Source organism: Chelonia mydas, chromosome 3, assembly GCF_015237465.2.
Source record: "Chelonia mydas isolate rCheMyd1 chromosome 3, rCheMyd1.pri.v2, whole genome shotgun sequence".
NCBI classification, from domain to species: domain Eukaryota; kingdom Metazoa; phylum Chordata; order Testudines; family Cheloniidae; genus Chelonia; species Chelonia mydas.
The window spans coordinates 100190881-100262969 of NC_057851.1; the positions used below are offsets into that span (position 1 = coordinate 100190881).

A 72089-nucleotide genomic window follows, 5' to 3' on the forward strand; every position below is an offset into this window, starting at 1 on the left:
GTCATCTCTTTTCTAAGATGAACAGTCCCAATCTTTAATCTTTCCTCATATGGAAGCTGTTCCATACCCCTAATCATTATTGTTGCCCCTCTCTGTACTTTTCCCAATTCTAATATATCTTTTTTGAGATGAGATGACCAGAACTACATACAGTATGGTAAGTGTGGGCATACCATGGATTTATATAGAGGCATTATGATATTTTTTGTCTTATTATCTATCCCTTTCCTAAAGGTTCCCAACATTCTGTTAGCTATTTTGACTGGCACTGCACATTGAGCCAATGTTTTCAGAGAACTATCAAACATGACCCCAAGATCTTTTTCTTGAGTGGTAACAGTTCATTTAGACCCCATCATTTTGTGTGTATAGTTGGGATTACGTTTTCCATTATCCGTTACTTTGCACTTATCAAAACTGAATTTTATTTGCCATTTTGTTGCCCCAGTTACCCAGTTTGGTGAGATCCAAAAAGTTTGGTGAGTTTGGTCAGCTTTGGACTTAACTATCATCTGCAAATTTTTCTACCTCATCGTTTACCCCCTTTTTCCAGATCATTTATGACTATGTTGAACGGCACTTGTCCCAGTATAGATTGTTGTGGGAATCTGCTATTTACCTCTCTCCACTGTGAAAGCTGACCATTTATTCCTAAACCCTTTGCTTCCTATCTTTCATCCGGTTACTGATCCATGAGAGGATCTTCCCTCTTATCCCATGACTGCTTACTTTGCTTAAGACAAGATATGGGACCTTGTCAAAGGCTTCCTGAAAGCCCTAGCACACTAGATCGGCTGGATCACCCTTGTCCATGTGCTTATTGACATTCTCAAATAATTCTAATATATTTGTGAGGCATGATTCCCTTTACAAAAGTCGTGTTGACTCTTCTGCCACATAATGTGTTCATCTATATATCTGTGTAGTGATGCGGTGTGGCTCCCTGCCGCCCCGGACAGAGACGAGCCCCTTCAGACACCAGAGTGGGTGGAGCCAGAGAGCTCTGAGCCGGCCCCCCAGAGGGTCAGACGCTGCCCCGGAAGTATAAAGGACGGACCTCAGGGCTCACTGGAGAGGCAGCCGCTGGGGAGGCCAGATGCCTCTGACCTAGCTTGTGAGTGGGAAAGCCCTGCGACCTGCAGAAGACCTGAGGACTGGCCTGGCCTGGCCTGGCCTGCCCCGCCCCGCCCCGCCCCTCGCCAGCTTCCCGGAGGAGTTGCCGAGCCTGCCCCTCACCAGCTACCCAGAGGAGTTGCCAAGTCTACCCCTGGCCAGCTAACCCAAGGAACACATGGTGCTGGACCCCTCTGAGATCACCACCCTGACCCAGGTACCTTAAGAGGGGGAGTCTGGAAGTAGCCCGGGGGCAGCCGACCCTAGTCTGGCTGCAGCGCTGCCAGAACCCAGGTCAGTGTGTTGCAGCCAGGATCCCCACTGACTCAGCAGCGGGACTTCTGCTGCTGCTAGGGCCCCGGGCTGGGACTCAGTGGAGTGGGAGGGCCTGCGTCCCCCCTGCCACCCAACTCGCGGGTGGCAGTCTCCCCCTCTCCCAGGTCCTTTGGAGCCAAGGGCCTGGGCTTACTGTTTACATACTGTTGTTGCTCAGCCCCTGCCTGAGCGCCTGACTCACCATTGCCCCGCCCTGACGTAGGGCCTGGGCTTATCATTAGATACTGTTACTGCTCAGCCCTGCCGGAGGGCCTGAGCACCTGACTCACCAGCGCCCTGCCCTAACCCAGGGCCTGGGCTCACTGTGCTTATTTTGTACCTTCACTAAGGCCGTAGAGGAAGTCTCCCACGGCCGGACTAATTCTTCGCAAGAGCTATTCCCCAAGGTAGCGAGGCGGTGTGGTCCCCTGCCACCCCGGAGAGAGGCGAGCCCCGGCTAGCCTCTCTGCAGTCTGATAATTCTATAGTTTACCCAATTTACCTGGTACTAAAGTGAGACTTACGGGACTGTAATTGCCAGGATCACCTCTGCAGCCTTTTTCAAAAATCAGCATTACTTTAGCTTTCCTACAGTCATCTGGTACAGAGGCTGATTTAAGCAATAGGTTATTTACCATAGTTAGTATTTCTCCAATTTCATATTTGAGTTCCTTCAGAACTCTTGAGTGAATACCATCTGGTCCTTGGGACTTATTACTGTTTAATTTAATTTAACAATCCCTCTTATAAGTGTTTCATCATAGTTTTGAACAAATGTACATAGGAATATAGAAAATACTTTGCATAATGACTAACCCCCACATCATCAGTGATGAACCCAGAAACCTCAACACTGCAATACAGACACCCTACCACTTCTGTTAGCTGGTAACAGTAGTAAGATTTTATCTTCTAGTAGACCAGTGGAAAGGCAGTGTGATTTAGTGGCCAGAGCTGGCCTGGGACTCAGGAGACCTGGATTCTATTCTTGGCTCTGCCACTGACCTGCTGGATGACCTTTGGCAAGTCACTTTCCGTTTCCATGCCTCTTTTACTACCTGTAAAATGGGGATAATAATATTGACTTCCTTTGTAAATCACTTTGAAATCTATGGATGAAAAGTGCTATACAAGAACAAGGGTGGTATTATTATTATTTATTTTATTACTTATTATTTTCTTTTCTTTACCGTTAGTGGACTAGCCACTAGAGGGGATGTAATAGCATTTGCAGTTTCCACAGTGGGTGAAGTTTTCTATTTGCTTCAAGCTTTTGTTGCTTTCCTTATGGAAAGCTGCTGTGCAAAGAATGAGTGTGTGCAAACCTGTTTAAACTGATTTGCATATGTAAATTGTAAGAGAGTCAAAAAGGTACTTTAAATGTATCGTTTTTAATGGCTTCAAATGTAATTGCTCAGGCTATCTGAATTGGGATTAGAGTGAGTAATTCAAAATGAATAACTTGTTTAAATTTTTCTTCTCTTTCAACTTGTGGAATAAGCAGATGGATTTGTTTTTCAAAATTATTCTAATGTTTTGCAATGTATTTTAACTCCACAGATTGGTGGAAAATAGTTCTCTGCAAGTACTGAACAAGTATTCAGGATTTGTTATTTTAGTGTTGCTTCATCACAATTTGTCAGATATATCACATGGAGTTGTTTCCATTCCAAAACTGAATGAGAGTAAAAGAAAATTCTGGCACAAAATATTCTTCTTGGGATGTAAAATTCATCAAAATCTGTCAACTCTGGTGCATTCAGCTTAGATATTTGCTTTGCATGAACTTCCATGCTAGTCAAACAGGATGACTTTGATGTTCATGGAAAGCAAGCACAAGGTGCATGAACATGAAGAAATTAATTAATTTAAAATTTCAACTAAACACTTGTAGAATTTCATAGTGTTTGTTCTGCACTAACGGGGCTGTATGCTATGCTATCTTCTCTGCATTTTAGCAAAGATTTTGACTATAGCCTGTCCTCTGTATCAAAGTGTGGGCATCATTTGTTGGAATAGTACATTTCTACCATATACACCTTTTTGATCAACCTACCCTCACTCCCACATGCTGCCTCATTGAAGCTGCATTAGAAAACATGACTTTCCCCTCATACATCCTGAGCTTGATAGATTTTGCACTGTTAAAGGTGTCTTTTATATGCATTCTGCTGGCTACTTGTTAGCCCAAAACATTTTTCATCTTAATCCTTTCGAATATCAATGTATTCTTTGATGTTTCCTGAAACTATTTTGTAAGAAACAAGTCAAATTCTTTCACCATTTACACACATACAATCTGTTAACTTCAGATTGCATTTGGTTGGTATTTGCAAACGCTATACACGTAGCATAGCCTGTACACAGGCAGAATGAGGGTAGGAGGAGTGAGGCATACAGGAATTGTTCCCTATTTCCTTGAGGGAGCGAGGGGAGCATATGGGGAGTATGCTGCAGCATGTAGCAACCTACATGCTCTCCCTGCACAGAAGGGAGCTCCAGCAGGCATTCTGACAATGTGAAGCAGAACGCCACCCCTCCAGAGCTTTCTGTGGGGTGGGGTGGCACAGCACCACCCCCAGGACAAAGCTCTGCTTCTGTAGCACAATTTAGCACTTGTGTCTAGTGTACCTAAAACACAACGCAGTGATGCATTGGGCAGGAGGGAATTGCGTGGACTAAATTCTACCCTCAGTTACACTCATGCAACGCCTGAGGTATAACTGAGGAGAGCACAGATTTCCTAGGCCCCCCTATGAATTACAGTCTGTGTTTAGTGCTCAGTCAAAGGAGGAATTTGCTGCACAATTAGCATTATGTACTTGGGCAACAGAGTAGTGTACATATCTAGTTTTCTGTGAGGAAAAGTTAATATTAGTATATTCACTTGTGGAACAAAACTATTGGGCAGTGCTTAATTACAGGCCATACATGAAGATAATTTAACAGACAAAACACTAGGGCACTGTCACAATGTTGTAGGATTCTTCTTGTGACCCACCCTGATAGAAACATACATAAAGCTACTGAGTAGCTTTTGCTGACTAAATGTGGGAGGTGTGGCTTGGTAGCTCCACCAGGATATAAGGATGGTGAAAGCTTCTCTGGAAAGAGGACATTAATATCTGGGATGGGGAGGTCTCTCTGGGGAAACTATAGTCGCAGCCAAGTTTAGGGGAAGAGCTTAGACTGAGGTATGTTAGTTATTGTGTTTACTGCCACTATAGCCAAATAAGTTTAGGGTATACACTGAGGGCATGATTCCCCACCCCAGAATAATATTGGTGTTATGGAGTGGAGAATGTATGCTCTGGCCTATGTATGCTCTGTTCAGAGCATGGTGGGAACTCCACCAGCTCAAAATACTTGACCTTGAAGTCTAGGGGAGTTCTGTGAGTGAAGGACTTGCAGTATCAGACTCTGGGTGTCATGGAAAAGTCCCATAATGGTTAACAATCACTTTTAAAACAAAGCTGCAAAATATGAATGGATGCTTTTCCCTTCCTTTTGCTCTGAAATCCAATTCAGGTTATAAAAGGCATTGATTTAGGAAAGTATTTTATCAATATGCTTTCACTGATTCGTATCGTCTGATTGGACTGAACTACACAGAACATTCAGTACTTCCCCAAGGGCAGCCTGCTGAATGAGCCAACATCATCAAACCTTGTGGGCAACATGAGTCAGGCTTGCAAATGCTGTTCAGACTTTGTATATGTTTAGTCAGTAAATGGTGTAAATCACGTATCAAAAAATAGCACATACAGAAAGCTTTTCCTGTTATATTTTTATGTGGATGCTTGACCTCATGAACTTATTATTTCATATCCAAATTAAATTACAAAAAATAAAATAACTCTACTGTTAAGAATTTTAAAGTTGCAAAAATTAGAAAATTCTAGGTTTCCTGTGAAATCTTAATTTGTCCCCCTTAATTTGTGCCCCTTGTGAGTATGTATTATAACTGCATGGTCAAATGGTGTTTTTTCCACCGGACCTGTCTTATTCAGTACACAGAAAGGATGGTGCTCTCTGAATTGGTAGCTATTAATATAATTTTATCCTGCTCATTCAGTGTGTGACATCAGGCCTTATTCTTTGTGTGACATCAGGCCATTATTCTTTAAAATTTGTGGTAATCAGAGGAGGTCCTAGACAACTGGAAAAAGGCTAATATAGTGCCCATATTTTAAAAAGGGAAGAAAGAGAACCTGGGGAACTACAGACAGGTCAGCCTCACTTCAGTCCCCAGCAGGTCCTCAAGGAATCCATTTTGAAGCACCTGGAGGAGAGGAAGGTGATCAGGAACAGTCAACATGGATTCACCAAGGGCAAGTCATGCCTGATCAACCTGATTGCCTTCTATGATGAGATAACTTGCTTTGTGGATATGGGGAAAACGGTGGATGTGCTATATCTTGACTTTAGCAAAGCTTTTGATATGTCCTCCCACAGTATTCTTGCCAGCAAGTTAAAGAAGTATGGATTGGATGAATGGACTATAAGGTGGATAGAAAGCTGGCTAGATTGTCAGGCTCAACGGGTAGTGATCAACGGCTTGATGTCTAGTTGGCAGCCAGTATTAAGTGGAGTGCCCCAGGGGTTGGTCCTGGGGCCGGTTTTGTTCAATATCTTTATTAATGATTTGGGTGATGGGATAATTGCACCCTCAGCAAGTTCGCAGATGACACTAAGCTGGGGGGAGAGGTAGATATGCTGGAGGGTAGGGATAGGGTTCAGAGTGACCTAGACAAATTGGAGGATTGGGCCAAAAGAAATCTGATGTGGTTCAACGAGGACAAGTGCAAACTCCTGCACTTAGGAAGGGAGAATCCTATGTACTGCTACAGACTAGGGACCGAGTGGCTAGGCAGCAGTTCTGCAGAAAAGAACCTGGGGATTACAGTGGACGAGGAGCTGGATATGAGTCAGTAGTGTGCCGTTGTTGCCAAGAAGGCCAATGGCATATTGGGCTGTTTTAGTAGGAGCATTGCCAGCAGATCGAGGGAAGTGATTATTTCCCTCTATTCAGCACTGGTGAGGCCACACCTGGAGTATTGTGTCCAGTTTTGGTCCCCCCACTACAGAAGGGATGTGGACAAATTGGAGAGAGTCCAGCGGAGGGCAACGAAAATGATTAGGGGGCTGGCGCACATGACTTATGAGGAGAGGCTGAGGGAACTGGGCTTATTTAGTCTGCAGAAGAAAAGAGTGAGGGGGGATTTGATAGCAGCCTTCAACTACCTGAAGGAAGGTTGTAAAGAGGATGGAGCTCAGCTGTTCTCAGTGGTAGCAGATGACAGAACAAGAAGCAATGGTCTCAAGTTGCAGTGGGGGAGGTCTAGGCTGGATATTAGGAAACAGTTTCACTAGAAGGGTGGTAAAGCCACTGGAATGGGTTACCTAGGGAGGTGGTGGAATCTCCATCCTTAGAGGTTTTTAAGGCCCAGCTTGACAAAGCCCTGGCTGGGATGATTTAGTTGGTGTTGGTCCTGCTTTGAGCAGGGGTTGGACTAGATGACCTCCTGAAGTCTCTTCCAACTCTAATATTCTACGATTATGATTCATTGCACACCATAAACCCACCCTGCACTCAGAATTATTTTAAATTTCCTCTTGGGCTTCTCTGTGGCATCCATCTCTATAGTATCTGAGTGCTTCACTAACCATCTTCACAACACCTGTATGAGGTAAGATGGTATTATCCGTATTTCACAGATGGGGGAATTGAGGCCAAAATTGTCAAATCTGAATCCTTTCCGCACTGTCAGATGTCTGTTAGGGAACAAAAAATTCTCTGAAGTCCCTGTTAATCCTGGGATGGATTTTGCATGTTCTTTATGTTAAATCTTCCCGCTTGAGTAGTACTTGAAGTACAGCACACTCAGCTAGAATGATAATGAGACTCCAGTGAATATGTGTAATAATAACAACTGGTACCTGTATTAGCAATCAAGGGCTCAGGTCCTGGATCCTGAATTACCCGCTCACCCTTAGAGTTGCTTCTTCCAGGTCAGTGTATGAAGCATGATTCCAATAACATTACACAGTGTAACATGAGAGTGGTGAATCAGGCCCAATGAGTCAGAGCAATTTTGAGCGTTAGGTTACAGGGAAGTTTTTCTCTGTTTTAGACAACCCTGCTTAATTTTTCAACTCTGCAAGAATCCAGATGGAGCCATTGCTTGCATCAAGATAAACAAATAGTTCTTTGGGCTACTAAAATTGATATGCCAGAAGCATTGCTCTCTTACTGTCTGAGTCCTGAAACTTTTTGAATTAAATAAATGCGATATTAAACAAGAAAAGAAAAAAGCAGCAAGCCTGGCACTGGAGCCCGGTTTAGTAAATTACTTCTGTCTAAAAGGATTAGACTCACTTAATTTCCACTCCACATCTGTTTAAAAATGCAGAATGCTTTGTTCATTGGGGAGCCATTTAGTTGACAATTAGATGTGGAACTGATAAAACACGTTCACAGTAGGGACGGGAGGAGGCAAAGGACAGAATAACATGCGGTAGGATGCACGGAATATTGTAAATTATACAGGGGAAGGCGCTAAATGGCAACAAATCAAACTTTTATGTGCAGCATGTTCCCAGAGGGATATAACTTATGAAGAAATAGATTAAACATGTAATAGAGTTGACATAATATGCAGAATAAATTTGCAGAATGGATATCATATGCACTGGAATGAAGAAAGCATAACATAATGGGTGCCAAGCATAGTGAACAGAGTAAAATGCTTCATGAAATTGTTATATATAGCTCACTGAACTGATCAAAGCCAATGAGTGGATAAAGCAAACAGAGTTGAATGAAGCCTATAACAAGCATGTGAAACATACTGAACCAAAGGGACCACAGAAACAGACTAACTGCAGCGCATATGCATTTTGCTTGGCTAAGTGTTCACTTCTTTTTCACCGTGCTTTGATTTCAGCAGGAAGTGATATGTTAGTTTTCAAACTTAGCTGTGCCTGTAGATCAGTTGGGTAATTTTTCATTTTCCTACACAGCTTTAAGATAACTTCAGTCACAGAAAAATTGTTCTGTTTCCCTAGATCACAATTATGAACATAGCATATAGATTGCCTGTAAGAAACAGCTTGGAGCCCTGAACAAGTCTGACAATGTAGGTCCTATATTATCATCTAAACTTTCCTGGAGGCAGAGAGCATAGTCTCATTCCGATGCACAGAACTTTACAAGTATAACTCCCAACAAATGAAAATATGAATATAATTAATCCTTTTGCCATAAGAATATTCAAGATGGGAAGCTATAACAGTAAAATGATATATAGCGGGTACACATTTAAGTTTATTCAACCACTAAATATTTTTGCAGCATTTCTTAAATATAGATCTGCATTTCAAATCAATGTCCTTTAACTACTGTGTAGCTGCTGTAAATAAGATGTCAGTAGGTGAGGTGCAGACTGCTGATTTAGATTCCGAATTTGAAATAATTATATTTCTTTGTTGGGGGCAGGGAACAGATTCTGATACCTTTACTCACATTGAATATAATATGAATAGGTCCATTAGCTTCACTGTGCATGAGGATATCAGAATCTGGTTGTAACAGGTGTTGACCAGGAGGTTCTGAGCCCAGCCCCAATTAAGGGATATTAATTGGTGCTGGCTGGGTATGGCTCGCCTAAGAGCTTCAGCAGAAACACCTGCGGACCTTATTAGCCAGGGGGCTATATAAAGCTGGCAGGAAGGAAGCAAAGAGGGGAAACTGGAAAGGGAGGAGCCTGTGGTGGTAGTAGTTCCCTGCTGGCTGAAGAAGCTAGCTATCCCCCGTGGAATGGACTGTATATAAACAGTGATGGGAACCGAGACTGTGAATAAAAGGGCACTGGCACGCTATGCGGTCTCTGACTGATTTGTGGCACGAGCAGTGAAGGGCTCTGTTACATGTGGGGGCTTGTCTGGGATCGGAAGCCAGTGAATGTGGTTGGTGACCCGGACATGGAGGAGACCCTGCAATGGCTGGTAAAGCAGCAGGAACAGACACAGCAGGCCCTGCAAGGTTTCCAGCAGTCCCACCAGGCTAAGAGACAGACCTTGCTAACCTGGCAGGCTGAACAACAGCGAAGCCTGCAGGAGTTTATCTGGGAGCAGACTGGCGTACAGGAGCGGCTCCTGCAACGCGTGGTGAGTCCTATGACAGGGGAGGGCACCTGGCCACTGGGCTGGGGACTGTGTAAAATGAGCCCGGCAGATGATCCGGATGCCTTCCTGGGGGTCTTCAAGCAGGTAGCCACAGGCGCCGGGTGGGAGAGGGCTACATGGGCCCTCCATCTGGCTCTGTATTTGACTGAGGCTCAAGCGGCCTATATAGCCTTGAGCAAGGAACAGGCCCGAAATTATGAGGCAGTGAGAGCCTCCATTCTGGACCGGTGGGCCTGTTGGCCAAGTGGTATTAACGGCTGTTCCGGACGGCAGCAGTGCGGCCCCGGGCTTATATCCAGAGGCTGATGGACTAGGCCACGCACTGGCTGAGGCCAGAGGCGTGTACCATGGGGGAAATCATGGACACCCTGGTCCTTGAACAATTACTACAGGGCCTCCCTGAGACCATACGTGTCTGGGTGAGGTGACACCAGCCCAGCACAGTCGAGGCGGCCGTCAGATTGACAGAGGAGTACATAGAGGCCGAGGGACCCTGGAGGGAGGACCGGCCCCAGAAGGATAGGGAGCCGGGGAAGAGGCAGACAGAACCTTTTTCCAGCAGAGGCCAAGAAAAGAAGGGGGAGCCCCAAGGAGCGCCTGAAAGACCTGCCAGGCTAACTTGTTGGCAGTGTGGGAGATGGGGTCACACAAAATGGCACTGCCTGGATATGGCGTGCGGGTGGGCAGAATTTTGTGGATGGACTCAGATTGAGGGGCAAAAACGGGGCTGAACCTGTCCACCATCCTTGTGAGGGTTGGGAGAAAACCCTGCATGGGCCTGGTAGACACAGCGTCAGGCTGTACACTAGTACAGAAGGCACTGGTGAAGCTGCACTGGCTCATCGTGGGGGCAAGGGTGGCCCTCAGTTGCATCCATGGGGACAAGAAGTCCTGCCCAGTAGCCCAGGTACCCCTGGAAGTGAGAGGCCGCTTCAGATGGAAGCGGGTGGGGATGCTAGAGAGGCTACTATACCCGGTGGTGTTAGGTAGTGGGCCCCAGACCCTGCCTAGAAGGAAGCGGTGGGGTGCCCCAAGACCCGGGGTGGATATCCCAAATCCGAGGATCCCAAGACGGTGGGACAGGCAAAGTCCTGTCGGTAATGAAGAAACTCCTAGACGACAAAGCCCAGAGCGGGTGGACCTGTGGGAAGGGTATATGGGGGAGCTGGCCAGTCTGAGCCCATCGGAAGAAGGGACAGGTCCAGGGGAGCACCCCATAACATCACTCCCTGTGGACGAGACCCTGAACCCACAGGGTAGGGTGGGGGAAACTGAGGCACAGAAGGCCCCACCAGATGGTGGGATGAATTCTGACCCCCCCCACCAGAGGTACAGGAGGAGCAGGGGATGGGGTTCCCGCTGAGCTGTGACTGGTGTGACGGCCTGCGGGCTGAGGCAGAATTATGGGGGGCAGCCACTCCCTGAGCAGTGTACGTTCTGTGGGAGGGGTATGGAGAAAACACCAGCAGAGGTGGCTGGGGATCACCTGGCCAGGAGCAGTGAGCCTTCCCTGGAAGCCCCCTCCCCCCCCAGGGTAGAAGGCGAAAGGGCTGAGGGGTGAAAGGGCCGAGAGTGGCCGGACCTTGCCGTTCTTAAGGGGGGAGGTGTGTAACAGGGTGCTGGCCGGGAGGTTCTGAGCCAGGCCCCTGTTAGCCCAGCCCCAATTAAGGGGTATTAATTAGTGCTGGCTGGGTATGGCTTGCCTAAGGGCTTCAGCAGAAATACCTGCAGACCTTCTATAGCCAGGAGGCTATATAAAGCTGGCAGAAAGGAAACAAAGGGGGAAACTGGAAAGGGAGAGGCCTGTGGCTGTAGTTCCCTGCTGGCTGAAGAAGCTAGCTACCCCTGGTCAGTGCAGCCCCAGAGTTTGAAAATTTATCTGTAGAGTTTTACCTCCCAACCTGCGGGGAGGTGGGAGGATTAAGGGGTACCTTACGTGGTCCAAAGCCAGTTGCCCCACCTCTCCGTGGAGCGCCGCTCCGCTCTACCAGCCGTTCCACGAATCGCTCTGCTCTGCCAGCCCCCTGTGAGTGCTCCAGCCATCCTGCAAACTGCTCTGCTCCACCAGCCACTCCACTCTGCCAGCTGTCCCGTAAGCTGCTCCAGCTGTCCCGCAAACTGCTCCGCAATATATCTTCAGGCTTCCCCACTACTTAGCACAAAACTCAGTGATTTCAGCTCTTAGTGACTTCAGATCTTTTGTGATTTTTAGCTTGTAGTAGGGGAGCCTCAGTACTGGTGCACCATTGGCCCAAAGTGAATTCAGCTCAGTAGCCTGTAACTAGACTCCTAAAAGAATCAAAATTAGATTTGACATTCCACAGTGGAGGAAGTGCAGTTGGCATGTAGGGCCCTCAACAGGGACCCATACCTGTCCCCAGCCTCTCTCTTTCACTGGGTTTTGGAACCCACGACCCTTGCCTACCAAGTGCTGCTTGGTTGATGGTGAGTCCCTCCATCATAACAAAAGGCCAAGTACAGCTCCACTGTCCTTGATTCACATAATCAGGATAATAACAGTTCATTCTTTCTGCCCCAATAACAGAGAAACTGGGGCTCCTACAGCAGCCAAAGTGACCATCTAGGCGGGGTGAGTGTGCCTATGCAAATGAGATCAGCCCCTGAAGTTCTTTTCCACAACCCACCATGACTTGCCACCAGATGTCAGGGTAGAGCTCATCCTGACTCTGCTTACATAAATGATGGTGGGAACTGACACTGAATAAAAGAGCACTAGTGCTGGCACACTACGCGGTCTCTGACTGATTTGTGGCACCTCTTTGAGAGCTCTTAAGTGTTCTAGGAGCCATACAACGCACACAGACAGGGTCCCTACCTCCTGAAGCTTACAATTTAACCAGAACCCAGGAGAGGAGATTAGGGGGCAACACAATTCAAAAAGAAGCACCTAACTTTTTTAATGATTTAATCTTAACTTTTATTCACTGCACTTAACATTTCTATGACCCTCCATTATTGCTACAAAGAAGTTCTTTCTCCCTGAAGCTTTCCTGTATGGGATTTCTCCTTTGCCTCAGTAACTGCCGTTTGCTGATGTCAGAGTGTGGGATCAATGTCCCAGGGCAGTGAAAATATTGCCTATGCTCCTCCCCTATTATTGCTGCTGCTATTCTAGGCCACTTTCTTTTAGCCTATTTTCTATAGGCCAGCCCACTGGAGGTGTTAAAGGGGGCACCTGCCCCACAATACCCTGGCTTGAGGAGGTGTCAAAGGAATGATGCCCCACGGTTCAGTTGTCTTGAAAGTGCCCCTGAATGGCCGCCTTTCTGGCCACGTAGCTGCTGCTGATCAATCTGCAGAAAGAGTCCTCCTCCTTCCCTCCCCGCAGTGTCAGTCTCTTTGATGTGTTGAAATTATTACCACATTTGAAACAAGGATGCCTGACTCTAGGACTGGCCAGAGAACAAGAATTCCATTTCACGAAACATTTCTAGGTTTCCAGATTTGTTTCCATTTTAAATTGGAATGAAACCAAGAGCTTTCAATTTTGTATGTGAAAAAACAGGCCCCCATGCTAGGATAGGCAATAGATCAGCGGTTTGGGTACTCAACTGCGAGAACCAGGTTCCAGTCCCTTTCTGTTTGATTCAGAGTAGGGACTGCAACATGAGTCTCTCAAACTCAGTGGGAGTGCCCTAACCAGGGGGGCTATTGATTATTCTGAGGACTCTCACACCCCACTCCATTCTCCCTGGTTTTGACAAGAAATTTTCTTGACCGGATTTGTTGTCAAAATGGATTCATTGAAATTCAAGCTTTTCACAAAAATGATCTGAATTTTCTGGCCAAAAAACTTTCATTTAAAAATTCCCAACCAGCTCTGCATGAGACACAGGAGTGCTGGTAAGACACTACTCTTTATTTCCTGGTCCCAGTCATGTGATATGATATTACATAAGGATATATCCCTAGCACCTGGTGGGAGTCCATGTCTATTGACTCCAGTGGCTACTGGAGCATCATTCAGTATCCATCCAGTGTTTAATCTGCCTAGTTCTTTCCTGGAACCTGTGAACAGAGCACACCAACTTGCAGCTGTTGCTAAAGAGGCTGTGATCCAGTGAACAGACCATGGCATTGGGAAGCTAGGTTCTATTTCCAGCTTTGTCACTGGCATATTGTGTGACCTTGGGTAAGTCAGTGCATTGTTCTGTGTCTCAGTTTCCCCATCTGTAAAGTGGGGATAATAACTATTTATTTTTGTCATGAGCTTTGAGATCTGTGTTTTAAAAGAGCTAAATATGCAAATGTAGCTGTTCAAGTCAGACTCAACATTATAATTCAAGTAGTGTTTATTTAGGGTCTGGTTCTTATGACATTCACTTGGCTTATTAAACCCTCTGAACATTCTTCCCCAGTAAAATGTTATGCAGCATAATATTTGGAAAAAGCATATTAAGATTACATTATATTTTCTCAACTTTGTAATAATTTCTGCACCTTAATTTAATGTCTGTACAGCATATCCCATTTGATCTGAAGACTGAATTTTGATCTCATACACTATGTTTAGATTAGCATACATTTACTTGAAGAAAAAGCATTTAAAACACAACAGGAAAGATCTTGCCAGGTTTAGTTGCTTGTTCATGCCTCTATGTACAACTTAACAAGGCTCAGTGATGCAGGACTTCTAGAAACTGTCAAAACAGAAGTTTTTCCTGAGGACATCATGCCAGGCCATGGATTCCTGAAGCAGAACTAAAAGTTGCTGAAGAAAGTGGTTCAGAGTTCTGTTTAAATCTGAAGTGAAAAGTCAATGCTGGAAGCAGAGATCTGCTTCAGATCAGTGAGAAGGAACTATTTGGTGCAATACTTGAGGTGTAGGTTAAAGCTTGGAGTGGGTTGACTGAATAAATAGGAAGGTCTCCTTCCCCTGTGATACTTTAAAACGTTAGGTCATAGGAAACCCAAGTCTAGCATCTCTGTCTGGATGCAAGATTCTAACAAAGTGCTAAAAGTTTAAAACCTTGAATCAGGCCTAGGTCACAGGATCTTCTCTTAAGAAGACATGGTTTATTTTAACTTTTCTATAATATTATTGTAACCCTTCTGCCCATCAGAGTTGGCAGCAACAAGGGCCGTGTTCAATATCTAGGGGATCCATTCCAATAACACAATGCATACGGGCTCGAGCCCCCACCCAGTGACCTGGGACACATATATACCACCCCTGCTGGGCGCCTCCAAGAGGCAATACTTCCCCTCTCACAAGCACATAGTCTGAGTGTAGCAAAAAGCCTTTTAATAACAGAGAGAAACAATGTGGCATTATGTTGGGGAAACACCACCAACAGGATTCATAACACAACCCGTGAGCAAAAAACCCACCCCAAGCAAATTGGGGCATGCCCTTTCCCTTTTTGTTCTTGAGTCCAGCAACCCCAAATCACCCAAAGTCCCAAAAGTCCAGCGACCCAAAAGTCTCTGTCCCTGGTCAGGGCAGCCCTAGAGTTCAAAAGTTTATCTACAGAGCTTTACCTCCCAACCTGGGTGGAGATGGGGGCGGAGGTAAAAGGCACCTTACATGATCTGAAGCTGATCGCCCCACAGCTCCATAGGCCTTCGCTCCGCTCCGCCAGCCGCCGCACGAACTGCTTCGCTCAGCTCCGCTCTGCGGCCCACACGCAGCTCCCGCTGTCCCCACGAACTGCTCCACATCCCACCAGCAGCTCCCGCCGTCCTATGAACTGCTCCACCAGCCTGTCCACAAGGCACTCCAGCCATCCCGCAAACTGCTCCACAATATATCTTCAGGCTCCCCCACTACTTAACACAACGCTCAGTGATTTCAGATCTTAGTCAGTTCAGCTCTTTGGTGAATTCAGCTTGTAGTAGGGGAGCCTCAGTGCTGGTGCACTATTAGCCCAAAGTGAGCTCAGCAGCCTGTAACTAGACTTCTAATGAAATCAAAATTAGCTCTGCTATTCCACAGTGGAGAGAGGAGGAAGTGCAATTAGCATGTAAGTCCCTCACCAAGGGGCCCATGCCACCAAGTATTAATACTTGTCCCCAGCCTCTCTCAATTCACAAAGTTTTGGAACCCATGACCCTTGCCTAGCGAGTACTACTTAGTTGATGGTGAGTCCCTCCATCATAACAAAAGGCCAAGTACAGTTCCAAGCACAGTTCCCATAATCCAGGTAATAACAATTTATTCTTCCTGCCCCAATAACAGAGACACTGGGGATCCCACAGCAGCCAAAGTGACCATTTGGGCAGCTATGGCCTCATTCTAGGCGGGGTGGGTGTGCCTATGCAAATGAGATCGGCCCCTGAAGTTCTTTTCCACAACTTGCCACACCTCACCACCAGATGTCAGGGTGGAGCTCATCCTGACACTGCTTACATTATCAATGGAATATATTAAAGGTGACACTTCGAATTTTTTACTTTTCAGTACCCTCTTGCCACAAAAATGCTTCAGGATGGTTATTTATGGATCACATCATAACACAATGGACGGAATAATCCACTTGCATATTTATGCAATTTTTTGATCTAGAGGGGAATATCCGATTTTCAGGATATGTTGCAAAGGCTGTTTTCCCAGGCTTTCTCAGAGGGGTTCATTGATTGGGATCAAGGCAGAGTATTTGTTTTGTGATGGACTAGGAGATTTTTTTTTATATATTAACAGAGTTGTTGTTCTAGGAAGTGCATGTAGCTCCCAACAGTGTGCAAGGTGCTGTACATACATGAAGAGAGACAAAATCTTTGCCTTGATTAATTTAAACTGGGAGGAGTGGTAGATATGCTGGAGGGTAGGGATAGGATACAGAGGGACCTAGACAAATTAGAGGATGGGGCCAAAAGAAATCTGATAAGATTCAACAAGGACAAGTGCAGAGTCTTGCACTTAGGAAGGAAGAATCCCATGCACTGCTACAGACAAGGGACCGAGTGGCTAGGCAACAGTTCTGCAGAAAAGGACCTAGGGGTTACAGTGGACGAGAAGCTGGATATAAGTCAACAGTGTGCCCTTGTTGCCAAGAAGGCTAACGGCATTTTGGGCTGTATAAGTAGGAGCAATGCTAGCAGATTGAGGGACGTGATTGTTCCCCTCTATTTGGCATTGGTGAGGCCTCATCTGGAGTACTGTGTCCAGTTTTGGGCCCCACACCACAAGAAGGATGTGGAAAAATTGGAAAGAGTCCAGTGGAGGGCAACAAAAATGATTAGGGGGCTGGAGCACATGACTTATGAGGAGAGGATGAGGGAACTAGGATTATTTAGTCTGTAGAAGAGAAAAATGAGGGGGGATTTGATAGCAGCCTTCAACTACCTGAAAGGGGGTTCCAAAGAGGATGGATCTAGACTGTTCTCAGTGGTAGCTGATGACAGAACAAGGAGCAATGGTCTCAAGTTGCAGTGGGAGAGGTTTACGTTGGATATTAGGAAAAACTTTTTCACTCTGAGGACGGTGAAGCACTAAAATGGGTTACCTAGGGAGGTGGTGGAATCTCCTTCCTTAGAGGTTTTTAAGGTCAGGCTTGACAAAGCCCTGGCTGGGATGATTTAGTTGGGGATTAGGTCCTGCTTTGAGGTCCTCCTGAGGTCCCTTCCAACCCTAATATTCTATGTTGTTGTTGTTTGTGTTTTTTTTTAAAGCTTTTGTTTGTTTTGCCCTTGTGATCGTCACTTTATTTGTGGCCCTTGCCTGTTTTTTGTTTTAACGTTTTTGTATTTTAACCCTTGCCCAGCATCCCTCTTTTCCTTCTCCCTCCCTTCCACCACCAGGCTTTATTTTCAACGCTATCCTTTGTTCTGGAGTGTTTTTAACCCTTTCCTATATTTCTGTCTTTGTTATAGCTTGCATGTTAGAAGTCATTGCTGTGTGGACACCTAGACTCTTACCGAGAAGATTGTCTGGCTTAAAGCTCTCTCTCTCCTTTGTCTGGTGGATAAACCTCTGGGGTGTGTATTGCAAAGCAGATGAACAAAAGGAGGGCTGATGCTTAAGCTTAATTTTTGAGGCCATCTGATCCCAAAGGAGCAGCTTTGGGCTAAGGGTGTTTCCCAGGTGTAAAAGCTCAGGGTCTGGGGCAGGAAGAGGGGACCTGTGTATTAATCAGTTAGAATGGAAAGGGAGAACAAGCGGGACAGGGACAAAGAGCTGCTTCTTGGTGGAAGAATAGTGTCTCTTTAGCTGACAGGTTTTTTTTAGCTGACAAAGGAGTTTGTGACTACCTGTGCTCAAGGAAACTGGACTTTTGTTCATTTTGTAAGTAAACAAATCATACTAAGAAAATACCTGATTCCGCATCACTGATTTCTCCTCCAAATGGAAAATTGGCCTGCAACACCTTGAAATCTGCAAACTTGTCACACTGTTATTTCTAGTTTTCCTGGCTTTTTATTGAGCCCTTAGCTACTACTTGCTTCCTCTCCCTATTACAGCCACACCCTCTCCTTTGACACCCCCTTAGCCTGCATTTTAACTCCTTCCCTTGAACCACAAAAAGATACATCCTCTCCTTTCCACCCACCCCATGTAGCCCTTGATCATGTGTCCCATGTGGGGAGGAGGAAAAGAGAGAGTGTATCTTAACCTCTGGACGTAGTATATGGGAAAAGGCAGAGGTTAGTTTCTGAGCTAGCTCAGAGGTGTACATATTTCAGGCGCATGGTAGATATGACAAACTACAATTCATGGGTGAAATCCTGGCCCCATTGAAGTCAATGCCAAAACTCCCATTGACTTCAAGGGGAGCAGGACTTCACCAAATATCTTTGAAGAATTAAATTGAATTTGGAGAAAAAAATTGTAAGCATTTATAGTTAAGTAAAAAAATTGATCACAGAATAAGTCAAAGGTAAGATTTATTTGTTACAAATTTTCCTGTTGGTGACACAGGCCATTGTTTGTTTCCATGGTTCAAATAGGAACTAATACTGTTCACACTGAAATCATTGACTTCAATAGCTGTGGGACTTGGCAATTAAGTCTCCATCCAGCTCTCAGTGGAGGGAATGGGAGTCTGTTCATTGACTTCAGTGGACATGGGGTGGAATCCATACTGAAAGGAGGTGTTGATCAGTGTGCTATTACAAACTTTTTTCTAAATGTCTTGAAATTCTGGGGATGGGATGGGGTGTGCATGTAACTGGAAGCATTGTGTTCAGTGCTCTCCGGGCAGCACAAATCCCTTCTTTTCAGCTGCATTACAGAAAATAATTCTATTTCTTGGCATGTGCACTTTGGCAAACCACTGCTTTTATTTGGTGGAAAATGAACTTCTTTGAAAATCTAGCCGTAAACTTCTGACTTGGATTGTGTTCAAGATTAGAGTTAGTGAGGCTCTCAGGAAACCCAGGTGTTTCAGGAAAGCTTTCAAAGATCTGTACCTGTAAGTCAACCTGTTTTCAGAACAAATAAAACATTTAATGCATATGGCATCTTGTGCCCAAAGTCTTCTAGGACCCTAGGGGTATGTCTATATTGCATTGCCAACCTGGGTCTGTGGGGTCCAAGCTTGTGGACTTAGTGTTTCCAAGCCCACACTTGAACATCCATACTGCATTGTAAACCTGGGCTTACAGGAGCTTGACCTGTGTCTCACAGCAGTGCTAACATGCGTACAGTTCTACAGTTCTTCTGACCTGGCTCTGCAGCTTGAGCTGCATCCACAGTGCTAGATAACAAGGCTTGGACTTGAGTCACAGCAGGACTTGGGCTCTGACCCACCCTCCTGGTTGGGTCCAAGCACCTGCTTCCTAAGAGCTTGCTGACCTGAATCAGACTGATGTGGGAGGTGGTAAGGGGAACTTGGGTTCAAACCTGAGTCAGATCCCAGGCTTAGTGTGCAATGTAGACATGCTCTGACATACTTTAACTGAAAACAGATTTTTAAAAAGCCAAAAGCAATGTGGTTTGATAAATAAACACCAAAGCAGACCGAGAGTCAAAAAATAAATATAATATCAAATATACATAAATTACATCCCTCACTCACCCTACTCAACCTAACCTCAAGCACAAAAAATGAAATACCCATAACAATACAACAAACAAAAAAAGAAAACAAAAATGTGTTGCATTTGGAATGATCCCACAAATGTGCTCTGACATATGTTGAGAGGGAGAATATTCTAGAATCATGAATTCTATACCTCTGAGATTATGCGGGGGAGGGATAGCTCAGTGGTTTGAGCATTGGCCTGCTAAACCCAGGGTTGTGAGTTCCCTCCTTGAGGGGGCCATTTAGGGACCTGAGGCAAAAATTGAGGATTGGTCCTGCTTTGAGCAGGGGATTGGACTAGATGACCTCCTGAGGTCCCTTCCAACCCTGATATTCTATGCCACAGAATAAGCAGCAGTTCCAGCGCTGCCACTCTTAATCATCAAAATTACACATAGGGCAACAGATGGTCTTTTGCATAGACTGTTCCTGTATTATTTAAGGATTTATAAATGTGGTGGGAAGACGTTGAAGGGCACTTAATTAAAAGTCAGCCAGTGTAGTTTGTATTAAGCTGTGCAGGCATCACCCACTATCATGGTTGAAGGCTGTGAGCAGTAGTTCTACAGTAGCTAATATTAAAGTTTAAAAATCATAACATGAGAAATAACTCTCCCTTCTCCAATGTATAATTACTGGAATTGATCCCCCTAGATCAGTGGTTCTCAGACTGGGTTATGCGTGCTTTCATCAGGGCATCCAGGAGAAAAATCTTCTAGTGGCAGGCAACGAATTTTATTTAGTAAGATTTGGCAATCTAATCAACATTTAATCTCTTTCAGTTAAAACTGCAGCTGCATTGGTGTACGTTTCCTTTCTGCTGTGCCACTCAGAATCAGAGTTTTTTCAAACAGTGGGGTCCGCCACCCTAAAACGTTTGACAACCACTGCCCTTGATGATATAGTGCATAGGAATACTGGATCAGTTCCTCAGCTGTGGCAAATTGGCATCACTCTATTGAGTTCACCCATGGAGGATCTGGCTCACTATTTTCTTTCAGTCAAGTCAAGCATTAATTTTGAACCAAGCAATTGCTAATAAACATTCATGGTCCAGTAGCATGTAAGAATAAAAGCATCTAAACCTCGCAGGCAGGAGCAGTTTGAATAGAAATTGTTCAGTGGAGCATAGTGTCATTGGACATCTTGCAGCAAATCCTAATCAATCAATGCCAGTTACTTTAATGCCAATAAATAAATCCGCCATCCATTCCATAAATCCTATTGTCACTCATTTAGAGCCTGATTCAAAGCCAATTGAGATCAGTAGGAGTATGACTTTCATAGGTTCTGGATCAGGCCTGTAAGTTGGGGGGAATGAAATACCCTAATGAAACAGAAAACTAGAACAATCAGACAAAAACAACCAAACAAAAACCAGACCACCAAACTTAAACTTCATGAGAGATATTCTTTTTCCACCATGCTATTGTTCAAAATATAGGGTATGAGGGCTAGATGTATGGACTGACTATAAGAAACAGATGGTTCTAAATTTTAATCAGAGCTCTGACATTGTCATTCTTTGTGCCCCTGGACAAGTCACCTAACTTTCCTGCATCAGTGTCTCTTTCTGTAACTGAGGATGGTAATATTTCCCAAGTGTCTTCTGAAGATTAATTAGTTAATATTTGTAAAGTGCTTTGAAGAGGAAAGTTTATTATTTTATGTTTGAATGACATTGCTGTCCTCAACCAGCGCCCAGCTAATTTTGCTTGACCCTGTAATGAAATCATAATTCTCTGTTTTATGGAACTACCTTTTGCTGCTATGGCAAAAATTGTGATGTCACAAACTTAGCATTATAGCTTCTCCAAATGATCATGTGGTGGTGAAGCACTAGAATGGATTACCTAGGGAAGTGGTGGAATCTCCATCCTTAGAGATTTTTAAGGCCCAGCTTGACAAAGCCCTGGCTGGGATGATTTAGTTGGGGTTGGTCCTGCTTTGAGCAAGGGTTGGACTAGATGACCTCCTGAGGTCTCTTCCAATCCTGATCTTTGATGCTGTGAATACAAAAATGGATTAGAGAGAAACAGAAATATCTTTGATCTCCTAGCAAAAGGGGAAAAGGAAATAGTGAAAAACTCAAGTAATGTAAATGGAATATAAGTTTGAAATGTGATATATCTTAAGATGGTTTGCTTTGGGACAAATGGAGTGTGAGAGGTGCTAAATTAATATCCACTTGAATGATGAATTCTAAGAATGAGTTTAGGGCTTTAAGACTACCATGAAACTATCCCGATGGATATTGGTTCCTCTATTGCAGTGGGATACCTCGGAGTAGATTCAGATAAATACCAGAATTTGAGAATGCTTATCTGAACTGAATTGGTGAAATTTTTAAAGGTACACTCATACGTAGCACAAAACTAACTGGAGAGACAGATGACCACCATGATGGACAGCATCTCAACTAAACTGGCACTATAACCTCTCCCCCACTTGACTTCCCTTCTGTTATAGTTTGTGATTTATAGAAACAGTATCTTTATCTGTCAGAAGGTTCATTATTTTTAATCTCTTTTTTTCATGTGTCAGAAATGTTTGAAGGATCAGACAGGTTGATTTGAACTGGTAATGCGTTTTTTAATCAAAATTATTCACTTCTGTTAATTTTAGAAAGACTATGATTGGGGTGGCGGGATGGTGGGAGAATACATTGGAAACAGTGCCTTAAGAATGGACACATGAAAGAGGAACTTTTGGCTAGGGGGAAGGACTACACATACAGAGGAGACAAATGGACATGTGACTGTTCTGAGTCAATTTCCACTAACATGAAGACTCTTCCTTCTGGTTGCTATTGATGTTTCTTCTCTAATTCCAAAAAGCAAGTTTCAGCTGGAGTACAAAAAGGATAAGAAACTCCATCTGGAGATGAAAGTGAAAGGGTTATGTAATTTGGCAAGCAGTGGAAGGAGTGTGTGTGTGTGTGTGTGTGTTTCCTTCATGACATTGTGAAAGTAGAGAGCGAAAGGGTACTGCCTACGCTCCCCTCCCAACTGCCTGACCCTGGGGTGACTGCCTCACATTCCTCAGCTGCGTGATGTGTCTGGTTCCTTGAAGTGAACAAGATGAAAGCAGCAGCATCAGTCTCTTGCTTTTGCCTGAGGCCTTTGCTTCTGAAGGAACCCACAGCCCTGTTTCACTTTGAAACATCCTCTGAGTTTGAGAAGGTTGGCTGAGAGAGAAACTTCCACTTCTCGTTGCCTTTGTAGTGGAGATGGGGCAGAAGAACATGAATCTTTCAATTTTCACTTTCATTTGTTTTCCTTTAAATATTTTAAATGTTACCCCTGAAAACCATGGTTAATCACAAACTGAACCAAGCCAGAGTTTGCACGAAGGAGGACAGCTTTCTGAAATACCTTCTCAATTCCACTGCCAAAAACAAAAAGGCATTTCTCCCTTTAACACCAGCAGTTCAGTGGCTAGGGGATAGGATGGGGACTCAGAAGTTTTCAAACCTTTGTGCCACTGAACTGCTATGACCTTGGACAAGTCTCTTCACCACTTTTTCACTTCCCACCCTTTGACTGTCTTGTCTATTAGACTGTAGGCTCCTTGGTACTGTCTCTTACTATATGTTTGCATGTCTAGCACAATTGTGGTTGGGACCTCTGGGCATTACCATAATGTAATAATAATAGCAGTACTCTGAAGAGATTATAATTTGTGCATATTAAGATACTACAACTCTGATCTGTTGTTGTGGTCTCCCTCTCCCTCACTAAAGCTCATCTTTCCTTCTATATCTAGTACAACACGTACAAGCAATTCGGGGTGGAAGAATAACAGTATTTTTCTTAAAGCAATAGTACCCTCCCGAGCTTTCCTTTAGGATTTTTTTTTCTCCTCTGAGAAGGTTTTTTTTAAAAAAAAAAAAAAAAAAAAAAAAGAGCAAAGTAAAATTTCATTTAGCCCACAGTTCACTTCTCGGCTCATTCTAAAGTATATTCTGTCTTTTTCAGAACCCAGCTGGAAATCTTTTATTCATTACAAAAGTCCAAGTCTGAGTCAAAATGCTTTCAGTGGTTTTTGTTCTTTGCTGGTGCTGTCTGGGAGCAATTTTCTCAAGCTTTATAATTTATTTGTCATCTCTTGCTTCAAAATCTTGATATGCACAGGGAGAGACGGGTGATCTTTGCTTTTAAACTGAAAACAAATAAAAGACGCCTTGGAATCTGAAAAAAAAAATGTGACTCTCCTGGTTTCTAAAGTGTTGTATTTGAATTTTAAGGAACATATTAAAGTTGAGACATGAGTAAAGGAGTGACCACTGAAGCTGTGTCTTGTGGGAAACAGAAGAGGGGATAATGGGAGCCTCCAGGTACTCTGCATGCATTAGTTTATCAAATAAAGATAGAAAAAAGTTATATTAGGATTTATACTAGGTGCCTTTGCCAAAATTTTAAAAACACAATCAATTAAAAGTGAAGCCAGTCCCCATACTCCCAAACTAATAGTACAAACTCCATACCCCCAAGTCAATAGACTCCACAATAAAAATCAAACCATATTCTTTCCACCTCCACAAATGTCATTTCCTATTGTGTCCTTTCCTCCCCCAAAACCTGGGTAAATAGATGCACTTTGCAGAATGTTCTAAAGGTCACCAAATTCAGGCTATTTCAGACCAAGTGAGAGAAGTAGGTTCCAAAGTTGAGGGCCTCTCATAGACAAAACCCTCCATTAGCATGACTTGCGCTCTCTCTCTCTCTCTCCCCTACAGCGGGTGGCTCCAGCTCACAAGCTTCTGCTGACCAGAGCTGTCACAGCATGAGATAGGGAGAGAGGTGGTCTCAGGTCATTCATGGCTTTCTTTGTAAAAATCCACACTTTAAACTACACCTGAAAACAAACAGGCAGTCAGTGAAGATCCTGGACTACTATTCTTCTACCAAAATCTACTGTTCCAGCATTGACATCCCACATTCTGCATCAGCTTCAGTTTCTTGGCTGTCTTAAGGTGTAGCTTCATAGGGTATGTCTATACTGCAATTAGACACCCACGGCTGGCCCACACCAGCTGACTTGGGTTCACGGGGCTCGGGCGAAGGGGCTGTTTAACTGTGGTGTAGACTTTTGGGCTTGGGCTGTAGCCCAAGCTCTGGGACCCTCCCACTTTTCAGGGTCCTAGACCCCAGGCTCCAGCCAAACATCTACGCCACAATTAAACAACCCCTTAGCCTGAGCCCCACAAGCCAGCACAGGCCAGCTGTGGGTTTTTAATTGCAGTGTAAACATACCATAAAGCGCACAAACCATCTAATCTTGAGATGGAAAAGGCATGGATCACAGCAACCTGGTCTGCATCCAAAAGAATCAGACGTAATCTGCAAGACAGATAAAGATGAGGAAAAAACTTTCCTCGACGCTGCTGTGTGATCATTTAACAGCAGCCAGGAATCCAACAAACACCTCAAAGTGCAAACTCAAGTAACTAGCAACCGACACACACACCTGCAGTAAGAGGGGCAGATATAATCCCTGCCATATCTTCTGATAGCTTCCCACAACCTACCAATGTCACATCAACATCCAAGCCCTTAGTCTTCAAGGGCAGAAACTATCAAAAGAGGTCTCTCCTGTTAATATGCTAGGTGCACCCAATCCTTAAAAATCAGGAGCTAATGGTTGGTCCATGACATTGACCTAAATTTCCAGCTGCACAGCATCCAGTTCCAGCCCATATACTAGATCAAGAGTGTTAGCAGTTATGTGGGTTGAGCACTTTATGACCAGGAATTCTGGAGGCGATAGCCTGGAGGAACTGGTGGAGAAAGTAGTCCTGGACTCATACAGCTGATCACATGAGCAAGACAAGAAGTAAGGGCCTATTGCTCAGTCTGGCAGATGGGGCTCTACTGACTGCTACTGCTTGTGGGGCTCTTCCTGGAAGTAATTGGACCCTATGAAACCTTCCCATTTCCCAAATCAAACAGATCTATCTGTCCAATCTTTTTATGCCCTGCTGCTATCCAGTGAGAATGCTGCTGCAAAGATAGTTTTCTGACCCCATCACTTTGACTATGTCACCCCTCTCTTTGTATCCATTCACTAGCTTCTCTATCATATCAAACATAAGCTATTTGTCTTCACTTTCAAGGTCTTCATGACCTATTCCCACCCTACCTATCGTCTCTCATTCAGGATCATAAAGTCAATACCTGCCTCCGATCAGCCCATGTCACCAGCCTCCATTACCCACTTGTCAAATGCTCAAACAAGCACCTTTGTGCTTTCTGCCATGATGTCTCTCACAGTTGGAATGAGCTCCCTGTAACATCTGCAAAGTTACCCCATTATCCTCCTTCAAACCCTCCTCAAAAGTCTCCTTTGCTGGGACACCTACAAAAAACCAGACAACAGTTTAGGCCGTAGTCTCAGCACACCAACAGCCTATCATTTTGACAAATATTGTCTCATTGTTTCCTTGTATCCCCCTCCACATCTGTGTCTCTCTCTCTCTCTCTATCCACCTGCTGTCTCTTGTCTCATACTTAGATTGTAAGCTCTTTGGGGTAGGTACTGTCTTTTTGTTCTGTTGGATCCTGGTCTGTGACTGAGACTCCTAGGTGCTATGATAATACAATTAATAACTGTGCTCATCACCATGCTATCCTTGCCAAAATCCCTTCCCGCTTAGCCTAGCTCCCTTGAATGCACATGTTCTTCTCCCTGATTCTAAACAGGCTCCCCAAAAGCCCCAGGCCCCCTGACTTCTCTTTCAACCTTGATATCATTTCCTACCTTAGTGATATTGCAGGGAAGCTGGGGATCAGACCGTACTGAAAGCCTTTTTATGATGCTTTGGCCAAGTGCTCTATTCTATATCCCCCAAGGCTCCACCAGGCCAGAGTCATCCCAGAATGCAATGCTCTTTCCCCCCCCTCTCCACAGGGGCTCCCTAGATTTGAAGTCTGTGACCAAGCTAGCAGAAATTTTGAAAACCAATGGGACCCCAGGATGGATAACATAGGAAAGCCTGCAGGGGAAATGGAGAAGGGGTAGCTAACTGGAACTTTTAATTTCATTATAAAAAGTTTCAGTTCATCTTAGCAGGGATTATTTTTGGTTCTTAATTTTCCACACTGATTCGACCATTTTTTAATCCTTCATAAAAGTGTTAACATTCTGTGCAGTAACGTGTGTAATGTTATACATCATGCCAGAGTTTCTTCTCCAAAGCCTCAAATATTATTGGGATAAATGTATCCACGGTATGTGACTTTAGCCCTATTATTATGGCAACAGCTATTCATCTAAAATGTTGTTTTTAATATCTCCTTATTTCAGTAACTACCCTGCTTTCTCTAAGGGGAACCAATGAAATCATTCATGCTTCCATATGATCACCTTTTCTGCAATGAATTTTATTCCTGATGTAAGAGGAGAAATATAAATAAATTGTTCTCATAAGAGCATGCATTTTGTATGTGCTACTGTACCTTACTTTTCCTGGTCCCTGTGATATTTGTATAACAATGGTTGTTTCTAGAATAGTTCATAATGTGCCATATAATCAAATTATGACAATAGCTGCAGATATGATAGATTCCCAACTAAACTTGATCATATATAGTTTCATTCTGAGATCATGTTTTCTGATACAGCCACAAACTGGGATCATTTTCAGTTTAGAGAGTCTTAGAAATCCAGATTTGCCTGTGACTATTCTATGTGAATAATAGAGTGACTGTAATATGTAAATAGTATTTGCTACCACATGACCAGATCGAGTATAACCACAGGCGCCCTCACCTCCAATAACTTGATTTATGCCACTGGCAGCAGAAAATTATGCATTTTGGAAGAGGGAGGGTCAGCATCTCCAAAAGCTTATAAGAATATAAGAATGGCCATACTGGGTCAAATCAATGGTCTGTCTAGACAAGTATCCTGTCTTCCCACAGTGACTAGTGTCAGATTTTTCAGAGGGAATGAACAGAACAGGGCAATTTATCAAGTAATCCATTCCCTGTCATCCAGTCCTAGCTGCTGGCAGTTAGAGGTTTAGGGACACCCAGAGCATGGGGTTGCATCCATGACGATCTTGGGTAATAGCCATTGATGGACCGATCCTCCATGAACTTATCTAATTCTTTTTTAACCCAGTTATACTTTTGGCCTTCACAACATCCTCTGGAACAAGTTCCACAGGTTGACTGTGCACTGTGTGAAGAAGTAGTTCCTTATGTTTGTTTTAAACCTACTGCCTATTAATTTCATTGGGTGACTCCTCATTCTTATGTTCTGTGAAGGGGTACATAACACTTCCTTATTCATTTTTCTCCATACCATTCATGATTTTATTGACCGCTATTATGCCCCCCCTTAGTCATCTCTTTTCTAAGATGAATAGTCCCAGTCTTTTTAATCTCTCCTCAGATAGAACCTTTTAAATACCTGTAATCATTTTCATTGTCATTCTCTGCACTTTTTCCAATTCTGATCTATCTTTTTTAAGATGGAGTGACCAGAACTACACACAATATTCAAGGTGTGGGCATACCATGGATTTATATACTGGCATTATGATATTTTCTGTGTTATCTATCCCTGTCCTAGTGGTTCCTTACATTCTGTTAGTTTTGTTGACTGCCGCTACACATTAAACAGATGTTTTCAGAGAACTGTCTGCAATGACTCCAAGATCTTTCTTGAGTGGTAACAGCTAATTTAGACACTGTCATTTTGTTGGTATAGTGGAGGAGAGAGCAGTCCACTAGGGGCTCAAAGGGTGGTTTCCTTAAGCTGTTTAAAAAAAGACCACAGTCCTAAAGCAGTGTAGGTTTTCTCACATGGGGAAATTGGTTGACCAAGCCCTTGATGAACTTGGATGTTGCTGGGGGCGCAAATATAGAAACCACATTCACAGGTGAATGAAAAGCTATAACAAAATGGAAGGTGAATCTTGATGAAACTCAGTGATAAACCTGAAGTTTTTAAGCTCAAGATGTAGCTGAGTGTGTGAGTGAGACAGAACTCAGAGGGAGACAATCCTCTTTGGACGCATCAGGAATGGAATTGACTCCATTTTTTGCAGGTAAGTCTTTCTTGTCAGTAGTTTCCTAGTATTCAGTAGTATGCTGTGTACTCTGGATGACCAGTCCATCTCTAGGCCCAAGAACCATCCAGGAGCCAGGCCTTGAGACGTAGCTGAGGTTGGGGTGCTTTAGTTTCCCTGATTCTTGTGTCTGCTGATCTGGTGTCGGAGGCTGGTGAAGAGGTGGCTGTAGGGATAGATGAATCAGGTCTGGAAACCGTATCTGACTTGGCCAAACTGGTGCTATGAGAATGATTTTGGCTTTCTCTTGTTTTACTCTGTTCAGGCATTTGAGAAGTAGCAGTAAATTAAGCCTGTCTCCCCTTAGCTTCCTAGATCTGCTGTTGAAGCCAGTGCAGCCCTTACACCCTGAGACAGCTGGAGTGTCCATCACTGGGGTGGAGGAAAGACCTTTTGCAGGTCTGGCAAGTCTTAAACCCCGCGGTTCTGGGTATATCTTACGCAGGAAAAAAGGCTCCAAACAAAGGAACTGAGCCCAAGCAGAAGAGCCCCTAGCCAGTGAGGGTGGGGAATGGGGTGGTCCCCCTAAAATGCACAGAAGTGCAAGAAAAACCATAACAAAGCTGAAATAAAATAAAAAGAAAGAAAGGCAAAGGATTAGCAAAACTAACCAACAGACACCACAATGTTTCATCTCAGGCTGCAGGCAGTTGAAAAGGAACTGGAGTGGTGGTAGGTCTGCCCTTCCCTATATGCCCTTGGATCGGAGCACAAGGAAGTGTAGGGTGCAGGCATTGACCCATGGATAGTGTTACCTAAAATTTCCCATCAAAGGTGCATGGGCATGCATGCACGCACCTTTGAAATGGAGAGCCACAGGGACAACTTAAAATTCTGAATTTCCGCCATCTCTAACTTTACATATCTTTGTTTTATACTTTTAATCAAGATTCACAGAATTTTTTAAGGCCAAATGGGACTATTAGACTATCTAATCTGACCTGCTGTATAATCCAAGCTCTAGAATTTCATCCCATTACTCCACTACTGTGCCCAATAACTTGTTTGACTAAAGCGTATCTCCCAGTGAGGCATCCAGTTTTGATCTGAAGACTGCCAGAGATGGAGAATCCACCACTTCCCTTGGTAGTTTGTTCCAAGATGGTTTAGTGGTCGTGATGCAATGTGACATATATATTTTTAACATGACATAGAAGCCTTTTACAAGATGCACCTGAGAGCCTTCTCTTTTAGTATATAGTTCTTTGTATCTGCATTTATTTACACCTCCTTGGCCTATGATTCCATTCAACCTCATGGGTACAACAGGTTTGGGTTGGGTCACTATTGAATTAGAGATCTTTTGGAACATCTGGGGCCCATGAGAAGTGGTGTTGATGATTTAGTAGGTAATATACTTTCCTCTGACAAAACTACATAATGTTGTGGAACAGGTAGTGGACACTCTGCTGCTGTCCTTTGGATGAGAAATAAAACCAGGGTCCTATCTCCTGTGATCATTAAAATAAGTGGTCTAACCCCTGTGTCTTGGCCAAATTCCAACACACACAACTACGTTCTGCTCACTTAACTCCCTCCTAGATTTTCTGATTGATATAGTATACTTACTACCATCCCCAAAACGTTGTGTAGCATGTGAGAGCTTACTTCACTGGTGAATGCAGAGCTCCCTATGTACTATAGCTTATCTTTGTATGGTGCTGCTGATTAAAAGTGCTATATAAATATAAGATCATTATTTGCAGTGCCTCTGGCTAGATAATAGTGGGAACTTGTGTGTGTTTACAATAGCTGACAAGTTTCCAATTTATTTTCAATGAATTCCTTTTTCTGTTTCTTCCTTCCACTGTTCTTTAATTTCTCTCATTAACATTTTTCTCTTCCTGGTTTTCATTCATTTCTTCCCTCGGTTGCATTCAGACTTACCCTGACTACCCTCTTATACTCTGTGTTCTCTCACTCTCTTTGTCTCTCCCGGGCTATTGATTTTAGTGGATTTGATAATGGTGATAAAGGGGAAGTCTCTATGTATTTAACTGTAAAATTTGAAAACTGTTCTGTTCCTGATCTATTGATGTGTGTGAAATTTGGAGTTTGCAGAGGCTGTGGATCTTGGTTTGTAGACTCCAAAAAACTGTGAGGTGAAAATTTAAAATAGGGTTCCATTTTCCCTCTGGTGCAGTTAGCAAATATTTGAACACACACGAAAATGTATTAGTCCTTGAAAGAGTTAATATTGTAAAGATTGAGACTCAATTGAATCATTACAGTGTGAAATAATGATGTATATGTGTCATAGGGCAGGTGAAAAATATGATGACCCTAGTAGAACTGGCAGGAACTCCGTTTTTTCATTTTGCGGGGAATTCCACAACTTTGCATTTCTTTTGAGCAGGAAGAAAACGTACCAAAACCAACAAACCAAACAAATTCTAAAATTCCCGCAAAAAGGAATTCTGGAAGAAAAGGGGTTTAGACAGCTTGAAACATTTTTGTTGTATTTTGAAACATTTTGTATTATATAAAATAAAGTCAAAGTCTGAACAAAATGTTTCAAAATAAAACAAAAAAGTAATTTTGAAATGGAAAATCAAAATGTCCCATTCTGAAAAGGTTGAAACATTGTGTTCCAACCTTATTGAAATGCTGTTTAAAAATGTTCTTTCAAAACTAACTTTAGTTGAAAGATCACGTTTCTGCCAAACATTTTGCTTTTGACACATCAGCATTTTCTGGCAGAAAGGCTTTCTGTCAAAAAAAATTTCCAACCAGTTCTAGACTCTAGCAGCTTATGTTTGAATAGAGGCCTGTAAGAACACTACATTTTGGGAGGGTTTTAACTTCTAGTTCAGTTGCACCAAAGACGTGAAGGGTAAACGCCAATGACAGATACACAACAAATTAATTTAATAAGCCATGTCAACGAGCCCTGGCCCAAGCATAACAATGTTTTGAAAGACCCCCCCTCCCCCCCCCCCAGTCTTATGGTAGTTAAGGGTGAGAGCAGTTTGGAGGTTAGGACTCTTGGCATCACAGGAAACATTTTTGTTGTGCTGTTTGTATTGAATGACACTTTGTACTGCATAACCTCACTCTGAAATGACATGGCAGCATGCATTTGCCAAAAAACACATGGCATGAACCAGTTCCTTCTCCAGACGCTTTCCTGAAGACGCAATGACATTTTTTTGGTTAGGCACCTTGAAGTATCCAAGCTTCCAAGCTACAGTTAAGCACACTTAAGACCAGCGGTAGTGGTAGTAGCTAATCATGGCTGGATTCTTGTAAATGGTTCAAAGCAGAGTTTCCTGCCAATGTTACCTTTATGCCCCATGCATAAACATTCAAAGGAAATGACATTTTGGATACGTTGGGACAGCCATTACTGCAGAAAAGAGGTGTGTGTGTATGTATATATATACACACACACACACACTAAGCTTTTTCACACAATGGCTTTTCCATTCAAAGAAGGTACTGCAGAACCCATTAACTAAGTGTTCAGCGTCCAGAACTGTTTTCTTAGTTTTGAATTTACTTACGTGTCATGTTTTCTGAATGTGTTTGATGTTAAACATATCAAGGCTCTATGTGAGAAGGGATTTTATTTTGAAAGATGTTTGCCTGATGCTGCCTCTCTTCTCATTCAGTTGCTTTATTGTTCAAGTATTTAAATCAGTCTATGCTGATTTGCCCCAGTCTGCCTCCAGCTTTCACACCTCTTCTTTGCTATTTAGCTACGTGGTAATGCCTAGTGGCAGAGAGTAATGTACTTGGATCCACTTTTATATTTAGGAAAGGGGAGCAATTACTGCTTTAAATCTAATTGATACACCTGAGAATACTATTGCAGCAAGATTATAGCAGTCAGTGTTTGCATGAGAAAATAGTTAACAAGGGTAAAGTTTTCAGACGCAACCTAAGTCCCATTTTCAAAAGCGACTTAAGCACTTAGGAGCTTAATTCTTGTTGAAAATCAGTGGGACTTAGATTAAGTCACTTGGGTGATTTTGAAAATTTTACCCCAAATCCTTACCTGCTCAGAGAAGTCTCTTCTGTCAGCAGTCAGGCTTTTTGAGTTCAGTCGATGAAATTTGGAAGCTGATTAGGCTGCTAACTTTTCAAATAGATTAAACAGCCGTTCTCCCTGCCTGCCCACCAAATTGACTAATAGCTAGTTCAGAGCATTCTCCTTGTTGTTGAAGACATGAGAGAAATCCATTAATTCAATGCTGAGGTCATCACAACTTTTTTTGAACATTTGCAATGATCATCAACATGAATCAATTAAATTATAGTGTCTTTTCTTCTCATAGCTGCTGATCCAGCAAAGCACTTAGCATGCACATAGCTTTAAGCATATGAGGATTCCTACTGGAACTCAAATGTTTTGCTGGATTGAGGCCAAAGATGTGGGCCTCCATCCTGCTCCCAATGAATTCAATGGTAAAACTCCCATTGTGTTCAATGGCACAGGATCAAGCCTATCTCCCTCTCATTCATTGCTGCAGTAACCTGTGAAAATGTGGCATGTGATAGTTAGGACCTGTTCAAGATGAGCCTTCAATTTCAACTGAGTGAAGACTAAATATTGACAGGAATGTTTAGGTTTAACTGTAAAATTTGGACTGAATAATTCCTAGTGATGGGAGAACCTCAGAAGGTCCTGAAGCTCAGTCTCAATAAGCATCTAAAACTTTGGCTACTTACTTGAAATACCTGGACTGGTTTAGAGCCTGCAAAATTGGGCTGAAAATCTTAGAAGAGTCTATATTCTGGTGTGTCTGCTTCCTGGTTCCAGCCAGGACTGGAAGTTCAGAGGTTAGTAAAAAATGAAGAAAAAAAACCCCCACAATTAAATAGTTAATCAACCTTTCCCCCACCCCAACCAAAAAGAAAAATGTACATTTGGCATCCAGCTTGAATTCTGTGCTAAGTTCTGTAGTAGGGGGAATTTTATTCTATTCCTGCCATCTATGAATACTAAGGCACTGTGCAGCCTAGAAAGCCTGATGATAGATGTTATTTACACTCATCTACTTGTCTAAATCACCTTGAGAATTTAAAACCCAGGGAATTACAAGTCTATCTTTCTGCCAAATAACTTATCGGGTCTTGGGAAAGTCACTTCACCTGTCTGTGCCTATGTTTCTTTCTCTACCCCATGCCTGTCATGTCTGTTTAGACTAAGCTCTTTGGGGCTGCCTCTTCTACAGTGTCTAGCACGATGGCACTTCTGTCTTGGTTGAGGCTTCTAAGCACAAATGTAATACAAATAATTAAAATAAGAACATTCTGAGGCAACCCATTTTGTAACTGCAGACTCATGCTGAAATACTGATGACTTGCATTACTTCCATTTACAAAATTTGGATTTGGGGGGCAGAGGTGAGATATGTTTGTGTTCATGGTGGGAAACGAGGAGGAGGAGGAAGAGTATGACCAGATAGCTATTGTCACTATAAATTGTAACATCAGTCTCCTGTCTTGGGAATTCATTATCTCCCTATTCTAGGCAGATCCCTACTCTGGAGAGGTAAAGAAGCTGAGCTATTGTTTCCTGTTGATAGTTATCAATTATGATTATTGGTTATAATCCAAAGTGAATGTAGTGCCCAGAAAAGATGCTGCATTGGCAGTCCTGTGGACAAGATCTCTTTAGCAACAGAACAGATATATACTCCTGGGGGAATTCTGTGTCACTGCATGTGCACAGAATTCATGGCCCTGCAGATTTCTTTGCTTCCTCGCAGAAAAATGACTTCTGATGGGGAAGCAAAGAAAAGCGCAAGAGCGGTCACGCGCCCCTCCTCAGCAGCGCAGGCGAGTTTGTTTGGGTGCCCGGAGCAGCCGGCAGAGACGTAAATCACCACCAGAGTGGGAGGGCTGGGCAATTGTGTGTGAGAGAGAGACACTCTGTCCCTCTCATTCACTATTGTGGCATGCTCGGTGTGGAGGGGCAAGGCTTTGGGGTGTTTCTCAGGAGGTAGGTCTGGGGCAGATTCTGTCCCATCAAGCAGAGCAGAATGTAGGAGCCTGCCTGCTTAGTGAATTGCTCCCATTGTTCTTAATGAATTTCCCCAGGAATATAAAACAGCTGTAAAAGTTTTAAGGCTCCTTTACATTGCCGGAGTGGTGTAAAAGACAATATGGCCTTATAAATGCTTATTGTGATTTAGTGATTAGAACTAGTCTAAATTTTTGGACTGAAAAAATTTCCTATCAAAATGTGCTCCATGAACTGTTTGCTACTGACCTTTCTGGAGATGGTCAGTAGCCCATATAAATTGTGAGTTTGAGTCCCCAGCCCTCGCTTGCTCTTCAGTTGCCTATGATGTAACATTAAGCATGTGGCTGCGTATATTTGTTGACTAATAACTAGAAGTAAAGGGTCAATAGTAGCTACATTACTATTAGACAGAGGGAGTTTGCGGATTTCTTCCAATACTCCCCACTCCCATTCTCCATCCATTGTATTGTAGTTTAAATAAATTACCAAAATAATTTAAACCAGTGTGATTATAGTCTGTTATTTTAACAAAATATGCAGAATTTTAAAATATTGTGGGCAGAATTTTTAATTTTTTAATTAATTCCCCCAGGAGTAAGAGATATAGTGTTGGCAGTCACTGTGCAAACTTTCCTAGTCCACCAGTGTCTTAACCATTTCTGGAGAAATCTCCTCTAAGAATGAGAGACCAGTTCAGTTTCCATGCTCATTCAGTGTTTAGCTGAGATTGCCAAATAGAGGGGCTAATTGTGAATGTGTTTGGGTTTTGTATTAATTATGTGAATACCTGTGCACTAGGAAGTGAACTTACATAATCTTCACAACTCTTCATCTACTTTTCATCTTTTTCAAGGCACAGCTTTTTCAGTGCCTCTCCGAAATCCGTATGAGGACTAGGAGCAGTGAGCTAAAGTTGAACTGAGGTAAGACTAAGATAATGGTTTAGGAAGAGAAAAGCACTTTGAAAAAATTGCCTCCTCTAGAGCAACCCCCACTACCAGAGCATCTGCCCTCAGACTGGTAAATCAGTCTATTGCCTTGGAAACCTTTTTACCTCCTCAGTGCTATTGGTTACCCACACAGCCATGACAACAAAACAGCTCTCACTTCTCTAGGCAATTGGACAGAAGTTGTGCCCCATCTATCAAACTCAGAACTTGTCACAGTGATCTGTGCATTTGCCCCATCCGGGGCTTGCTTATCACAATTCATTTCACATAGAAATAAAGAGACAGTCTGTAAAGTGCTCTCTAAAATGGAGAATCCAGTCTTCTTAACAACACAGACTGGTCTCAACACATCACTGGTGCTCTGCGCTCTGAGCTGGCTTCCCACTAAATATAAGGTATCCCAGTGCAAGATATTTGGTTTGGAATTTAAAACCTTCCAGGGGTTTGGCCCTAGCTCTCTAAAAGGAAGCCTCTATCTTTGCAACAGTGACCTCACATAACTGCTATATCCCACTGGAACAATGACACCGTTAACTCAAAGGGGGTGCTTTGGAGTTAAAAAAAAAAAAATAGAACTTTCACAGTAACTTCACCTAGACTAAGGGCTTGTCTACGTGGCACCAGCAAAGCGCACTGGGAGTGTGGTTTGTTAAGCACTGTACCATGCCGTGCTGTAAATCTCCTGTGTAGACCCTACTGGCACAGTCTAAAACAGCGGTGCGCAACCTGCAGGCCACATGCGACCCTTCAGGGTAATCCGCTGGCGCTCCCATTGGTCAGGAACAGCGAACCGCGGCCACTGGGAGCTGCGGGTGGCCGTGCCTGCGGACAGTCAATGTAAACAAACTGTCTCGCAGCCCGACAGCGGATTACCCTGGTGGGCCGCAGGTTGCCCACCACTGCTCTAAAAGGTACCAGCTTCACATTAACATAGTTCAGTTTCAAACAAGATTATGTTAACATGAAGTAGGAACTTTTCAGAGCATGATAGCGGTGTCTACATGGGGCAGTTATAGTGCAGCACCTGCATGCGCTGTACAAATCACACCCCTCTGGCATGCTGTGCCACGCTGTATAGAGAAACCCTAAGGGACTCAGGGCTGGCCTACACTGGAAACTTACATCGGCGCAGCTACATTGCTCAAAGGTTGAAAAATCCACATCCCAGAGAGATGTAGCTATGCCAACCTAACCCACTCTGTAGACAGCGCTAGGTGGACAGAATTCTTCCATCGAACGAACTGCTGCCACTCAGGGAGGTGGATTACCTAGTGCGAAGGGAGAACTCCTCCTGTCCATGTAGTAGGAGTCTGCACTGAAGCACGACAGCTATGCCGCCGTAGCATTTTAAGTGTAGACATCAGCCTTACATCTCTTGGGAGTGAGGCTATCACAGAACCACTTTCAGAACTAAATGCAAAACTAATTTCTTCAACTTAGCTTTCCCTCAGTAATTTTTCCACATACACTTAAGGTGTCTCAACACTGTAATCAGAAGTGTGATTACAGCTCAGGTAGGCATACCTGCACTAGTTTTAACCTAGCTATCATGGCTAAAAATAGCAGTAAAGGGTGGTGCATGGACCCTGGCACAAGCTGTGAATGTATACACCGAGGGTTCCTGGCATACTTGTAACATCTTCCATGCTATCCTTAGCTGTGCTAGAAAAGAAACAAGGGATTGATTTATTTCTATTTTTCAGTACTTCGGTGGTGCTGATGTACTAGGAATGAGGGCCACATACATACCTTGACCTGGATAAAATGATTTTTGGTCACTATGGATCTGGGCTGGATTTCAATTGGTTTTAGAGGTGCAATTGCCCCTATTATGTGTTGTTAATTTTTTTAAATGAACTTACTGAAGAATAGCAACAGGAAATTCACAATGATTTTTCAAAATTAAGACGTGAAAAAAGGTGTAAAGGCAGTGAGACATATCGACTTTTAAAGATCTGATGGTTTCAGTTTTGTTCAAAATGCCTGAACATGAAGGTAGGTTTCACAGTAACACTGACCACCACATTAGAAAACTTGACAGGTAGCAGCAGCTACATTTGGCTCTTTGGAAAGAATGCCATTGTTTCTAAAATATATCTATATATAGATAGGTAGATATATTTACACACACAATTCACTTAATTAAGAATTAAGGTTGTTCCATTGCATTTCCTATCAATACCATCACTAATCCTTCCAGGAAATCACTAATTAAGGCTACATCCCAGGCCTCAACACTGAAATGTTACACCAAATGCACTCTCAGACTCTTTGATTCCTCTGCACTGTGCTGAGAGCCAAGAGAGGGAATGCAAGGACAATCAGTCTCTCAGGTTGAGTGACTTTGAACTGTAAGCCCCGCGATCTTGTCTTTGATTCCTAAATGGGCTTGTGGGAAAAGTGATACAGCAATGAGATCACTGTGTACTTCTAGCTGGTTTCCTGTTTCCTATGTATTTAAATACATAGGGAATAATCCCTCTTTTGAAATGAGGCCCTCTACATGAAGATGGCAGAGGTTCAACTGAAAGGGAAGAAAAATATGTTCACATAACACCAGATGCAGAAAGCATAAATCCAGTCTGAACAAGTGGGGAAAAGCTTTGTGGCTGGATCTCTGGAATGCTAAGCAACCTGGGAGGACGGATAGGCGCATGTCAAACAGACCCACTCAAATCATGAGACTCCTGCAGCAAAATAAAAGTCAGGAGGGTTTAGTTTTGTTCTGTGGTTTGAAATTATAGGAACAAACCTTAAAGGCACTTGAGTGAAGCCTTTCAAACAGAGAAGTTACACTGGCCAATTCAGTCGGTAACGCTAGGCTACACATGTCTCTGAATATGTTCTGTTTGTACTTTCTGTCCTCTGACTCCTCAGGAGCAAAACATAGGCTAGTTCTATCACTACTTTATTAGTGTTTCTGCTCTAGAGCAGAGCAAAACTACCAGCCCCAGAAAAAATCCATTTAATTATATTTCCCCATTGCACCGACTGAGATTCAAGGGAATTGCTGAGCATTGCGCTATCTCCCGGGCAGGGGAAAGAAGAACCTATTCAGTGTGTAACAAGCCCCAGCTTGGAAGAACTTAGTGGTGTCACTTCAATGCTTTGCAACATAAAACTCAGACTGACAAAAGCAGCCAACAGTGAGCTACAACTTTGGTTGCTGATGAACGTTGAATGACTGGAGTACATGCAGGTTATGATTATTAGCAAAAAAAAGTGCTTCCTGGATGTAGCTCATGCCTAATTTTAGTAGTGGTCTGATAGTAGTGGAGATGATGTACATGCCTAAAGTTAGGAGTAGCTACACAATAAGCTGTCAGTGGTGAGGGGTAGGATACTTGCTACCCTGACCATTGCAATTCAACTTTGTTTTTTGCCAATATGGCTTTTTGGTGTTAATCTGAAAATAAATCTTCCATCTTCCTTAGTTTGTGGGAATCTCTCTCTGTTCTGCTTAGAATAAGTAGGCCCTCAAATCATTTTTCTTCCTAATTCCTTAGGAAGTATTCAATATGGCTAGGGCCCTACCACATTCATGGTCCATTTTTAAACTGTAGGATCCTGATTTTTTATTGTTTTATACTTCATGTTGTCATTGGTACCACCGCAAAGTGATTGGGTAGCATTTGATATCCTCTTTGTATTTCTTTTGCACAGGTGTAAATGACTAATTGGGATTTAAGGCAGTGGAGAATTAGGTGATAGACTGAATTAAACTGTAGATGTGAATGCGAAGTCTCAACTGTGTATAAACCAAATTCTGGGCTAAACTCATGAAATGCATTTATGAAGATTAGCCATATTACCGGTAAGCAAAGAATCAAGTTTCCAACTCCCAACTATTTACTTTATATAAACATCCTGACTGCAAATTAACCGCAAAAATGTTGGATCAAATCATGTTCTTAGTCTCAGTTGACAGTGGGTATCTGGCCAAAAGAAGCATGTTGTTCTTTACCTGTACATTTCAAAGCTCTCGATGAGATTGTTTGTTTGTTTTGCTTGCCCTATGTTTTCAGCCATTCGTGAACATCAACACTTGACGTAAAGTGCTTCCTATGGAGGTAGTTCTGGAGCTATAGATTGAGCTTCATACTAAGTAAATAGAAGCCACTCTTAACTTTCAGCATAATAAATAACATTCGTAATGTCAAGACAACCTTGGGGTATGAGCCAAGTCTTTGTACAGCTGCTGCAACCTTGCGTGTCAGCAGTTTAACCATTATCAGTATTTGATTTGTGTACAAAGTGAAATTTTGCTACTACTTTCATGGTTTTACTTAGATTTTATTTTCTCTCTTAGCTTTGTGCTCTATAATATTTATATAATAAGAAAACAAATATTTAAGAGAGATTTTCAGGCTGCATGACGCCCACCGGGAAATCCTCTATCTCTCTGCTTGGTCTGTTGACGGTCGACACTGGTGTGATAAATGATTATACTGATTTGCTACAATGTGAGGGGTAAGCATCTGTGGCCACGTTGTAACTTGGTGTGAGCTGGACCCTCTGTGGTAGCTGTAAGTGTGTTCTGCAGCAGTTCTTCACACACTTGGACATCACCACTCAGGTCACAGGCAAAGAAAGATTTTATTGAACTCGATTGCAAATCTTCTAGGCCCAAATTTGGCAGTGCACTTAAGCACATGCCTAATTTTAAGTACATGAATAGCTGCTCTGGAGACAATGAGTCTGCTTGTGCACTTAAAATTAGGCACATGCTTAAGTTCCTTGTTGAATCAGGGCTCTGTTGAATTCAATGGGAGCTTGAGCAGGAGCAGGTTCAAAGACCACTGTGGATCAGAGAAGAGCTAACTCAAGTGTTCACCCAAAGACTGAACTTGAATTCAACCTTTCTTTTGTGATTCAATAAGGCTTTGTTCATTCTATGCATTTTGGCATAGTGTTCAGCTTTGCGGCCTCCATACTTCCTCATAAGCGAGGCCAAATGCAGCAAAATGTTGACTCATCTCACGGCATTTTCTACTCTAATAGGCCCAACCATTTCAAGCAGTAGAAATCTTACAAGCAAGCCTGGTGAGATTTCCAGCTGAATTGTGTACACTCTAGGTGTGGATAGATCAGACAAGCATTCAGGCTTTTGGAAGCTGAGCTGAACCAAATCTCTGAACTTTTTCAAACCCATCCATTATTATTACTATGGAAAAACACATAACTTCATTTTATTCTTTGTCTATTACCCTTCTGACATATTATGGTTACATTCAGATACTGGGCATAGTCATTTTTATCTTGTCTGTCTTATTGTGTATGTCTATTTACGTATGGTTCGTACATAGATTCTACTGCTTGCGTCTATGCATGTAGGCACATAAGCCACCTGGGTAACACATACAACTAGCAATTTCCTCTGCATCAACAAAAATGAAACGTTCAAAATAAAATCCCCAGATCAATTTGTTTTCTCCCTTCAAAAACTTGTTTTCTGGCAAAGGAGAGATTTTTCCAGATAACTTAACTAGAAAACCCACTTCAGATATTAACGAACTTTAGTGGGAGCTCTGATCATATTCTATTTGGTCAAAATGTCCACATGTAGGTGCCTAGAGTTAGGCTTTTAAATCACTGTGTAAGAACTTAAAATACACATCCAAATTTTCAAAATTGCTGAGCCATCTCAGCTCCCTCTGAAGTAAATGGGAGCTGTGGATACTCAGACTTTAGAACCTCAGGCCACGTATTTAGGTACCTATATAGGGATTTAGGAACCTCACTTCAGGAACCCATTTAAAAAAAATCTTGGCCCTGATGACCGTGGATCCACTGATTAATAGAAAAGAAGGCAAATAGGAGCCCAATTTCTAAAACATGAGGCAGATGAGGGAAGAGTTTGCATTCAGCTGGTGCATGGTAGAGCACATAGGGTAAACTGGTGCCTCTTTCATGCTGCTGCCTTAGTCTCCAGAATCAAACTTAAAATCTAGTTTTTCTTTTATAAACATTAAAGTCTCCTGCAGCAACTGTTATAGAAATACACTTGGCTGACACTTTTGAGCCTTTCTGATACAGTGATTCCTGCCTGCGTGTGCAGAGTCTGAAACAGCAGCTGAAATTCTGGCCCCCTTGAAGTCAAGGAGAGGTTTGCCATAGATATCAAGGAGGTCAGGATTTCACCCAGTGACTCTGAAAACTCTGATCTGTCCCTTTCGCCTCTCGTTCAGATACCCAATGATAACTGTGTTGGTAAGTAAAGTGTTATCTATTTCACTGCTCATCGATGCATGTGGGAAAGGAGAGAAAAGATCATATTATGAACAACTGTACAATCTGCTCTGAGTGGAGCTGGGTGAAATTTTTCAAACTAAACTTTTCACCAAAGAACGCAGGTTTGAATCTATTGAAACTTTTTGCAAATTTGTGTTGAATTCACCAAATTCCTTTGGTCAGGGGGAAGAAAATTCCAAAAAACCAAACTTTATTTTGACTTTTTGGAAACAAAATCTTTAGTTTTTTTTCAATTTAAAACTCCCTTTTGTTTCAAATTTTACTTGGTTTTATTTTTAAAATGAAACAATGTTTCAATCAACCCCAAATTTTTTTTCAGTTTGCCAAAAAATTTTTTTTTTAAATTTCTGGTTATCCCAAACAATACGTGTATTTTAATTTTTCAGTTTAGACAGTGAACCAAAAAGTCAGTTGTTCACACAGCTCTGACTATGAGCAACAGCTCATTTTTGCACACCCAGAGATGGTCTGGGAGAGAAACATTGTTTTTCCCCATGACCTAGTCAAAAAGGAGCCAAACCCAAAGAGCCGGGCAGAAACTAGAGATCTGAGCCCCTTTACCAAGGAAGAGGCAAGCTCAAGAAGCCCAATGGGTAGAGCTTGTCAAAAAATGGATTTTCCATCCCAGTGAGGGGAGGGGGGGGGGGAATTGAGATATCAAAAAAAAAAAATTCTCCTGAATCTGGAAAAGCTAAAATTTTTCATGAAATGAAAACTCCAAAAAAAAAAAAAGTTTCAAGTCAATTGAAACATTTCTTTTCAATTCTGATCTCTTTTAAAATACATATACCGAAAATAAAGTACATTTTGAAATGAAAAAGTATTATGAAATGAAAAATCAAAATGTTTTTGTTCTGAAAATGGCAAAACAGGACATTTCAACATTTTCTAAATGTTTCTCCATTTTTTTCCAAAATGAGATTTAACCAGTTCATTACAACTTCATGAAAAAAAATCTGGTTTTGTTGAAATGGCATTTTCAGATGGAAACTGTTTGGGTGAAAATTATCCAACCAACTCTATCAGGGCATATGAAACCAAGAAGCAGGACCTCAGCTGCACCCACAGATGTATGTGGTCCCAATAAGGTAGAGATGAGCCCAAGGAGCTGAGAGCACATATGTGATCCTATTTTGAGTATTGTCAAAACTGAGCAATGTCTTGTGGGTGGAGTTTATTTAGTAGGTGGATTTGGAAGAGTAACACCCTCTTTTTACTTTTTCCCCAGCGTAACCCCTATGGAGAGACCTTTGAGATGTGAGAGCAGGTTACTGAAATACGTGCAGGTGCAGGGTGGGAATCTCAAAAGTTTTAGAAACAGGCATTTTGGGAGGAAGCCACATTTTTATTATTTTCTTTGAAATGTACATTTTCCTAATAATCCAGAAGTTTCTTGGTACTCATATTCTCTCTCTCTCTCTCTCTCTCCTTTGAGATTCCAAAACAGGAGCCCAATTCTTGGATGGGATTATCAAGGGGATAGAGCTAGAGCTGAAGATAAACCAAGCGTTTATTCACTCTGCAACTTGTTTCAAGTGAAACAGCAGCATCTCAGTTAGTGCTGAGCATATCATATCTGTTAATCATCAGGATGAGTTAGATCAGAGTGTTAATGTTTCTTGACTATTCTTTTGTCTTTTCTATATCAACAAAGAGATGCAATGACAATCATATAAATACTTTATGCAGGCCTATGATGGAGTGTTTATTCCACACCAGCCTTGAAAGGGTTAATGAGGCTGAGAAGGGGGCCCATTAACTTGATCAGAGGGGAATTACATTGGATAAGCAACCCCTCATTGGGAGTAGAGCTCAGCTAAGAAAGAACAGGTGGGTCTATGATACAGCCAGGAAGTTGGCAGCAGAAGCATGCTGCAGTATGGAGGTCTGTGGTCACTTTCTAGCCTTAGCGGGGGGAAAGGAAAAAAACAGGCAGAATATAGAAGCTCTGGGGTCCTGGCTATGAGGGAAGGGCATACCCAGAAGAGAGTGGAGAAAGACCCTGATAGAGGCAAAGTAGGAGCAGCCTAGGAAACAGTAGCAAGGTTTGTGACAGTACAAACCTTGGCTGCTGATTGTAGTATCCCTGCGCTGGAACCTGGGGTAGAGTATAGGCCCCAGTTCTCCTACCAGCCACTGCAGGAGTGGCACAGACAGGCAGTGGAGAAGAAGATTGCCTAGAACAGTTGTCCAGTGGGACTTTGGTACTCTGGAAGGGGAGGACTATAGTGACCTGGCCAGCGAGTGAAGTCATGAAGAGAGAACACCCCGAGTTGCAGAGAGAAAGAAATGGCAAGGTGCATGAACGAACAACAGAAGGGGATGTCGGATGTGAGTGAAGCTAATCCCCAGAGCAGCCAGGAGGAGGTGCCTGTAGTGGTTAATGGACCCATGAAAAGGCCATACACTTTTTTTCCATTAGTCCAAGTGATCTCCTGTTAATTAGTGACTTAACATGAGCTCATTTAACAAGCAAGGAAGTCTCTCTCTTTTATTTTTTGCAGCGAATCAATACAAATATACCAGGTTTTATTATCTTTTAAGATCTCTGGTGCATTGCGTGTTTGGTCACCGCATGTTTGATTAGATTAATTAAAATAGTTGTGTTTTGTTTATGATCAGGGCCCCGTGAATTCTGCAACGCCATGCGGCACAAATTGCCATGGAATTCACTCCTACCCACAGCATAGTTGCTCCAGAATCTCTGTCATCATTTTAAAAAGTTGTATATAAATATGTCTAGTACCTGTAGTTCTGCAGGTAACACTGAAAATGTGATCCAAGTTCAAACAAGGCAATGATGCCCACTGGTCTGGAAACTGCTTGAAACAGTAGCTGTGAGAGGCTTGAATTACCCCATTTGTCTCAACCAGTTCTGTAGAATTTGGCATTTTTCCAAGATGCCCCAGCATTCAGCATTATTGTTGTGGAATTCACCATTGTGAGGCAGACAGGCATTTGCATCTTGTTTTCTGTCTCCATGGTCTGCTAGGCCCTGCTTGCAGTTGCTTCTTATTCTCTAGTTTTCCCCACCAGGTGGATTTAAATGGATTACAGTGCATGCTGAAATGGTCCTTGGAGTTAGGCAGGTATGAGGTGCCAGAAGTGTAGGGAGGTGAGCTGTTATAACTGCAACACTGTATATAAACTGAAGCTTAGGAAGCAGAGGACATGAGCCACTGAGGCTGGCTACAATTTCCCCCACGTTCCCAGGGCATATAGGGAGAAGGAAGTTCTGAAGGGGCCGTCGGAACAACATCACAGGGTTCAAGTGCTGGGGAATAGAACTTGCTGCCTAAGATAGTAGCACAAAAATCCATTATCCCTGAATATAATCACGATCAAAAATAATCTGGCAAATTTACACCAATGATTATTTTCGTGTGTGTGTAATGAGGAGATAGGAATGAAGGATTATTTCATGAGAGAATAAATCAACATTTCAGCAGAATGTAGGCGTTGCTGACATGGAATTTGGTCCTATTGTACATGGAGCCCCACCTATAATGCATCTAGGGTTTTCCAATGAATTACAGATACTTTCTCCCTAGACACTATAATCCACTACTGAGCTTTGGTAATTTCTTCCTGATTACCCCAGTTTTAGAGACTTCCCACAAACTCCGCATGACTGAAGTGTCTCAGTCCAGATACATCCTAATGTAAGACCTATGGGAAATAATCCAACAAACGCTCTGTAAAGTTATTATAGAGATGAGCAAGCCAATGAAAATTTGAGCCATGATCAAGCTGAGTGCCTGGTTCTGTTCCGGAGAAGAAGGAAGAGCCAAGCCAGGGAGTATTCTGGCATTCTTTCCAGAATGCACAGCAACGTGTTATTTACCACAATATTTTTTGGTCCTATGTGTTATCTAATGACTCTGCTTGTGTCTTGCCTTACAGAGCTAAGCTAGATCATTGGTTTGGCTCTCCCTTTGATTTTTCTGGTTGGCGTAGATCTGTTTAAAGGGTAAAAAATGCAGCTCCTATTCCATCTAACAAGGTATGCTTTCTACATCTCCAGCTCAGACTAGGGCCAAATGTGGCGTTCCATTTTGTAGCCTTTTTATTATAGCGGTGGCTGCTAGTGGCCATTACAGTTGAGTTTGTAAAACAGCCGCCATTATAATACTCTGTTCTAACACACATAACTTTCCAAAACATTCACTCCTGAGACTGAAATTTTCCATGCTTGGTCTCTGCCTAAAGGTGGATTTTTGTGGAAAGCCCAAAGAGAATGCATTCAGCTAGCTGTTTTGGAGTTATAAAACTATGAGAAGAACCACATTATTTTTCCCAAAGGAGAAAAATTGTTCTTGCTATCCCCCTCTCCCCTTGGGAGTAACTTGAAAATGATTGAACTTTTCAACTTTTACTCATGCATCGTCTCAATGAGTAGTATGTGGTTTGAAGGGGGGGTGGAGTCAAGGCTGCAAAATTGGAAAGCTATGAACATTTGAAAACATGCCATAGTGCGTAAGCATAGAAAAGAGCCTTGGCTTATCAGCAGTGATCTTAAACATGGATGAAGTACGTAGGCATGTGCAAGTAGTTAAGCAGATAAGTGTAGCCATCTGAAGTTGTCTAAATATGCAAGAGCTTTAGTAAAACCCACCCTACTTCCTCAACCTCTTTCTGTCCCACAGAGTCTTAGAAGAACGAGCACAGGACGGGGAGCAGGTAACTCCTGGGTTCTACTGCCTCCTCTGCCACTGATTGGCTTTGACAATGCTTTGCACCAAGGGCCAGGTCCCCAAAACACACCTGGTTGCACTGCTTACTGTGGGTAGTCTCACTGGAAGCCTGCATCCGGTGCACTAACCCTGGTTCTAGATGATTTGTGAGCTTCACTTTCCCCATCTGTAAAAAGGGGACAATGACATTTAGGTACTTCCTACGGTGGTTGTTAGGCCCAGCTAAATAACTTTTGGAAAGAGCTCTGTCATTGCCTGATCCCGAACCGGAGGCTGCGGGGGGGAGAAGGGGCACTACCTACAAGGATAGTACTACAGCCAAAAGTACATATAGTCATGTGCAGAATGGGAAAGAAACTAGCTTTCTATGGACACTTGTGCTAGTAAAATAACAACTATACAAATGTTTGTGACAAGCCTATACAAAATGGGGGAGACAACAGCTGAAGCAAAATTATTCATGCCTGACTAGGACACAGTGCCCGTCATGCAAGATATTTAGGGTACATCACACAGTGAGCGGCAGCCCACAGCAGCAAGTCTCCTAGCCTGGGTCAACAGACTCGGGCTCGCGCTCTGGTGCTTGCAGTGCAGATGTTGCAGCTTCAGCTGGAGCTCTAGCTGTACACCCTCCTCCCTAGGCATCAGAGCCAGAGCTCCTGCATAAGCCACAATGTCTACACAGTTATTTTTTAGTGCCGTAGCGCAAGCCAGAGTCTGTGACCCAGCCTCTGAGAATCATTGCCTCTTGCTGTGTCTTGCTTAGGCCCCAATTCTCAGTCCACAGTGGCTCCTTTACTCTTCCTCTTGCACCATATAGCTTCAGTAAACTAGATGGAATTGGCCTCTGAAGAATGACCCCAACATAGTGGGCTTCTCTGGGCAGTACAGGGGTTTCACAGTTACTGGGAAGAGGTGTGCAATGGGAGGAGGGAGGAGTACACTGCACTCTGTCTATGCTGGGCTACTGTAGCAACCTATGGGGGGTGCGGGAGAGTCATTACAAGCAACCATAAATTAAAAGTAGCCTCCAGAATCCAGGGGGGCTAGAAGTTGGTGTAAAGCCTCCTTTGTCCCCATCCCGAGCTACACTGAGCTTAGCTTAGCTCAGTGCAGCTCGGAATTGGGGCCTTATCTTCCTGAGCCTGTTTCCTCCTCTGTATGGGTAAAACGATAGTACGTGGCCTCTCAAGGCCCTCTTAAGTCATGAAAAACTGGCACTCGGCAAGTGGAATGCTTGCTTGGGGAGGTGTGAAGGTACTGCACTGTAGCACGAAAACTGTGGATTGTAGCCTTGCTTACCTCAGTGAGAGAGGGAGGGAGGAAGGGCATAAGCAGTCAGGTGTCCATTTTGTGTCAAGAGGATATTTATTTAAAGACCTCTAAAATAATGTTTTGATTCTCCTTAAAAAATCCAGACCACACAAATTCAGATAGTCATTCCTTCCAAGGGCCCATTTTGGTTTGAGAGCCTAGTTCTAGCCTGAACTACCTTGCTGAGGCCAGGGACCTGGTTCTCTGCAGCCTTATGGCTTGGGAAGTCAACTTTTTGCTAACCAGTCTTTTCCCCACCCTTCACTTTTTCATGCTGTATCTTTCCCCTTCCCCCATTTTTTCCATACATGACTTTGATTGGTCACCTTTCCCTTCAGCAAGAACGAAGCGGTCACCAACACCAACCACGCATACAAAGCCACAAATGACACACAAGAGAACGAACCAATAAAGTATGATTCTGCAGGGCCTCCATTCACCTAAATGGAAAGCTCCAATGCTACATTTGGCATTATGTGGGGCTGTTTGAGGCTATAACCCAGCAGTACTCCCATGCCCAGTCACATGATTCAAAGATGGCAACTACTAGCAAATACTGCTTGGCTTCTGCAGGAGCCAGATGAAACCTATGTTAATTAAATTCTAGTACCCCGAGGTAAGAGCGCACAGCTCTCTTTTAATATAGCAATGATGCAAGAACTCAGTAATGAGAATTTGCTTGGACTACAATCCTGAATGGCAGATTGCTCTGTTGCACCAGGAAAGAAAATTCCCCTCCCCATATACAAGCGAACTCACTATCATGCCACTGACACTGAGTTCCTGATTTCAGAGGTGCTGGGCATCCACATTTCCAGTGAAAGTCAATAGGAGCTGCAAAGCAGACACTACAGGCCAGAATCTCCGTGGCTGTAAATTGGCATAGCTTCATTGCCTTGAACTGAGCTCTGCTGGTTTACTCCTGCTGTGAATCTGGCCCTACAGGTGAACACATGTATTGGGTCAGCTGTGGTGGAGGAAACTTGGACAAGGTGAAGTGGGAAGGAGTGGGTCAGCAATAGCTGACAGGACATCAACATGTGTAGATTCCAAAAATGGCAATACTCTGTGTAATCTGGTGCCCAAACTGAAGGAGATGAGTTACTTCTCTCCCTTGGGTGTGTGGTTTCAGACAGTGGGAGTCTAATATGATATATGCAGCTCATAGATGTCACTGGAAAACTGAGAGAGAGGTGGGTAAGTAGCTTCCTGGAGGCATTGTGGTCTAGTGGATTAGTCATGGGACAAACTGGGCCTAGCTAGCCACTCAGTGAGCTACTTTAACCTCCTGATGATCTGTTTGGCCATCTGATACTAATTAATTATTCACGGGCTGTTCGGATAAATGAATTAGTTTGTACAGCGCGCTGAAAATATAAATCAGAACACACTGTAAGTATTATGAGGTGCCACCTGCAGCTTCATTCAACAGAGAGCAGCATTGTACAGGGAGAACAAACATCTTTCCCTGCATTCTCAGTGCTGCCTTCCACAGGGTCAGATGGCTTGGGAGATCCTCTGGGTGTTTGCTTGCCGAGGAATGGGAGAGACAGTGAAAGGGGGATAGTTCTGTATCTTCTGTGAGCAGAGGACTAAGCAAAAAATAAAATGAAACAAGAGAAAGGGCCACAAGGTAGCCAGGGAGCACTTTGGCTCAACTGTCGAGAAGTTAGGCCTGAAAAATGTAGCCTCTTTGATGTCACTGGTTCAATTCTGGCCAGGATTCACTAAATCGTTTAGTTAGAAGATAGATTTATGCCGTTTCATGCAGTTTGTGTAGATTTTTCAGACAAGCCTTTAAAAACGCAATTTCTGTCCTCTCTTTGTAGGGTTTTTTCCTAGGATTTCTTCAAACATGGCTTGTTGGTATTTGGGTTTTGTTAGTTAGTTTTTGTTTATTTTGGTTCTTACTGAGATTTAAAAATTTAAGGCTGAAGACTGGGACAGATTTATTCCTCTGCAGGTGACAGCCCACAGAGAGAGGGGAAACAATTCTTGCCTCCATTTTGCTGGTGCTGAGGGGGCTAGTTCAGCACCAGGCACAGACTACAGCAGCCTTCAGGTTTCCTCTAAAGTGGACTCCTATTGCATTGGCCTCGGTGGGTATGTCTCAATGGCACCATCGGTCTTTACAGAGCATCGTGTCTGTGCTGATGAGTTCTTTGATGGCTGCTGAGTCCGATGCACGAGTGACACTCCTATCCATGGGTAGAGCACACCCACCCACCAGCAATGCTCTGAATCTGAGCAGCAGATTCTTTCCTCCTCTTTATGCCGGTTATCACAAAGCTTAATCCAGTCCGCCTTGCAATGTCTTGCTCCATCTACAAGCTGACTCTGCCAACCACAGTGGCATTCTGCACTCCTTTTCCAATCATCCACAGATATTCCAAAGGATACTAAGTCATCTTTACAAGCACCTCGAAATCTGAGCAGCGGTCTGCCTCCCTTTCTAGGCCCTTCGCGAGCTTCAGAGCACACTCTTTGGGATCCTGTAATCTGGCATTTGCTTGACATGTCCAAGCTACCTGAGTCTTTTCTTACTAATCAATATCCCCATGAATGACATACCATCACGATTTAACACTTCCACATTTATCTTGCCATCTTATTCAAAGAATTGTATGCAAGCATCTGATTTGAAAGCAATTTAGTCTTTTGGTATGTTTGGCATAAATCGTCCAGGTTTCTGAGCCATACAAAAGAGTGGATAAAACACATCTCATAAATATGGATTTTCACGTTAGTTGACAAATTTGTTATTGTTCTAGGCTCTGTCTTGCAAAAGACCAAAGTTCCTGGATGCTTTGCCTATTCTATTAGTGAGCTCAGCATTCAGATCTACATTGCTGGTAACAGTTAGAGCCAAGGTAGCAAAATTGGTCAACAACATCCTGAAGAACACCATCTAAGGTGATATCTGGAACCAGTTCTGAAGAGCCCTGGTGCATGATAACAGTCTTTTTCAAAGATTTGGCATGAATCAGAGAACTTGGTAATAAGATGTTGCAGGGCATCAACACTGTGAACCACAGGGGCTGCATCATCGGCAAACAACAGGTCTTTTAGGATGATTTCCTTCACCTTCGTCTTAGCTCTGAACCTTGCAATGTTAAGCAAACCTCCATCATGTGTAGTGCTAAGATAGACACTCTCTCAAACATCACGGAACACGTGTTGAAGCAAGAATGAGAAGTAAATATTAAACAAAGTAGGAGCCAGCACGCAACCCTGCTTCACTCCACTGTTGATGTTAAATGATTCCGACTCTTGGTTTTCATACACTACAGTTGCCGTCATGTCATCATGTAAGGATTTCACAAGGTTTATTAATATAGGTGGACAACCAAGCTTCTTCAGAATGATGTAAAGCCCTGCTCAACTAACCAAGTCAAAGCCTTTTGTTAAATCTATGAAAGCCATGTACAGTGCAATATGTTTCTCTATGCACTTTTCCCGCAGTTGTCTTACAGAGAAGACCATGTCTATTGTGGACCTTCCTGAGTGGAGGCCACTGTGGCTCTCAGGATAGATTCCTTCAGCTAAAGGTTGAAGTCTATGTAAAAGAATAAGTCTTAAGATTTTTCCCACGATATTAAGAAGAGATATACATCTGTGATTATTACAATCACTTCTGTCTCCTTTGTTTTATAGAGTTGGATGAAACTAGCATCCTTAAAATCTTGTGGAACAGTTTCTTCCATCCAAAAGAGTAGCAGTACCTTGTGCAATCTTTGCAGCAAGTCTTTGTTTGCACATTTGTAGATTTCAGCAGGTGAACAATCAGATCCTGAAGCTTTCTTGTTGGGAATCTTTTTGATGCTTTGTTCAAGGTCCTGTAGCGTACGTTTGGAATCCAGAGAAGTCATAACTCCAAACCCAAGCAATTTTTCTAACACATGGTCTACTACAGACTCCCTTGAGTATATCGTTCCATAGTGCTCAATCCACCTTTCCAGTTGCTTCCCTTTATCAGTTACAATATTGCCAGCCAGATCTTTCAGCAGAGCTGTCTTATGCTTTATCGACCCAATGGCCTTTCTAATGCCCTCATACAGATGACAGTAGACAGTTGTATCAGCCACCTGTTGGTTGCGGTTGCAAAATTCTTGAGCATACCTCCTGGAAGCTATTTGAACAACCTTATGAGCTTTTCTTAAGCTGTTGAGTGAATCAGTAATAGGCATAAACTTGTAGGTGATCAGGGCAGATCTTTTCCTCTCAGTGAGTGACAACAGTATCTGCGAATGGTCTATGAACCAGTTGATATTTTCTTAGTACTGTTTCAAAAACTCTTGTCTGCCACATTGTACATACTTGTCTTCAGGACTTCCCATGCATCTGAAGCAGTGTCATTTGTTCTGGCTGACTTTGCTGCTACTTCATAAAAAAGAGGTTTCTTGAGAGGATCATTGATTTGGCACAAGTCAATATGAGGTTGTACTGCAGCTTTATTATGGTGAATCTTCTCAGCTTGAAATTGCTCTTTGCAGCAGACAAGAGACTGCTCCGTGTCACAGTCTCTACGTGGGAAGGATCATGTATGCAAGATATCTTTCAAATATGTAAGTCTTGTGAGTCTTGTCCTGGGCATGACTTTAAACTGCATCCTCCACTGCTTTGGGATACTTCTTGGTTGAAGAAAGGCTAAGGGATCTCACGCTGACAGAAAAGGCATTCACGCTGAAGCGATAGGCAGCTCTATTCAAGTTGCTGTCTGGCAGAAGCTACAATCTCTGTGTCGCTGAATATCCAGACTCGCTCTGGCCTTTGGATTCTGGCTCAGTGGTCTAAAGGGGGGATGACAGGTCTATGGCACCTCCACTCCTCCATAATTTTACCTAGGAGTATGCGCTGAAGGTCTTGGAAAGATGGTCACAGGGATCTGAAAGATGCATAAGGGAACTGGGCCAGCTACCAAGATTTCCAAATAGCCCTGTTTAGGGATGGCCTGCTTACCTCATGTGAGGGTGGCCCTAGAAAAGGTGGGTCAAACAAGCCCTGGCTCATTGTTTACATCTGGCTCAACAGTTTTTACAAACAGAATTGTTTGCTGGAATATTTGGACTTTGACCCCTGAATATGAGTTTGATATGACTTCAGATTTGAGGAAAAACAGCTGCTGAGTAATGAACTTGCATGTTTCAGAATTGATATTGCAGCTCTTTCAGAAATTCGACTCTCAGAAACAGGTTTCATAAGGGAGAAGTACTACACCATTTACTGGCATGGTAAACCTGAAGGAGTAAGAAAAGAGTTTGATGTAGATTTTGATATCAGAAATGAACTCATGTCATTGTGTGACACTCAGATTGCAGTGTCCATACGTATCATGATTCATGACACTTTGAGTTAGCCTACAGAAGGAATTTATTAACCTTGTCAGTGTCTGTGTTCCAACTCTGCAGGCTAGTGATGAGGAGAAAGACCACTTTTACCACCAGGTGGAAGAACTGATTAGCAGGATTCCATGGAAAGAACCAAGCCTAGTGCTTGGAAACTTCAATAGAGTTGGGTCCAATGCTGAGAACTGGCCTGGGATTCTGGGTAGGCATGGCATTGGATGTATGAATGACAATAACCAGAGAGTTCGAGCTCTGTGCCAGTCAGGGCTTATTGGTGACTAACACCTTCTTTGCTGGGCAACATCAGAAGAAGAACATCGTAGAGACACCCAAGGTCCAAGCATTGGCATCAGCTGGACTTGGGTGTATCTATACTGCAACTAAACCGCTCCTTAGCCCGAGCCCTGTGAGTCGCCAGCCATGGGTTTTTAATTGCAGTGTAGATATACTCTCTGGGGCTTTGCAGGGACACAGAATTGCTCGGGCAGAGGTCTATACATCCCAGTCACACCACCTCACACCCCTTTTATCCTCTGGTTTGCTCCACCTTGGAAGTGCCCTGTGTCCAATGTTGCTCTGGAAGAAGCAGAGAACTAGTAGATCCAGCTGTGCACCTGGTATAGGTGGGATACTGTTCAGGGGGATACTCATGTTCCCCTATGGCCCCTTTGCACGAGCCTAGCTGGAAGAAAGGGGCTGCAGTATGATGATGATTTAGGCTCCTGGTGAACTGCCCTTCTCCGTATTTTGAATAAGGCTGTAAAGCAAATGCCTGTTTATATCATGATTTGTCAATTTAATTAAGTAGGCCCATACTTTAATACATAAACACAAGAAGGCAGACTTAGGTTTGGGCCTTCAGCTTTAACTCTGTCACCTACTACAGGACAGGCCTAACAAAGAAAATAACAGAACGCCACTAGCCGTCACCTTCAGCCCCCAACTAAAACCCCTCCAACGCATTATTAAGGATCTACAACCTATCCTGAAGGATGACCCAACACTCTCACAAATCTTGGGAGACAGGCCAGTCCTTGCCTACAGACAACCCCCCAGCCTGAAGCGAATACTCACTAACAACCACATACCACACAACAGAACCACTAACCCAGGAACCTATCCTTGCAACAAAGCCCGTTGCCAACTGTGTCCACATATCTATTCAGGGGACACCATCACAGGGCCTAATAACATCAGCCACACTATCAGAGGCTCGTTCACCTGCACATCCACCAATGTGATATATGCCATCGTGTGCCAGCAATGCCCCTCTGCCATGTACATTGGTCAAACTGGACAGTCTCTACGTAAAAGAATAAATGGACACAAATCAGATGTCAAGAATTATAACATTCATAAACCAGTCGGAGAACACTTCAATCTCTCTGGTCACGCAATCAGAGACATGAAGGTCGCTATCTGACAACAAAAAAACTTCAAATCCAGAGTCCAGCGAGAAACTGCTGAATTGGAATTCATTTGCAAATTGGATACTATTAATTTAGGCTTAAATAGAGACTGGGAGTGGCTAAGTCATTATGCAAGGTAGCCTATTTCCCCTTGTTTTTTCCTCCCCCCCCCCCCCCCAGACGTTCTGGTTAAACTTGGATTTATGCTGGAAGTGGCCCACCTTGATTGTCATGCGCAGTGTGGGGAGAATGGTCAGTTTGGATGAGCTATTGCCAGCAGGAGAGTGAGTTTGTGTGTGGGGGGGGGGGGTGAGAAAACCTGGATTTGTGCTGGAAATGTCCACCTTGATTATCATGCACATTGTAGGGGGAGTGGTCACTTCGGATGAGCTATTACCAGCAGGAGAGTGAGTTTGTGTGTGTATGGGGGTGGGGGAGTGAGAAAACCTGGATTTGTGCTGGAAATGGCCCACTTTGATTTTCATGCAGGTTGTAAGGAGAGTGGTCACTTTGGATAGGCTATTACCAGCAGGAGAGTGAGTTTGTGTGTGTGGTTTTTGGAGGGGGGTGAGGGGGTGAGAGAACCTGGATTTCTGCAGGAAATGGCCCACCTTGATTATCATACACATTGTGAAGACAGTGGTCACTTTGGATGGGCTATTACCAGCAACAGAGTGAGTTTGTCTGTGGGGGGGCGGAGGGTGAGAAAACCTGGATTTGTGCTGGAAATGGCCCAACTTGATGATCACTTTAGATAAGCTATTACCAGCAGGAGAGTGGGGTGGGAGGAGGTATTGTTTCGTAGTGTCTGTGTATATAATGTCTTCTGCAATTTCCACAGTATGCATCCGATGAAGTGAGCTGTGGCTCACGAAAGCTCATGCTCAAATAAATTGGTTAGTCTCTAAGGTGCCACAAGTCCTCCTTTTCTTTTTGCGAATACAGACTAACACGGCTGTTACTCTGAAACCAGCTTTAACTCTCCCTTTCTTGTTCTAATTGGTTTCTCAACCTTAAAATTGCATAATTGCTTTCTGTTCAGGACACACAATAATCCAAGGCTATATCTTCACTGTACGGTTAACATTAAGTGATTAGCACTCCAGTCAGAGCACCCACATTAGCTTAGTTCAGGTGTGAATGTCCCCATTGCAAAACCCTACCCATAATACCGAGTCCTCACTGTTTCTGCACTCACCCATATATGTCTGGGGCATGTCCTATGGTATTATGTGCTGATATTCTCTGGGATTCTTTCCCAGGCACCTATGTCAATTTGAGTGGAATTGTGGGAAGGACATTGGAGGACTATTATTAGCACTCGAGTGATTTTATTTTGTTTGCCTGCATTCTCATTGCAAACTGGGTGGTTTCCACACCAAGTTAAACCAGAGCCGGGTTCTAACATCTATCCACAACTGAGTAAAATAGCTTAAAGCACCTCCAAACCCTGCTCAGAGGTTGCTTGGGAGGGTTGGGCTAAAACCTGGGTAAGAGCTTGGGTTAACAATGCAATAAAGACATACCCCAAAGAGCTGAGCTGGTTGCAGCACAGAGTAATGGAAATAATTTTCCCTTTTACAGTCCACATCACATAAAAATTGCCTTTTTCTTTCTGAGTGGGTTGGAATCACATATGCACTTTATTTAATAAAATTCACCTTGCTATTCTCTCCCACCCCCACTCCCTTGAAATACACAGGAAAATTGTAACAATACTTTGCCCACAGAGGAAAGGAAGGTAAGTTTTTCCATGTAGCAAATATTAGGCATTTCACCTGCAATAACTCCTTGTGAGTACAATGGTGCAGTTTTATTTAGAGTGCATCTCCTCCATTTCACTACGTGACCTACACCAAGTGGACACCAGTAATCTTTGCAGCCTAATAGAAGGAGATGGGGAAGTTGGTCATGCAGTAGCAGCTGCTTGTTTTCAGCAGCACCACTGGAGAGTTTCTCACATTCTCCTCCTCCGCCTCTTCCCAAATGTTCAGCCTGCTGTGTGCAAGCTGGGTGTTTACAGTTCAGGGCTATGGAGGAGGAGGAAATATTTTGCCTATTGTTCAGTGACGTCAATGGCTTAGCGCCCAGTCACTTGAGGGACTGGGGTGCTTAGTAAATGTCAGCACAATGCTGCTAGTGCATGTGCCTTACAAATCTGCTTTCAATGCATTTAAGGTCTCCCCTGCAGGTTAGATCCAATTGGCATGACAGGCTGGGACAAAGGGGCATGCATATCTGAAGAACAATACCAGTGAGAGTGATTATGCCTCTATTTGCATGGGGAATGGGTTACATATGGATTTTTTATTAGGTAATAAAGCCATCTCTTTCCCTGCACCAAGCTCTTCTCTCTCTAATTTTATTATGATACAAATAAAGCTCTGAAAAGAAATTGACAGAGTCTGAGAATTTCACAATAAATCAAACAGCAATGAGTCATAATGAGACACTACATCAACATTTTCCAGCTCTGCTGGTACCAGGTATTGCTCACGGAACTGGAAACTAACTTGTTTGTCTCTGTAGTTTTTTGTCAGAATCAAAATTGACTCTTGAATGGGAGAGGGGAGTTAGATTGTTGAATTGAGAAATTGTTACTGTGGTTGATGTTTTTGACTGGGGTGTCCACAGGCTAAAATTTGGAAGCCAAGCTCTAACCATTTGTTTTGCAAAGACAAAGGCATTTTTGAATAGTGAATGAAGAACTTGTATCTACACTTTGTGCACACAAACAGGAAACTTCACTTGCAGACAAGCAGTTACCTGTTCTCTGTGGGTGTATGTCCATTTGCTTATTAAAAAAACCCCAACCTCTGTGCACACAAGTTATGAGGTGAAATTCAGGCACTCAGTTTTGTGAAGCATTTTGAGATCCACGGACAAAAAGCACTATATAGGAAATGGGCATTATTATATTCTCCTGATGTGCCAAACAATGTTCCATTCCACAAAAACTACAGGTTCAGTTACACAAAGTGGTGTGTGCAAGTTTACAATCTAGTTTTCTATGGGAGTGAATATTTGAATCCTCCCCTCCACACACACACACAAATGCTTGCTTGGATTACCAGATGATTTACCATCATCTTAACCACTTTGGCCTTCTGTGATTGTTTGTATTCTGACTGGCAGTCCATTTCATGTTTGTTTTCCTCTTATGCATACTGTGTATGTAAACAGTGGGCAGCGAAAAAAAAATATGGCTAAACTGTTCCAGAACAGATCAGAATCTGACATCAAGTGATCAAATACAATTTTTTTTTAAAATTTCCTTTGACGGTATAGTCAAAATGTTAAGCACCTGGCAAGGTCTCCAAGTATTCCAGAGAATCTATTTAAAATGAGGATTGGTTCCATCCTTCTGGGATACTCAGCAAGGAAAGACTGCTGTAGTTTCATTACCAATATCCTAGTTGCTGTATATGGTGTCTTTAAGGGAATATGCTGTGAGAGGCAGATTTGTCACCATCTTTAGTCCTTTAAAAGATGAAATCTGTCATGTTGGGTGGGTGGATTAACCCTAGCTGGGAGAGTCCAATACATCATCTGCAAAGAATGGCCAGTTTACATATAAATGTTTTATCAATTTCTGTACCAAATGCAACAGGCTAGATACTACTTTTGTGTGTTAATAACTTATAGAACTCAGTTGTTCCTGAGGTAAAAAGTCTTTTTTTGGAATACCCACTTTATCCAAATCATCCTTTCAAAACTGAAGTGCCTGCTTGGAATTTCTTCCTACAGTAGTCTTGATTCATAGCTAGTTCTCAGTTTTGGAAAGAATTAGTACATTAAATGGCTTTTCCAGTTGCTATTTGCCTCACTATCCTTTGTGATTTTAGAGCACTGGAGTTCATAATTTGAAAAGAAAGAGGAAAAAGTAGAGGAGTCTTGAATATAAACACAACAAGGAGGTTGAGAGACTTCAGAGACGAGAGAGGCAGGTGTGACGATAAGCAAAAAAAAGTTTTGCTTGACATGTGAATGCACTGGGGAAATCTAAGTCAATTTTTTCCACATGGGGAGAAGGTGATAAAGAGGGACAGAGATAGAGCTTTGGAGAGAAGATGGAGGAGGATGTTGCAAGGGAGGCATGAGAGAAACAGTGGGATGGGACAGGCAGGGGCGTGGAAGATAACCCAATGGATGTGAGGAAACAAAAGAAGAGAACGTTTTAAATGACAGAATAGAGGCATGTAATTGTAGTAGGGTTGTCAGAGAGCACTTAAGGAATATTCCTTACCTTTTTGTCTGAATGCAATGTGGTCACACTCCTCTCACAAGACCCCCTGGCTGAGTGTGTGCCCCTGCACACTCTTTGTTTGTGGTGGGTCTTCAGTGACTCAGCTCTCCGGTCAAGTTATACACAATCTGTCTGTGAGATAAAAGCAACACAAACCCCTTTCGGGATACAAGTCCAACATGGGCCTCTAAGTTTTTGCCTGCTCCAGAATAGAGCAGGGCCCCAGGGCTCCTTTCTTGGAGGCAGTGTCTTCACTCTCTCAGGGCCTTTCTGGCCCCAGCTCTGCAGCTGGGCCACTACAGTTCAGTCCCCATTCTGGTGTGCCTCAAAGTCCAAGCCACTTTCCCAGTGGTGGTGGTGAGGGGGGACCCAGGCCCACCCTCTACTCTGGGTCCCAGCCCAGAGATCCTATAGATAGCAGCCATCCACAATGTCCCTTTAAATAAACTCTGTTGCTGCTATAATTCCCTGGGCCACTTCTCCATGGCTCCTGCACATTCTTTACCCTTACCTCAGGGCCTTGTTCTTGTGGCATCCTAACAGCCAGCCTAGAGCACCATCCAATCACCTCCAGCTCTAGCAAGGAACTGAACTCACTTTTGCCCTGAAGCTCTTCTTATACTGACCTGCTTGGCCCTGATTGGCTGCTTCCCACACAGCCGCTGTAGACAGCTTGGAGGACCTCTCGACTGTCCTTTTCTGGGGCAGGGTGTGCCATGACCACAAGGCCTCCAGCAGGGGGCCTCAAGGCCTAGTCCATCCCAGCACACTGAAGTAGTGAGGTTTCAGAGTAGCAGCCGTGTTAGTCTGGATCCGCAAAAAGAAAAGGAGGACTTGTGGCACCTTAGAGACTAACAAATTTATTTGAGCATAAGCATCCGATGAAGTGAGCTGTAGCTCACGAAAGCTTATGCTCAAATAAATTTGTTAGTCTCTAAGGTGCCACAAGTCCTCCTTTTCTTTTTGAAGTAGTGAGGTTATTCATTTACTGTGTGAACAGAAAGGGATGGCACAAATTATTTGCTGTTAATCAAAGGCAATATTCTAATTCAAGTTACTAACTTTCCTGCTCCTCATGTGTAGAATAACCTCTGGGCTAGTGGCATGTGGTGTGAGAACCTGACTAGTGTATACACCCAAAATATTTAAAAATCAGGATTCACAATAGAATAATAAAAATGCATTAAGCTGTCTGTAGATCTTGGATGTATGAATCACAATGCCCACTGTCTGGGAAGATGGGGTGGAGTTTCTTAGAGAGTTACAGGTGTGGGAACCTTTTTATTGCCAGTGATTCTGCCTAATTGTCTAGGCTTAGAAATGAGGTGAACAGGAACTGAGGCGTTACTCTGAATGCAGGGACTAACAGAGTCCAGGCTAAGTTTTTCAAAGCACTTCCAAACAGCATTTCCTAGGTCTTGCCCAGGTCCAGTTTCAGGCCTCTGTTCTTCATCTAAAGGTGGATCACAGGCGTTTTGAGACCCTTGTGATAGCATGTTATTGCAACGGTGAACCACTATTTGAGAATCTCTGACCTACAGTGTCTAGGGTAAAATTATACCACCCTGGGCTGCCTTGTTAGCTTTTCAGACAAAAGAATTTTTCAGTCCTCACAAACATTTATTTTAACCCTGAGAGACCAACTTCTCAGACAGATTTCAGGGACAGTTCCCCAGCTGGTGTGAAGCAGTGTAGTTTCATTGACTTCAGCGGAGCAACATCAGTTTACACTGGCTTAGAATCTAGACCTTGTTTTTGATATCATAAGCCTATAAAACATAATAATACAGTACCTAACACTTTGCATACCTCTAGCATCTTGAATATGAGACTGTCAAAGGCTTTACAAATATAAAATTAATCTCTTGATAAGTAGTACTTTCCCCATCTGTAAAATGGGGATAATGAGGCCCAGAGAAGTTAAGACCATTAGGCATCAGCTTTTGAAAAGTTTCACCTTAAGAGACTTTCACAAAGTCTCACACTGAGTAGTTAGTAGAGCTGGGAAATACCGGTGCATAGGTGCTGGCTTTTATTTTTCCCCAAGGGTGCTCCACCCCTTCTCTTCCCTTGAGGCCCTGCCCCCACTCAGCCTCTTCCCTTGAGACCCTGCCCTTGCTCTGCCTCTTCCCACCTCCACTCTGCCCCCTCCCCCGAAGACCCCTGCCCGCCCACCCACCGCGTACTGCTCTCTGCCCCCCCCGCACCTCCCCTGCCCAACAGCTGATCAGTGGCACCACCAAACAGCTGTGGCTGATGGGTGCTGAACACCCACTATATTTTTCCATGGGTGCTTGAGCCCTGGAGCACCCATGGAGTCAGCACCTGTGCCTAGGTGTCCAAATATCCTGCTCTTACCACTGCTCCACTCTGTCTACTAACCCACAGACAGACATCTTCCTGAATTTCACTTTCTTTAAGGGGACTTTGAATAAAGCCTTTATTTCCTCTACTTGGCTATCCGGTGCTATCAAGAAAAAAATGTAAGACATTCACCTGATATAAAATGTAAGAGAGAAAGGAAACCTATCACAACCCATAAGAAACAATGAATTTTTGTCTAGCCAAAAGATAAAGTGAGTCCTTTCTTCACATAATGTAACCAGGCCCTTGGCAGAGCCAGTTTCCCCAATAGATAATACAGATACAAGGATGTGTTGTGAAGTCTGTCATGATGATCACGACACACTCAACAGAATGCTCAATGCATGAATTTGCTGAGGAAAATTCTGCTACCGTTCTTTGGAAAAAGAAATTGTATCATGTCACTTGCTGCCTGAACAGGAGGGAGGATGTAGGATAAAGATAGAGAATTAAGATAAGGAAGAGAGAGGACCAACTTTTTTTTCTTTTCTCTCCTCTTTCTTTTCCTTATCTGTATTCATTGTTGCTTCTCTTGCCTTCGCTACTTGTCTTTATTTCTCTTCCCCACCATTTTTATTTTTAGCAACTTTCTTTGGTTTGTTCCACTCTTCCTGTCTCTTGGGATCTCCCTTCTCCACTGTCTACTGCAGCTGCTCCTGTATCTATTCTGCCTCCCCCACGTCAAGCTGCGGAGTCAGCATCCCTGGAGGAAGTTCTTCCTTGCACTGACAGACAACAGACTCTGCTGCCCATGGTACCAAGTTGAGCAGTACATCAAGATACAGGGTGGCTGGGAAAAACGGAAGAGCCAAATTTTTTTTTTTAAACTTCAAGAATGCTAATTAAATATGCAGTTGCTGGCAAATACAGACCCTACTGCCAGAACAGATTCCGTTCAGAAACAGTTAAGTCAAGATATTTTAAGATACCATATGCTGGAGTGATCAGTCAGTTTCCAGTAACTAATTAGAGAATATACATGGTAACACTTATGATACATGATAATGAGTAATGTGCAAATTTGGATGGCGAAGAATGTATATGTTGGCCATTTTAGCAGGTTCCTTTGACAGTAGCTCACCTTCTAGGGGAAAAGACTGAAAGCATGACATCTTTGAGAATAATGTTTTCTCTGAGCTCCATCACACCAACTGCAATGATAGACCCCAGGGTGAAATTTGCAAAGGGGAAAAGCAGAAGAGCATTCTCAGTGGAAGGCTCTTGGCTGTGGCTATCTCTATCACCTGAGATCAGACTGCGCTCTAGCCATGCCATTTTTACAGCGCAATGCAAGACCCATATTTCTTCCCCCAGGAGAATGGTGGTAGAAGAATAACCAGGCAACCTTTCTCATGAAAATGGTAAATAAAACTAAAATACCATTAAGCATCTTAAAATGAAGGATGAGAGTACAATCTTTGCAGGCGGAAAATGGCCATGTTTCATTCCATATATGGTGCCTAAATAACTACTGTGGAGAGTGCATTACAATGCAGAGATAAGTTTGTAGTAGCAACTCTGATCTTGAGGAAGTCCCAAAGTACTCAAGAGATTATTTCTCAACCATTGCTGATGAGCGGAAACACTGCAGCCATTCTAGATCAGAAACAGTGCACAGGTGCTTTTAGAAGGGAAGGGAAAAGTGACTTGCATAGGGACGTTAGGTAGCCAAGTTAATGTAATTACCCAAATTAGAATTTTTCTAGGAAAATACACTGGGGGGAAATGTATGTTAGATTTTTGTTAATGATCAAGAGTGATCAAGACTTCAGTGTTACATCTCACCTGAAAGTCAACACACCACCACTGCACAATGTCCCTAATTACATACCGGCCTGTTCCTCTCCTCCCACCTCACCATTTTCTGTGTTTCTGAAAAATATCCAACCCAGTCTGCATGTTGTCTGAATCAAATTTCTGCATCAACCTCTCTGTATCAGGGCCTAAGCTCCATTTAGAAACAGCCTTAAGGAGAGAGATGCCGTAAAGTGACAACTACTGCAATAGTGATTGCGAAATCCGAAACTGTTCCATATAATGTACATACTCTTCTGTAAAAATAAATGAGATTAAAATGTGGATCTTGTCCAGTGTTCTGTGTATTTAAACAGGGCTTTGGAGCTGTGCTCTGGCTCCGCTCTGGCTCCAGGCAAAAACCTGCAGCTCCACTGCTCTTGAGCTGCTCCGCACTCCAGCTCCAGGCTCCACTCCAAAGCCCTGTATTTAAATGTTTGTGTTGCTCTTATTGTTAGTAGTAAAGATTTATATTATGGTCGTGTTCAAATGCTACAATTGGGATTGGGGTCCCATTGTGCTAGACACTTCATAAATAGAGAGAAGACATGATGTCTGCCCTGAAGAATTTATAGACTAAAGAATTCTGAGTGCAGCAGGATTCCGTGGCATATGCCTCCTCTGTTCTGCTGAATCTAAATGCTTTAACAGTGAGTGGAGGAGGCATACTTTAATTGCAACAGGATTCACATGCTACCATTGTCTAGATCAGCTGACTTTTCTCATGTACACACATTGCATACTCTCAAACGGCATTGTGTTTTCACTCAATCATAGGGACAGGTAGGGCTAACTTGCCACTAGCAATCAACCCAGCCCACAATCAGGAGTTTTTGTTGGCTGCAGGTGCTCCTCTCTGAGAGGTGATTGTGATAATTTGTGACGCACAACCATTTAATTGCCATTTCAAATTCCCCTCTTACACATACAGTGCACTATTGTAATGTGATAGCCAAAAGGTCTAGGAATTGGGGAAGAGATACTTGGTTCCTTTTAAAGCCCTCTCTTTACACAGCCTTTACGAAGTCATTCAGATGTCCTGCACCTTCCTGTGTGATCTCATTCTCATAATCTAAGAAGAGCTGGCCCTTACCGTCCCACTCAGATGACCTATTACTGTGTGTGTAGCCATATTGCAACATGGCTGTCTTCACACATGGTTCCTATGCATGTTCACTATGTTACAATATTTCTGGCAAATCGGGCTGTAGTGTGTGATTGTCAGGTTGTAACAGAGGCTTAGCATGGTTGTTTTGCTGAGTTGAAAGGGCTGATTAACTGTGTCCATGTGACCAGGATGCCAGGCCTCTTGCCTCCTATACTGTCACATAACCACATTTTCCCAGCACCCTCTTCCTTTTCCAGTTTTCCCACAAGGCAGCACTGCCTACGTAACCAGAAAAGGACAAGCTGGACTAAGTTGCCTGTTGCTTCCTTTGGTAGCGGGAACAAGCACCCAGTGTTCACTTTTTGGCTAGAGGAATGAACTCTTGTGCTGTGGTAGCTACCAGCTGATGCCGCTTGTCCAGAATGGAGAAGCTGTGAATGAGCACCTGGCCAAGGTTTCCCCTGCTGCTCTTGGTTGGAGAGCCAGGAGAAGCAGGATGAAGCAGGGAAGAGATGAAGCTGCAGAGACCTTCAGTGAGTAGAGGAGCATCAGTGGATCGAGAGAGACTGAAAAAATCCCTGCCCTCTCAATGCACTCCTGCAGCTGCTCTGAAGGTGGGCAGGGAGGGTGACACTGGTGGCAAGGCACCCAACACAATGCCTCCATCTATGGGTGGTGCTGTCACCTAGAGACACGTTAAATGGGAGACTGGGATAATGAGCAAAGAGGAACTGAAGGGGGCAGCAAGCATAGGGAGGGGAAGCCATCCAAAGGGAAGGATGGCCTGTTGTGGCTACTCTGTAATTATTTAAAAATACTGTACGTTGACCTGGTTATTGGAATGTTTACTGTATGAATGTATTGGCTTGGTTTAATAGCAGGCTGTAAAGAAAACAAATAGGAGGGAAGAATAGCTCAAGATACCACCCCTCAGCACACACTTCTGGGTTGTTACAGGATGGGCAAAGATGCAGGGATCAGTTCTGGGTCTGGTTCCATTCAATATCTTCATCAAGGATTTAGATAATGGTATAGAGAGTACACTTACAGAGTTTACAGACAATACCAAGCTGGGAGGGGTTACAAGTGCTTTAGAGGATAGGATTAAAATTCAGAATGATCTGGACAAACTGGAGAAATGATCTGAAGTAAATAGGACATAGGTACCGACTTCCCCTCTTTCCCACGGGTGCTCGACCCCCTCTCAACCCCCGGTTTCGACCCACTCCACCCCTTCCATGAGGCCCCGCCATTCTCCCACCCCCATTCCCACGTCTGCTCCAAAGTCCCCATCCCAACTCCACCCCCTCCCTGCCCCTATTCCAACTCCTTCTCCAAATCCCCACCCCAGCCCTGCCTCTTCCCCGCCTCCTCCCCTGAGTGCCCCACGTTCGCACTCCTCCCCCACTCCCGCAGTGTCCTAGTGCTGCCAAACAGCTGTTAGGCAGTGGCCGGGCAGAAAGCACTGGGAGGTAGGCGGAGGAGCGGGGACATGGCGGAGTAGGAGGAGGAGGTGGAGCGCGGGGGTGAGGGGACCTTGGCTGTCAGTGGGTGCAGAGCACCCACTAATTTTTCCCTGTGCGTGCTCCAGCCCTGGAGCATCCACAGAGTCAGCATCTATGAAATATGAAATTCAATAAGGACAAATGCAAAGAACTCCACTTAGGAAGGAACAATCAGTTGCACACATACAAAATGAGAAATGGCTGCCTAGAAGGACTACTGCAGAAAAGGATTTGGGGTCATAATGGATCACAAGCTAAATATGAGTCAACAGCATTGTAACAGTGTTGCAAAAAACAGCAAACATCATGCTGGGATGTATTAACAGAAGTGTTGCAAGTAAGACACAAGAAGTAATTCTTCTGCTCTACTCTGCGCTGATTAGGCTTCAGCTGGAGTATTGTGTCCAGTTCTGAGCACCACATGTCAGGAAAGATGTGGACAAATTGGAGAAAGTCCAGAGAAGAGCAAGAAAAATGATCAAAAGTCTAGAAAACATGACCTGTGAGAGAAGATTGGAAAAAATTGGGTTTGTTTAGTCTGGAGAAGATAAGATATAGAGGGGACATGATAACAGTTTTCAAGTACATAAAAGGTTGTTATAAGGAGGAGGGAGAAAAATTGTTAATCTTAACCTCTGAGGATAGGACAAGAAGCAATGGGCTTAAATTGCAGCAAGGGCAGTTTAGGTTGGACATTAAAAAAAACTTCCTCACTGTCAGAGAGGTTAAACACTGAAATAAATAACCTAGGGAAGTTGTGGAATCTCCATCATCGGAGATTTTTAAGAGCAGGTTGGACAAACACCTGTCAGGGATGGTCTAGATAATACTTGATCCTGCCATGAGTGCAGGGAACGGGACTAGATGACCTCTCGAGGTTCCTTCCAGTTCTGTGATTCTATGATTGGCTCTCAGAAGTCTGGCTCGACCTCCAGCTGAGTCTACTGAACTGGTTTTGACAAACAGGGTCAAAGCCTAGGAACTGACAAGAACAGAGATAAAAAGCGAGATAAAAAGATTCCTTATTTCCAAAGAAGAAGTAGTTGTTGGGGAGCTTTTCAGGGTGAGCAGACTGATGCTCAGGACATGCCAAGGCTCTCAAGAAGTTAGGTTTGGCTTACCATCATCTGATGTAACATAGGCATTAGGTAAGACAGATGTGTGTAGGCTTTGTTTCTGTTAAAATTAAATAATACTTGGTTTTATGAAGGGTTTCTCATCACTTTATTCACCACTGGTCATAGACCCCTGAAAGGAAGAACTGCAGGTGCTGAATCCATTCAGAATTGCTGGGTAAGCACAGCTGATATTCAGGGTATTGTAGCACAGGGCCCAGCCTAGGAGTGATTCCATCACAAGAGAGGCAAAGGTATAAGGTCTGACACCTGAGGGGGTATATTCAGAGCAACCAGAGCAGTGCAGTTGGCCAGGTAAGCGAGCATTTTGTGTGAGCATGTTATAAAGGGACACTTTCTCAGCTGACATATTTCAAAGGTTAACTTTTACTTGGAGGATCATCCAAATATAACTATGTCCGTGAGCAGCATCCTGAAGCACCTAGCAGATCTCCATGTTTGAGAATATCCATAATACCCAGGGCAGATGATTAATTTTGAGTTTGATGTGAACAGTCCTAGCAGACTGAAATACACTTTGGGCATTAAGCATTTCCTTAACGAAAATTTTTCACATAGTTTCAACTGGATAAATTATTCTTCTCTTCCAGTCCTTCTGTCCTATAGCTGTTGGGCAGACTTGCTGGCACCATTAACTGATGTCTGGCTTTAATCCGGCAGGTGACTACATTTCCAAAGCAAGTGAAGTATTCATTGCATGTAGGCCATAAAGAGATTGTAGATCTTTCTCTTTGACAGCTGGCATATTACTGGTATATAACATCAGTGTCCTCCTCATGAACCTTTCTTAACAGATCTCAAAGGAAGATTCTGAGGAAAGCATGGCTGGGGCTGTACATAAACAGGCTTGCTTTGTTGCTATGACCAGCAAGGGCAGTGGTGATGCTGGGCTTTTGGTGGCAGGGGTGGGGGAATAAAATGGAGGTGTTTACAGATCTGCAGTGACTTTCCAAACCATCCTAACCTGGCCTGTTTATTCTATCTTCTAAGATTTCTTCATCTGATCACTGTTGAACGAACTGGAAAATGTTTAGCACTCCATATAGTATGAGCCAATATAAATTAGTTAGTGCATAAAACCAGGCAGGCTGTCCTCTCCCTCCCCACAACCCACCACTACTTCTTCATTTTTTCAATAGTCCTGGCACCAGAATACTTTTTGTGGTCATAAGACTGTTTTTGGTTCAGTCCCTTTTTAAGGTACTAAGTTTAGCCTTTCTAATAATAATGAACTGAACTACCTTGTACAGATCCTTAACCGTTTTTCTAATGCTCCAAGAGTTTAAAAAAGAGACAGAAGACCAACTTGCTTAAATCCACGCACTCCAATACACATATGGTTGCTGTGTTACTAGTGGGAGGGGGAAAATATCCAGCATACTCAACTAGTAAGAGGCAATTGGCCAGCATTAAATTAAAACAAGGCAAGGAAAATTGGCTTCCTAAGAGGTGAGCAAAGTTATATATGCAGTAGAAATCCTTTAGCATGAGCTGGGGTCCATAAATGATATGTACTCTAAAAAGCATAGTGCTAAAAAACAAGCATAAAAAAACCCACTGAGTCATCAGGTCTTTAGAGCTCAAATGTTCCAAAGCTTGCAGTCTGTGTTGTCCCTCTCTCCTCGAGAGGTATCCCAAGAGTGTATTATCGGGTGTTAACAGTAAGGACCAAGGTGTGTTCGTTGCACTTTGTTTGTGTTCTGAAAAATTTCAGGCAGTTTGTGGATCTTATTGAAGACAGTAAGTTCGCACACTTTGTTTGTAGAAAAAGGATTTGCTATATTCTACTTTCTTACTGAAAAAGCCCAGCCAAAGCTGAACAATATCCTTTTTTTATCTGAAAGGAAAAAAGGAAAGTCGTTTCAGAAGTTTAAAAAATGTTTTCTAGATGGAGACAGAAGTTTTTAAATGATGGCAGCAACTGAACAAACCTATCTTAGAGGAAAATGTATATTTTCCTACTGTGTTTGTGTTGTGGTTTTGTTCCATTTTTATTACATTTATGTAAAAAATATATATGGTAGCCAATTTGGAATTTAAGAAAGCAAACAAAAATTCATGGAAACTTTTTCTAATAGTTTTAAGTTTTGTAAGAGTTTGTTTTTGCAAAACCTATAATCTGAACCTCACAGCACCTGTTTTAAAATGAGAGAGCGCACATATTTGGGTACAAAAAATACAGTTTTAGACATTTGTGAAAACAAAGAATGTCTGAACAAATCATTTTAGTGAAGGGACTCTGTCACCTTAAACTGTAGAGACAACAGGAGCCACTGCTGGCTTGAGACATGCTTAGTTAGGTCTCTGAGGGTATGCGGACTACGTGGCTCTGGGAAGAAGGATAAAGGAGTTGGAGGCGCAAGTGGTGTTCTCGTCCATCCTCCCCGTGGAAGGAAAAGGCCTGGGTAGGGACCGTCGAATCGTGGAAGTCAATGAATGGCTACGCAGGTGGTGTTGGAGAGAAGGCTTTGGATTCTTTGACCATGGGATGGTGTTCCATGAAGGAGGAGTGCTGGGCAGAGACGGGCTCCATCTTATGAAGAGAGGGAAGAGCATCTTTGCCAGCAGGCTGGCTAACCTAGTGAGGAGGGCTTTAAACTAGGTTCACCGGGGGAAGGAGACCAAAGCCCTGAGGTAAGTGGGAAAGCGGGATACCGGGAGGAAGCACAGGCAGGAAGTTCTGTGAGGGGAGGGCTCCTGCCTCATACTGGGAATGAGGGGCGATCAACAGGTTATCTCAAGTGCTTATATACAAATGCACAAAGCCTTGGAAACAAGCAGGGAGAACTGGAGGTCCTGGTGATGTCAAGGAACTATGACGTGATTGGAATAACAGAGACTTGGTGGGATAACTCACATGACTGGAGTACAGTCATGGATGGTTATAAACTGTTCAGGAAGGACAGGCAGGGCAGAAAAGGTGGGGGAGTAGCACTGTTTGTAAGGGAGCAGTATGACTGCTCAGAGCTCCGGTACGAAACTGTGGAAAAACCTGAGTGTCTCTGGATTAAGTTTAGAAGTGTGTGCAACAAGAGTGATGTAGTGGTGGGAGTCTGCTATAGACCACCGGACCAGGGGGATGAGGTGGATGAGGCTTTCTTCCAGCAACTCACGGAAGCTACTAGATCGCATGCCCTGATTCTCATGGGTGACTTTAATTTTCCTGATATCTGCTGGGAGAGCAATACAGCGGTGCATAGACAATCCAGGAAGTTTTTGGAAAGCATAGGGGACAATTTCCTGGCGCAAGTGCTAGGGGAGCCAACTGGGGGGGCGCTTTTCTTGACCTGCTTGACCTGTGGACCTATGGCTTTACAGGCTTGCTTGACCTTTTTATCACAAAATAAAAACCTTGAGGAAAAGGAAGTTCTTACTTGTGATTATTTCTTTAAAATCCCAGCAAAGGCTCCTGATGAGTGCTCAGCTGTTTTGTGGCATGCTACTGGGCATAAAGGATTAACACAACTAAAGAGCATTAGTTATCAGAGCCAGAAAAGCTCCCATCTCTTACACATTTTAAAAGCTTACCAGTAGAGCTATAAACCCATAAGCCAAAGTGAAAACCTGTCTTTTATATTAACACAAGACAAACTAGCAAGGCATTGCCTACCCCTAAAGTGAAATCAAACTGAAAGGGATTTCCTATCAGCAGCCCAGACCAACATCCCCTGCAAGGGGGGAAAAAATGGAGGAAGCTGAATAGGGAGAGGGGAAAGGTCAGCAGGGCTCTGAGGGGCTGTGGTGGTGTTCCTCCTACCCATGCTGGTGGTTGTGTGTGTGGGGGGCGTGGGGGGTATTACCTCTCTTTCTGTGCAGAGACAGGAACCTTTGCACAGGGACAGATGTGGTCTGCTAGTGCCCCTTCTTCTTGGCAGCGTGACTCAATCAAGAGCCATGTTGTCCTGGCTGTGTCCCCTATCTCCTCAGTAGTAGAGACAGAGGGGACCCAGAGATTTGAGCTGTAATACCTCCTGTGACAGGATCTCCTCAGGCTGGGACCATGGGACCGCTGTGCCCCCTGAACTCTCTGTAGCCTGGGCTGTGTCTCACAACGTCTTGGTAGTGACCAGCAGCAAACCCCTCCAGGCGCTGTGATCGCTCAGCATAACCACATGTGGAGCCCCACACCCAGCTAGATTGCATGAATGCTCCCAGAGCCACTCATGAATCACGCAGAGAAAGGCACCAGCCAAATCCCCCCAGCTCCCAGCACTGTACCTCAGGAATATACCATCTTGCAGTGCTCAAGACGAGCAATGCAGATTTATTAATTGGTTCACCACTTCATATATGGAAAGTGGATATACACCAGCCTTTGCAAAACCTGAGCAGATTTACCAAACACTTCAGGCAAACTCACTGGTAAAGATAAACAGTAAAAGAAGTTTATTGACTACAAAAGATAGATATTAAGTGCTAGGCAAAAAATCAGTTAGTTATCAAAATAAAATAAAATATAAGCACGCAGTCTAACCTCTCAACCCTATTAGACTGGGCAACATCTAGATTAAGCAGTTTTTCTTACTCCACTGGATATTGCAGTTCATAGTACACAGATTTCACCATTGAAATCTGGGCCAGTCCCCTCAGTTGGAGTCTTCAGAATGTCCCTGTTTCTTGCAGCATAGGTGGATGAAGAAGAAAGGCCCAGCATATGGCCACTGTGTTCTGTTTTATAACCTCAGTCCAATGTGCTTGGGGAGCACAAGTCCAGGCATGTATGGGGGGCATTGCTGAGTCTCCAGGCAAGGTTGAGCAATTCCCCTGGTGTGGCCTCATGCAGGTGAGTCATTGAATTGTAGCTTCCTTACTGGACAATGGTTGCTGATGGGTGGTTTAACACCCCACCTGGGTGTTGGTTACTTTCATTGCTGTTGCCTCTGGGGAGCTAATATCTGGCTGATTCCCCAACTTACAGCATGTTTTAGTGACAGCCATACAACACAATTCTCATAACTTCGTATGCATTAATGAGATACATATATGGATACCGAAATGACTTTCAGCAGATCATAACCTTTCCCCTGATACCTTACAAGGCACGCTTTATATGTAAGATCATGATTATATCAAAAATGAGGAATATGGGGGTTCCAGGATGCGCTCCCCAAGGTATAGGATGTCACACCTCCAAGCCCGATTTAAATGGAAAAATCCAGGAGTTGGGATTGCTTCTGTACAGTCCCTCTCTATCTCCAGCCCTACTCCATGAAGCTTCTGGACTTCCATTCATCATTCTTCGTTTTAAAAGCTTCAGTCATCTATTTAGGGAGCAAACTCAATGCAATGTGACTTAGTGATCAATCACACCCCTCAGATAAATAAGC

General features: G+C 43.4%; 1 long non-coding RNA gene across 1 annotated transcript; it reads right to left on the reverse strand.

The window, feature by feature from the left end:
• Positions 1-18460: 18460 nt before the first annotated feature.
• LOC122465058 lies at positions 18461-59418 on the reverse strand. The gene is made up of 3 exons (XR_006289611.1): positions 59367-59418; positions 58856-58987; positions 18461-18996 (listed from the first exon to the last, which is right to left on the reverse strand). It is a non-coding gene; the product is annotated as an uncharacterized LOC122465058 (long non-coding RNA).
• Positions 59419-72089: the final 12671 nt, after the last annotated feature.